Source organism: Oryza sativa, chromosome 2, assembly GCF_034140825.1.
Source record: "Oryza sativa Japonica Group chromosome 2, ASM3414082v1".
NCBI lineage: Eukaryota > Viridiplantae > Streptophyta > Magnoliopsida > Poales > Poaceae > Oryza > Oryza sativa.
In genome coordinates, this window is record NC_089036.1 from 10,689,648 (window position 1) to 10,760,256 (window position 70,609).

The 70,609-nt window shown below is 45.6% G+C and overlaps 7 protein-coding genes across 9 annotated transcripts in view; 2 read left to right on the plus strand and 5 right to left on the minus strand.

Annotated features, from left to right (window-relative positions):
* The window catches only part of LOC136355206 (uncharacterized), a 4,119-nt gene extending 2,539 nt beyond the window's left edge, over positions 1–1,580 (plus strand). Inside the window, exon 3 of the mRNA XM_066307604.1 lies at positions 1,291–1,580. Within this exon, the coding sequence (XP_066163701.1) occupies positions 1,291–1,580 (290 nt within the window). The remainder of the gene's footprint in view (positions 1–1,290) is intronic.
* Positions 1,581–23,936: 22,356 nt separating this feature from the next.
* LOC136355411 (uncharacterized) lies at positions 23,937–27,403 on the minus strand. Its single transcript, XM_066307968.1, has 2 exons — positions 24,330–27,403; positions 23,937–24,257 (listed from the first exon to the last, which is right to left on the minus strand). The coding sequence occupies exon 1, from the start codon at positions 27,355–27,357 to the stop codon at positions 25,408–25,410; it is 1,950 nt and encodes a 649-aa protein (XP_066164065.1). The 5' UTR covers positions 27,358–27,403; the 3' UTR covers positions 23,937–24,257; positions 24,330–25,407.
* Positions 27,404–31,499: 4,096 nt separating this feature from the next.
* Positions 31,500–36,235, plus strand: LOC4329033 (protein FAR1-RELATED SEQUENCE 5). Of its 3 annotated transcripts, none has more exons than XM_015772024.3 (8): positions 31,500–31,810; positions 31,939–32,043; positions 32,178–32,258; positions 32,394–32,444; positions 32,513–32,575; positions 32,678–33,382; positions 33,479–33,574; positions 33,658–36,235. In XM_015772024.3, the coding sequence occupies exons 1-8, from the start codon at positions 31,778–31,780 to the stop codon at positions 35,896–35,898; spliced, it is 3,375 nt and encodes a 1,124-aa protein (XP_015627510.1). In that variant the 5' UTR covers positions 31,500–31,777; the 3' UTR covers positions 35,899–36,235. The 3 variants fall into 3 exon arrangements, with proteins under 3 accessions (XP_015627510.1, XP_066164149.1, XP_015627513.1); XM_066308052.1 differs by having other exon boundaries at positions 31,528–31,810; positions 31,945–32,043; XM_015772027.3 differs by lacking the exon at positions 31,500–31,810 and having other exon boundaries at positions 31,973–32,043; positions 32,337–32,444.
* A 4,009-nt stretch (positions 36,236–40,244) lies between these two features.
* Positions 40,245–40,908, minus strand: LOC4329034 (large ribosomal subunit protein eL27x). Its single transcript, XM_015772129.3, has one exon. The coding sequence runs from the start codon at positions 40,854–40,856 to the stop codon at positions 40,443–40,445; it is 414 nt and encodes a 137-aa protein (XP_015627615.1). The 5' UTR covers positions 40,857–40,908; the 3' UTR covers positions 40,245–40,442.
* A 2,824-nt stretch (positions 40,909–43,732) lies between these two features.
* LOC4329035 (uncharacterized) lies at positions 43,733–44,541 on the minus strand. The gene has a single exon (XM_015768634.3). It carries the CDS (start codon positions 44,386–44,388, stop codon positions 44,002–44,004), a length of 387 nt encoding a protein of 128 aa, XP_015624120.1. The 5' UTR covers positions 44,389–44,541; the 3' UTR covers positions 43,733–44,001.
* A 9,964-nt stretch (positions 44,542–54,505) lies between these two features.
* Positions 54,506–56,226, minus strand: LOC4329036 (salt stress root protein RS1). Its single transcript, XM_015768497.3, has 4 exons — positions 55,965–56,226; positions 55,778–55,867; positions 55,298–55,385; positions 54,506–55,197 (listed from the first exon to the last, which is right to left on the minus strand). Exons 1-4 carry the CDS (start codon positions 56,076–56,078, stop codon positions 54,791–54,793), a joined length of 699 nt encoding a protein of 232 aa, XP_015623983.1. The 5' UTR covers positions 56,079–56,226; the 3' UTR covers positions 54,506–54,790.
* Positions 56,227–65,443: 9,217 nt separating this feature from the next.
* Positions 65,444–69,081, minus strand: LOC107279944 (serine/threonine-protein kinase RHS3). The gene is made up of 2 exons (XM_015768721.3): positions 66,552–69,081; positions 65,444–66,470 (listed from the first exon to the last, which is right to left on the minus strand). Exons 1-2 carry the CDS (start codon positions 67,484–67,486, stop codon positions 65,585–65,587), a joined length of 1,821 nt encoding a protein of 606 aa, XP_015624207.2. The 5' UTR covers positions 67,487–69,081; the 3' UTR covers positions 65,444–65,584.
* Between the last annotated feature and the right edge of the window lie 1,528 nt (positions 69,082–70,609).

Consider the following 70,609-nt stretch of genomic DNA (forward strand, 5'->3'; position numbering starts at 1 on the left):
TCAAGAGGCAAGTAGATGATTTGCTTCAGAAAGGATACATCAGACCAAGCTCGTCTCCATGGGGAGCTCCGGTCATTTTTGTGGAAAAGAAAGATCATACCCAGAGGATGTGTGTGGACTATCGTGCACTAAATGATGTGACTATCAAGAATAAGTACCCTCTGCCTAGAATTGATGACTTGTTTGATCAGCTTAAAGATGCCACCGTTTTCTCCAAGATCGATCTTCGATCAAGGTATCACCAGTTGAGGATCAAAGAGGAAGATATACCTAAGACGGCTTTTACCACTCGGTATGGGTTGTTTGAATGTACTGTTATGTCTGTTGGACTTACCAATGCCCCCGCTTTCTTCATGAACTTGATGAATAAGGTGTTTATGGAATACCTAGACAAGTTCGTGGTAGTCTTTATTGATGACATTCTTATCTACTCCCGAACCAAAGAAGAGCATGAAGAACATCTTCGCCTTGCATTGGAGAAGCTACGAGAGCATCAATTGTATGCCAAGTTTAGCAAATGTGAATTTTGGTTGTCCGAAGTAAAGTTTCTTGGTCACGTCATCTCAGCCGGAGGAGTTGCCATTGATCCTAGTAATGTGGAATCCGTAACCAACTGGAAACAACCAAAGACAGTCTCAGAGATTCGTAGTTTCCTGGGTCTTGCAGGCTATTACCGGAGGTTTATAGAGAATTTCTCCAAGATTCCTAAGCCCATGACACGACTGCTTCAGAAAGACGTAAAGTACAAGTGGTCAGAAGAATGTGAGCAGAGTTTTCAAGAGCTGAAAAGTCGCTTAATATCAGCACCCATTTTGATTTTGCCTGATCCTAAGAAGGGTTTCCAAGTGTACTGCGACGCATCTAAGCTTGGGTTAGGTTGTGTTCTGATGCAAGATGGGAAGGTGGTTTCCTATGCATCTTGTCAGTTACGTCCGCATGAGAACTACCCTACTCATGATCTTGAGTTAGCTGCAGTGGTTCATGCGTTGAAGATTTGGCGTCATTATCTTTTCGGTACTCGTACAGAGGTGTACACGGATCACAAGAGTTTGAAGTATATCTTTACCCAGCCGAATCTGAACATGAGACAACGGAGATGGTTGGAATTGATTAAGGATTATGACATGGGAATTCATAATCACCACGGAAAGGCTAATGTTGTAGCAGATGCTCTCAGCAGGAAAGGCTATTGCAATGCTACGGAAGGACAACAGTTGCCATGGGAATTATGCAAGGAATTTGAAAGACTGAATTTGGGAATTGTCAGTAGAGGTTTTGTTGCAACTTTAGAAGCGAAGCCCACTCTCATTGACCAGGTTAGAGAAGCTCAAATCAATGATCCTGATATTCAAGAGATCAAGAAGAATATGAGAAGAGGAAAGGCTATCGGGTATTTGGAAGATGAGCAAGGAACCGTATGGTTGGGTGAGAGAATCTGTGTCCCAGAGAACAAGGAGTTGAAAGATGCAATTCTGAAGGAAGCTCACGACACTTTATACTCCATTTACCCTGGTAGTACCAAGATGTACCAAGATCTCAAGGAAAAATTTTGGTGGGCAAGTATGAAGTATGAAGTGTGAGATAGCAGAGTATGTAGCTGTGTGTGATGTTTGTCAGCGAGTCAAGGCAGAACATCAGAAACCCGCAGGTTTGTTGCAGCCTTTGAAGATACCAGAATGGAAGTGGGAGGAAATCGGTATGGATTTCATCACTGGTCTACCCAGAACGTCATCGGGCCATGACTCTATTTGGGTGATAGTCGACAGACTTACCAAAGTGGCTCATTTCATCCCGGTGAGGACAACATATTTCGGAAGCCGTTTGGCAGAATTGTATATGGCAAGGATTGTGTGTTTGCATGGCGTTCCTAAGAAAATAGTATCCGATCGAGGTAGCCAGTTTACTTCAAAGTTTTGGAAGAAGCTTCAGGAAGAGATGGGTTCCAAGTTGAACTTCAGTACCGCTTATCATCCGCAGATAGACGGACAAACCGAAAGGGTAAATCAGATTTTGGAAGACATGTTAAGAGCTTGTGCTTTAGACTTCGGTGGAAGTTGGGATAAGAATCTGCCTTACGCGGAATTCTCGTACAACAACAGTTATCAAGCTAGTCTTCAAATGGCTCCTTATGAAGCGTTGTATGGTCGGAAGTGCCGCACTCCGCTTTTGTGGGATCAAACGGGAGAACGTCAAGTTTTCGGGACTGATATTCTGAGGGAAGCAGAAGAGAAGGTAAAGATCATTCAAGAAAGATTGCGTATAGCTCAGTCTCGTCATAAGAGTTATGCCGACAATCGCCGCAGTGATTTAAGTTTTGAGGAAGGAGATCATGTGTACCTTCGTGTCACGCCTCTCCGAGGGGTTCATCGTTTCCACACCAAAGGAAAATTGGCACCACGTTTCGTGGGACCTTATAAGATTGTCAGTCAAAGAGGTGAGGTTGCTTATCAGTTGGAGTTACCTCAATCCTTGGCAGGTGTTCATAATGTGATCCATGTGTCAAAGTTGAAAAAGTGTTAAAGGGTACCTACTGAAGAAGCTAATCTTGAACAGATAGAAGTCCAAGAGGATCTGACATATGTTGAGAAACCAATCTGTATCCTAGAAACAGATGAGAGAAGAACAAGGAATCGAGTTATCCGTTTCTGTAAGGTCCAATGGAGTAATCACTCAGAGGAAGAATCTACTTGGGAACGAGAAGATGAATTAAAGTCAGCTCATCTGCATCTTTTCGCCAGTTCTTCCGAATCTCGAGGACGAGATCCTGTTTAAGGGGGTAGGTTTGTCACACCCTAAAAATCCCAAATATATAAATTGTTGTTTAATTGGAATTATTAGAAATAATTTTAAAAGCCTAGAAGAAAAGATCTAATTTTAAATAATAAATTCCAAAATAAAAGTGGGCTAGATAAAATTTTATTAAATACTTTACTTGATTCTATAGTTCCTAGATTTTTCTGGGATTTATTTGAGTCAAGGAAGTATTTTTAATAAATGGAATTGCATTTCATGAATAATTTAAATTGAAAAAGTTTTAAAAGTCTTCTTTTTGGCTTTGGGCCAAAAGTCGGCCCAAAACCTATCTCTCTCTCTCCCACCTGTCAGGCCCGTCACCTACCTCGCGCCGCCCGGCAGCGCCCTAGCTGCCCGAGCCGCCGCCGCCTCCTTCCAAATTCTGTCGCCCCTTTCCTTCTCTGGCCAAATCGATTGAGGGGAAATGATCCCCGGGATCCCCTCTATCTTTTCTCTTTTGGAATCGTCGTCCAATTTCGTTTGGAAATAGCCGGATTCGATCTCGAATCGGATTCGTCTCTCTCTCCCGAACCCTAACTTTCCATCGCTGTCGCCGGTCGCCATGGGCCTCCGTCGCCGCCCTCTAGCCCCTATTTAAGGACCCCCGGGACCTCCTCTCTCCGCCGCCACCATCGCCTTAGCCCGCCGCCGCCTGTAGCGCTGCCTCCGCTAGAACCCGTGCGCCGCAGTCGCTGCCGCTTGTCCAGCCGTGCGCCGCCGTCGCTCCGGTCGTCACCGTCGCTCGGGAAGGCCGCTGTTGGGATCGCCAAGTCGTCGCCGTCCTCGTCCCGCCCTCCGTTTCTGCCGAGGATTGCCGGAGCACTGCCGTCATCGTTGACCCGATCGTCGCCGCCGCTTCATCCTCGTCGCCGTCGCCGTCCGGTTGCCGTCCACCGTCGTTTGGGTCACCGGTGAGTTCGCCGCGTCGCCCTCTACGCGTAGATACCCTCCGTTTACGCCGCCGCGCCGTCATTCACCGGCGAGCGTGCGAGGCCGAGTCGCCGCCGGTGATGACGTCACCGCTGACGTCGTCGTCGTTGTTTCCCCGTAGACCGCGGTAGATCAAGTTGTCTCGGCCGTCCGTTTTGGATAGGATAGATCTCGGCCGTTCGTTCCGTAGACCGCCGCCGTGCACCCGGTCCACCGTGAGCCGAGCCCGATGACGCAATAATTCATTTTTCCTTTTCAAAAATAATTCTATATTGCGTCATAATTCAATTAAAATCTATATAAATGATTTAATCCGATTTAATCTTTAAAAATTCATAACTAATTCATCTTAGCTCGGATTTAGTTGGTTCAAGTCTCTAAATTTTTCTAAAATTGAGATCTACATGTTAAAAATATCCACATATACTGTTCATGCTTTTTTATGTGTTGTTTTGGTGATTTTGCTCTTTTCTGTTTAGATTCCGACATTCCCGGAGAGTCCGATTTCGCAGGAGAAGAATTTGAAGAGTTCCAAGGCCAGCAAGGCAGGTCACACAGATCCCAAACAACCCTTTGAGCATGTTGATCCCGTTTAAAGCTATTGTTTCTATTCAACTATTGCATTTATTTTCGAATGTCATTGGGTGGAGATAACCTATTGCTTTGTTATAGCCCTTTTGTTATTGATTACCTATTCTTTGTCACTTGGGTAATAATATGATTAGCTAGAACATTATATGGTTTTAGCTAAAGTGAATAGGATGCTTAGCCATGCTTAGAGACACTAGCTCATATAAATGGGATACTTATGATTCATTATTATTTAATCATGGTTTAATGATAGCTCACGATGGTTAATCTGATTGGTTAATTAATTAATTTGCCAACTAAAACCTGATAAAGGTGGGTTGTGAGCACATGGTTTTGATGGTCGTGCTCATGACAATTAAGGACCGGTTCACGATTTTCGGTTGTGAAACATTTACCGTGCCAACCACAAGCCAGCGTGGGCAACGGCTTTATTTTCTGTACAGTATGGTTCATTGTAGAGCAACAGACTGTGAAGTGGCGGAAATAAGCCCACGGGGGTCGCTGGGGAGTCCATGCCTTGTTTACAAGGGGGTGATTATGATCCGGGAACGGTGCACTGCTTTGAATTGTGTTATATAGAGGGTATTGTCACAATCTCTATTCGGGTACTTGTTAAGTATCGCGATGCATGGTTGACATGATGTTGAGGTTGTGTCTTGTGGGTACAGTGGTACACCTCTGGCCAGAGTAAAACTATTCGAATAGTCGTGCCCGCGGTGATGGGCGGGTTTAACAATGTCTTTCGTGATTAGTATTACACCTCTCACTATAATAAATGATGCTGTAATTGGTAATAATTTGTTTAGCTCCTGGTTTGGAATGGTATATTCCTGGTTTGCTGATAGAAGCCAGGATTGGTTGTTCAGAATGGTTGGGCCTATGCAACGGGTATGTTGTATAGCGTTGAATTAATATTGTTTAATTAATACTTTACTGTTTTATTAAATTCTGAAAGATTTATTAAATGCTATTTATGCAAAATGAGACTATATTATGCCATCCTTTGCTATCCTTTGCACTTGCATATTTGCTGCATGGCTTGCTGAGTATGTCATATACTCACCTTGCAATCATTCATCAGAGGAGGAGTTCTACAGTGATGCTGATGGTGTGGAGGATTAGGTGTAGCCTTGGTCAAGCTGCCTGTGGAATGGAGTCGTCTGCGCAGTTTATCTTATTTTCCGCTGCTTAGAACTTTATTGTTTGAGAGGAACTATCTACCTCTGTAATGACATTTTATTCGCTTATTAATTAGAGTAATAATTGTACTATATTATCAATTTGTTATTGTGTGCCTCGGCTGATTCCTAGACGAGGGTTTATACACATGTAAGCGTTTGAAATTTTGGATAGAAATTCCGGGCGTGACACTGCACCTTGGGGGTGCCACCACCGCCCTTCCCCCTCCATCCGGCCGGATCTGGGAGGAGGGAGGGGAGCCACCGCTGCCGCCGCCCTCCCCCCTCCCCCTCCCCCCTTTGGCCGGAAATGGAAGGAAGGGGAGGGAAGCTGCGCCGGGGGTAGGTGCCGATGCCGCCACCACCTGGAGCCACCGCCGCCACCACCCTCCCCTCTCCGGCCCCCCAGCCGGATTTGGGAGGAGGGAGGGGAGCCTGCGCAGACACAACCCTGCTCCCTACCCCCTTCGGCCGGATCTAGGTGGGAGGGGGCAACCACGCTGGGGTGGATGTAGCCACAGCCACCACCTTCCAGTCGCTCCCCTTCATCTAGATCTGGGAGGGAGGGGAGGGGAGCCGCGCCGGGGAAATGGGAGGGGAGGGGAAAGGTGGGAGGGAAGAGAGACTTAGGCTGTGTGAAATTTGCATGGGTAGGTGGTGATTTTTATGAGGTATAAATTTTTGCAGGCGAACCTTTTACAATTACCCTACAAAAATACCCTTATTTTTACAGACGGACCTCTAGATCCACCTGCGAAAGCTAATTTTTGCAGGTGACACTAGATTTATAGTATCTTTAGCTATTTTTTATAAACGGTGATTTTATAGTCTGCCAGAAAAAAAAATCATAACGTTGGGAAAAATAATTTTTCTAGTAGTGGTAACTAGTGGGTGCAATCAGTCAGACAATCAAATATTTTGAGGAAGCTAGTTGTCAGTTAGGTGTGTGGTTACAGTTTTCAGATAATAAAAGCTTTTATTGAACCCTAATAAAAACTTCCATTATATAAAAAAAGTGATTGAAATATTATAAACTGATCTACCAAAATATTAATCCCGGTATGATTAAATATATTTTCTTATTTAAGTACGGGGAGTTCAACCGCTGAGGCTACTTCGAAGTCCTAAGTTGTCAATATTTCACAAATATGTTATCTAGTAAGATTTAAAGATATACTCCTTTGTCCCAAAATAGACCAACTTTTACCTATAAATATGACAAAGTCCCAAATAAACTAACTTTTTTAACCTAAAGCTGATTTATTTTGGAAAGGACGGACTTACTAGCAAGCTCTAATAACTGATTCATATCAATTTTTCTTTACTCTCCCTTCTTCCTCCCTATTTTCTCAAGTTTGAATTTGTTGCATTGTATCTTGCGCCTAGAGCCCATCTTAAGAAAAATGTCTACTCCCTTCTCTCTCCATTGTATGAAAGACGAACAATCAGGTTTATATTAATAATATTGTACATTCTGTATGGTTTTTAACATGGTCCAATGTTGCCTTAGGCAAACGTTTTGGACAATTTGAACATTTATTATTTATAGGCTATATTTTTGTAACCGTGTAAACGAAATGTCTTTTGCTTCAAAGTCGACGGAGGTGCTTGCATGTTGTTGGTACTTTTACTTCCTTCTGTGCCAATGCAACGAGGCGGGTCTTCTGCCTCTGCTCCCAGGAAGAAGAAAAAAGTATTTTGCTTCACTTATCTGGTCTTCGAGTATGAATTCGTTGTGCATGCATGCATGCTACCATGTTGACACATATTGAATATATCAGCTATAACTCTTTAATTTGTTTAAATTAATGGCATTTCTTATTGTTCTTCATTTTGTCGCGGATAAGAGATTGATGTAGTATATATGCCATTTTATGGTGCGTGGTCAATATTAATTGGAGCCAGGAATAAGATCTTAACCAAGGCAGGTGATAGAGAAGTTTTTGAGATGCCATTCGCTAATTACTGTTCTCATTCATCCATTTACCTCTATATTATTTTCCAGATTACACACAAGCAAGTCACGTGTTTCCTTGTTTTTAAGGTCAAAATTGCCATGAACCTGTTGGGATACGCATAGGCTACGATAGCATAAATCAAATTTTTTTATCGCGTAAAGCAGGAACAATGCAAGTATTAGATTATAGATCGTTACCACTCAACGCGCTGCGCAGCGGAAGAAGACGCTGAGAAGTCGAAGGAACTCTCGCGAAGTAGCGCACGTCGATGTAGAGGAAGTAGTCGATCGCACCGGCTCGACCTTCTCCTCCTCGTGCGTTCTCCTCGCCGTACTCCCACGCCGATCAGCACCGCAAACCAGCGGCGCCTCTACCGGTATCCACACGTACAGGAACAGAACGCCACGCGCAGATGTGCTAGCACCCGCGCGCGGCTAGGGTTTTGCTCGGGGAGGGAAGTGACGGCTAGGGTTTCTCACATGACGCAATGCCTCCGCCGGTCACACCCCTCACGAATATATAGGATCCATCACTCGGGCCTCTAAGGCCCGTAGGACTCCTATTCGGATCCCTATCCGAATTAAGCTCATATTGGATCTCCATCCAATCCCCTTATTCCAGCCCATTAAGCGTACGACCCTGTAGGTTCATATATACTCGGCTGTAACTCGAAAACTCCTTTTCGGTCCACGCGTCAACAGTGGCCCCTAGCAGAACGTATTGACCCACCGGGCATACATAAAGATCATATCGGCTGAACCTCTAGTGTATACTTGTATGAACCCCTTTGCCTCACGATATCGATTAAGCTCAAGGCTAGATATGTGCCATCCTCTAATAGCTCAATCATTCACTCGAACCTGTTGATAGATTATATAACTTGTGATTGACTCCTCAATCACCTTTGGCATGGCCATGCACTTCCATAATCTACAACATCGAGGGGCCCAGAGATATCTCTCCATAGGAGGGGCAAATCCCATCTTGATTATTCATATCCCACTATATATTTCATAGCATATCCGAAAACTACTTTTATAACTACCCAATTACGGAGTAGCGTTTAGTAGTCCCTAAGTAAGCTACTACACATGTTGGGAACCATAATAATCTCAGGTTTAAAGATTCAACACCAACACTAAATGAGATCACTGATGACACAACACATATGGCTCTTGCAGTGTCTCATGTTGGATCTATCCAACAACATGTTCACCAACATGTGTCCACATTATTAATTTGGTATATATATACCATGATCCATGAGACATGATCATCAATTAATACATGTGCTAATCATCTAAACATATTTGTTCCACATATGATATTTGATCAGGGATCCTTTAGAAATAGCAACACACAACATAAAGAGTCTCATGAAAGAATCACATATTCATTAACCAATAATGAGTTTATCTATTTCAAGGAACAAAGTCGGATAAATGTGTAAACATAGTGTGTGATACAATCATCTCTATGATTGCCTCTAGGGCATATCACTAACAGAAACCTGCTGAAACTTTCAACTTAGCTGGTTGATATATGTAGGTGAAATGTGGCTAGATATGTACTTCATCAGCCTAATCAAGAAGGGGAGATTGTCAACACCTGGAATTGTTCAGAATTCTGAAGGTGCACATCCAGACTTTCAGAAGATAGCCGGCAACCAAGTCACCGATAGGTCGACTTCTCATGTAAAAATCCATCGCTCAAGAATCACTGAGAAGATTAAATGAAATCCAACTGCTGGACAAAGAGATGATAATTACTGTTGGATCGGATGACTATTCTCCATAAAAGTTCATGTTTGCATGTTTAATAATAGTTCACCTCGTTCTCATTTACTAATGTAAAAACTGAGAGATACTCCGTATCTCTTTACTACAGTGAAGTTTGTCCAGGCTGTAAAATATTTTTAGATCCGCTAGTGCTTATAACCCATTATGATGGTGAATGGATGATACAAACAACAAGTTCTCTGGCTAGCTAAGTAGTAGTTCACTGGTTATTCGGACCTCATATCTGGATGGGTGGAGTGAGAGACTCGAAGGGCAGGGGACACTGCTGCACAAACCCTCTGTAGTCCCGGTTTCTAACCCCCTATAGTCCCGAGTAGCAAACCGAGACTACGAATCCAAAACTAAATCGTTATCTTTGGTCCCGGTTAAAATACCTGGGAGTAAAGATGTATCTTTAGTCTCGGTTGGTGTGTTACCAACCGAGACTAAAGATGGTTGAGCCACGTGATTGACGTAGCCATCTTTAGTCCCGGGGCTATTTTTTTTTCTTTTTTTCCTCCTTCATTTTTTTTTCTTTTTTTCCCTCTTTTCATATTGATTCACATAATAGATATCACAAATTTATCCACAATATCACAAAATCATTCACACAGATCATCACAAATTCATTCACAATACATCATCACAAATTTATTCACATAAACATTTACAAGCACATTCACAAATCAACAACATCCACAAATCATCAAAAAAATCAAGAAAAACTCAAACAAATAATATCTACCCGGCCACCGGCTAGCCTCCAATCCTGTCACCGGCCAGCCACCATTCCACCGCCTCCCCTCCGGCCGGATCTGGCGGAGGGGAGGGCGAGGCCGCCGCCCCGCGCCCAGCCGCTGCCGGCCGGCCTCCCATCCCGCCGCCCCGCGTCGGGCCACCACCGGCTGGCCTCCATCCCGCCGCCCCGCGCCCAGCCGCCGCCGGCCGGCCTCCCATCCCGCCGCCCCGCGTCGGGCCGCCACCGGCCTCCCATCACGCCGCCCGCCAGAGGGGAGGAGAGGAGGGGAGGGGGCCATAGGAGAGGGGAGGAGGAGATGGGGTGAGAGAAGAAGGAAGGGGATGGACAGAGAGCAGGACTTAGCATGCGCACAAGGGGGCTCGAGGCTTTTTTTCCCGGTTGTTTAACAACCGGGACTAAAAATAGATCTTTACTCCGGTTGGTGTTACCAACCGGGACTAAAGATAATAGAGGGGTCTGACACCGCATCCCATTTATTGAACCGGGACTAATACTCCCTCCGGGCTAAAAATACTTGCCGTTTTAGACAAGGCTAAGGTCAAACTTTAGAATCTTTGATTATAAATCATTTTTAAAATATTTCTCTTTCAAATATGATGACTACATGTATAGATTAGTCTTAAAAAGTAGTTTAATAAAATCATATATTTGTTAACACTTTTATACATATTATAATTGAAAATAATGGTCAAGGTTGTTTTTGAAGACCGTGCCCTTGTCAAAAACGATAAAAACGACAAGTATTATCAACCCGGAGGGATAATGATTTTTAGTCCCACCAACCGGGACTAAAGATCAAAAAATACTCATTGGCTTTTGAACCGGGAAAAAAATGATTTTTAGTCACGGTTTTTTGAGCAATGGGACTAATGTGGTTTTTGACCAACCACAAAAAATGGTTTCTCCAATAGTGGAAAAAAGGAATTGATGCGGTAAAAAAATAGTAAAAATTTATTGATCTTGTTTAACATGCCAATAGCATGTTAGGCCTTGTTTAGTTTCTAAAACAAAAAATTTTCACCAATCACATCGAATGTTTGAACACATTCATGAAGTATTAAATGTGGATAAAAAAATAATTACACAGTTTGCGTGTAAATTGCGAGACAAATCTTTAAGCCTAATTGTGTCATGATTTAATAATGTGGTGCTACAGTAAACATTTGCTAATGACGGATTAATTAGGCTTAATAAATTCATCTCACAATTTTCTGGCGGAATATGTAATTTGTTTTATTATTAGACTATGTTTAATACTTCAAACATGTGTCCGTATATCCGATGTGACATCCAAAACAATTTTTTTAACTAAACCGGGCTACTGTATTCCTAGCTACTAATTTACTTTAGATGATGTGGCACACGTATATCGCTAGCGGCCGACGATACTAAACCTGCTCTTAGCCGAAAGTCCTAAGGGGCGATCGATCGGTCACCCTCCCCACATTGATCACCACCTCCTCCACGTGGTTTCCTTTTTTGACATCACCTTATTTTTCTATTTTAGTAAATTTATACACCTAAAATTTGTACACCTCAAGTTTACACATCTAAAGTTTATACACCTAAAGTTTGGAGACCCAAAGTTTAGAAGTCAAAAGTTTATAAATCCGATTCAAATTTGAATGACTTCAAATATTTTTATATATAGTATTTCTATACGTCTAAAGTTTATACACCTATAGATTATAGTTTATAGACCGAAAGTTTATAAGTCAAAAGTTTACATACCCGATTCAAATTTGAATTTAAATTTAAATATTTTTTATATATAGTATTTCTATACATCAAAAGTTTATACACCTAAAGTTTATAGACCTAATATTTATAAGTTAAAAGTTTACATACCCGATTCAAATTTGAATTTGAATTTAAATATTTTTTATATATAGTATTTCTATACATAATTTTTTCCAACTTTGTTTTTTTATTTTTTTAAAAAATTTATGGTGTAGTAGGAAGAGAAGAAGGGGAGGAGGAAGGGGGAGAGAGCGTATATTGGGGATGGGGATCGAATCACCCATTAGCCACACCCGCTCTTAGCTGGTCAGATACGTACGTATTTTTGTATCAGCCCAGTTAACAAACACCGGTGGAGAAGTGATTTTTACTCCCGTGGAGAAGTGATTTTTACTCCCGGTTCGTAACCCTCTTAGTCCCAGTTTTCTATCTTTAGTCTCGGGTGAAATAACCGGGAGTAAAAATTAATTTTTAGTTCCGGTTGGTGTTACCAACTGAGACTAAAGATAGAGCCTTTTTAGTCCCGGTTGGTACTAAAGAATGAGCCAAACTAGATCTGGTTGCTCCTTTATTCTTTTCTTTTCTTCATTTCATTATTTTTAATATATTGATTTCACTCCATCCCGCCCCCAAAATCCCAAATCAATCATCCCCGAATTGTAAAATCTCAAATCGATTATCACCTCTAAATCCTCAAATCCTCAAATCGATCATCTCCAAATACATCACAAAATCTTAAAAAAATTACATCACAACTTCTACAAAATTCATCACAAATACAATACATAAATCAAATACATCTCAATCCAAATCACAAATCCTAAAAAAAAAAGAAAAAACCTAAATCGGCACCTAAGCCCACCGCCGCCCATCGCCGCGCCCCCACGAGGCCGCCCGGCCTACCGCGAGGCGGCCCGGAGCATCGCCCGCCGTCGCGTCGCCGCGAGGCCTCTAGCTGCTGCCACGCCAGCCGCCCGGCTCTCCGCGCCCGGCCGCCGCGCGCCGCCACTGCAGGTGGGGAGGAAGGGGGAGGGAGAGGAGGAGAGGAAGAGAGGAGTTGAAGGAGAGGGAGAGGAGGAGAGAAAGAGATAAGGTGTGAGCCAGAGGAGGAGATAGAACCGAGAGGGAGGAGTGTCGATCCGATCCGCGCGCATGCCTCTCCATGTATGTTGATCTTTTTTCCCGGTTGGTAACGCCAACCGAGACTACAAATATATCTTTAGGTAGTCTCGGTTGGTGTTACCAACCAGGAAAAAAAGAGAATAAAATTTGGAAATATACTGTTCATTCATTTTATTTTTAGAAATATTCAGGATTCAAAAATTTTAAAAAAAAATATACCATCGATTTCGTACAACCTTGCGCGAAAGTGACGTGGCGTGACGTCGCGAGTGAACAACGCGAAACCGCGCGGACCGTTCGGTCTCGCCGAACCAATCTGCGATACCGGATTTCAAAATGATTAATTAGTGACTAATTATCATGATTAGCAATTAATTAATTAATTAATTATTAATCTCTAATTAGTATTAGTTAAATAGTTAATTACGTCATTAGTGACTAACCAAAGGGAGCATTGGTACGGTATCGCACTCTTTTTCAGCGATACCGCTTGGTCTCGCTCGTTCTTCCCGCGAGAGCGCGCGGTCTCGCGCCAGACCGTGCTATGGCGCGAGAGACCGGGCGGTCTCGCATTTTCATTGTGCGAGACTGTCTTTAACGTCACCTCCTCGTCATTTTCGCTTAATGGTGGTGCGAGATCGACGGTATATTTTTGAAAAAAATTACATATGTGCACTATATTTTTAAATTTAATTCGGAAAAAAGATCGATATAACATAAGCTTTACTCCCGGTTAGTGTTACCAACCAGGACTAAAGATAAAAAAGTACTCCTGAGCTTTTAAGCTGGGATTAAAGATATTTTTAGCCCTGGTTTTTAATACAACCGGGACTACTGTGAAATCTGGTCGACCGACCAAAGATGGGTTTCTCCAGTAATGAAAGGTTGACAACATGGAGACTTGGTGTCTTGACACTGCAACCATACTGTACCCAAAATCACACAAGTTAAGATTCAAGAACTATATATTTGTGCAGTTACATAGCATCGGAACAAATTTACAGGTAATATATGTATGGAATTCATAAAATATAAGTATAGCAACAGCACATGAAATCTGATACATCCCTGAGGACTGAGATGCATGGGGTTCGACAGCCTTCAGTCATTAGTGTCAGTGATATGCTCCAGAAGCAATCATAGAGATGATTACATTACATACTATGTTTACATATTTATCCGACTTTGTTCCTTAAAATAGATAACTCATTATTGGTTAATAAATGTGTGATTCTTTCATGAGACTCTTTATGTTGTTTGTTACTATTTCTAAAGGATCCCTGATCAAATATCATATGTGGAACAAATATGTTTAAATGATCAGCACATGTATTAATTGATGATCATGTCTTATGGATCATGATATAGAGATACCAAATTAATAATGTGGACACTTGTTGGGGAATATGTTATTGGAAAGACCCAACATGAGACACTGTAAGAGCCATATGTGTTGTGTCATCAGTGATCTCATTTAGTGTTGGTGTTGAATCCTTAGACCTGAGATTATCATGGTTCCCAACATGTGTAGTAGATTACTTAAGGACTGCTAAACGCTACTCCGTAATTAGGTAGTTATAAAAGTAGTTTTCGGGTATGCTGTGAAACATGTAGTGGGATATGAATAATCAAGATGGGATTTGCCCCTCCTATAGAGAGATATCTATGGGCTCCTCAATGTTGTAGATTATGGAAGTGCATGGCCATGCCAAAGGTGGTTGAGGAGTCAATCACAAGTTATATAATCTATCACAGGTTCGATTGAATGATTGAGCTATTAGAGGATGGCACATATCTAACCTTGAGCTTAATCGATATCATGAGGCAAAGGGGTTCATACAAGTATACACTAGAGATTCAGCCGATGTGATCTTTATGTATGCCCGGTGGGTCAATACGTTCTGCTAGGGACCGTTGTTGACACGTAGACCGAAAAGGAGTTTTTGGGTTACAGCCGAGTGTACATGAACCTACAGGGTCACATGCTTAATGAGCCAGAATAAGGGGATTGGATGGAGATCCAATATGCTCTTAATTCAGATAGGGATCCGAATAGGGTCCTATGGACCTTGGAGGCCCGTTATGTATCCTATATATTCGTGAGGGGTGTGATTGGCGGATTGATTGCATCACGTGAGAAACCCTAGCCGCCACTCCCCTCCCCGAGCAAAACCCTAGCCGCACGCGGGTGCGAGCACATCTGCGCGTAGCGTTCCGTCCTTGTACGTGTGGATAGCAGTAGAGGTGCCGCTGGTTTGCGGTGCTGATCAGCGTGGGAGTACAGCAAGGAGAACGCACGTGGAGGAGAAGGTCGAGCCGGTGCGATCGACTACTTCCTACGCGTAGGGGTGGAAACGAGCCAGGCCCTGGCTCGGCTCGACTTGCAGTGGCTCGTGACAAGCTAGGCTTGGCTTGGCTCGACTCAGTTAGGAAAACAAGCTAAAACTTGAGCTCGGCTCGGCTCGTTTCCTGGCTCGTGTAGTTATTAAAAAAAGCATGAACAAATCATCAACATGCAAAATTTAAATAAGTTTATATATTAAATTCTTCAAACTCTTAATGATAAATTTCAAGTTGAGAAATAATAACACCATGAAAAGTAAAATAATCTTTATAAATGCATAATGGCCTAGGCTCGTGAGCCAAAACAAGCAGCTCGCGAGCTAGCTCGGCTCGGCTCATTTCAGTAACGAGCTGAAAAGGTGGCTTGGGCTTGGCTCGTTAGGCTTACAAGCCGAGCCAAGCCAACCAAACTCGAGCCAAGCCCGAGCTGAGCTCACGAGCCCGAGATTTTTTTTCCACCCCTATCGACGCGTGCTACTTCGCGGGAGTTCCTTCGATTTCTTAGCGCCTTCTTCCGATGCGCAGCGCGTCAAGTGGTAACGATCTATGATCTAATTTTTGTATGGTTAATGGCTTACGCGATAGAAAATTTTCATTTACGCTATCGTAGCCTACGCGTATCCCATCAATTTGGTGACAGTTTATCCCAAAGATTACCAGAATGTACATGGAAGCGTCAGAAGAACGTTCACCTCAAAGATTTGCCAGAGCGTACAGGTATCTTGTTTGAGCCTCCATCGCGTCCTTGCAACCTTGCCTGACGAAGACGAATGGCTTGAAGTACTATATTGATTTCTGATGCTAGGGGACTAGAAGCTCCAATTGTTTGCACATTCGAGGTGTTGGTGTTTTGCCAACCTGATACCTACCATTCCCCATCAGTTCTTGTCCTATACCAATCTTCTCTTGAACACATGTCTTCCATTTTCTCATCTAATTAACAGGTACACACTTAGAGGACAAAGAAAAAGAGAAGAATGCGACAACTATTTTCTAGTTATCTTTGCATATGTTCTATTTATAGCTAGATAGCTAGTGTTGAATTTATAAGCACATAATGATTTAATTTATTCTATATAAATCATAACATTGCAGATATAATTTAGCATGAAGAACGCATCATTAAATCTACATATGTAAACTAAGCAGTAAAACATGAATAGATCTAATATGCGCAACATGTTGATAACGTACCGAGGGTACCGGAAGACCGGTTGCTCAGCAGGAATTACTCGCGGTTGCGGACGTCGACAACGGCGCGCAGTACGCGAGCGAACAGGAAGACGAGCCATTGTGGTCGAACAGGGAGCAGTCGTGCGAAGCGCTTCCCAAAAACCTTATTGCTGCCTTCTCCCGGTGCGGGACGTCGAAGGCAGAGGTTCCAAAGACCTGCTCTCCCGATCACCATGCACGCCGACGAGCGGAATGGAGTAGACTACGAGTGACAGTGCAGTACATAGGAGGAGACAAACCCTTAATTTTAAGGAATTGAAAATTAGTTTTTTTAAGAGTAGAGTGGGTGAATTGAAAATTAGTTTTTTTAAAGAGTAGAGTGGGTGAATCTGGCCAATTCTAGCTTCAATGAAAATCCTTAAAATTGACCATTAGAACCAAATCCAATGAAAAATAGTTTTCAGTCAGGTGTTTGTGAGAAAAGAGGGGTGAGGAATTGAAGGAAAAAGTATGAATTACCCTCGAACTATTGCGGTCGTCCGAATTACCTCCCTAAACCCAAAAACCAATCATCGTTCACCCCGAACTTTTAATACCGGACGAATTACCCCTCTCGACCCAATGCAAAGCGGTTTTGTCCTACGTGATGTACGCATGGCAATCCAGTCAGTATTTTATTATAAAAAAGTGCTGGGGTCCACCTGTCATACATCCTCTTTCCTCTCCCTCTTCTCCTCTCTCTCTCTCATCCACAAGCAGAGACGACGGGTATGGGCGGCGGCTGGAGGAGGCACGGCACGCGGAGGAGGCGGTGCTGGCGATGGCCGAGATGGAGAAGACCAAGTGTCGCGCGGCCATGGAGGCGGCCGAGGCGGCGCACCGGCTGGCCGACCTGGAGGCGTAGCGGCGGCGCAACGCCGAGAGGCCGACGAGAAGGTCCGCGCCCTGGAGCGTGTAGTCCGATTGCCTGCGCTTGAACACAAGGCAGACGGCGGAGGCGAAGGCTGCGAGCGCGAGGAGGAACCAGGAGCAGACGCAGACGCAGGAGCAGCGGGCGTGGCGGGTGTAGACGTGTAGTGCTGGAAGAGGCGCGCGTTCTCCGGCGGCGGGATGCGGAACACCTTGTCCTTGGGCATCTGCACCACGTACGTGTCTAGCTACGCCGGCGGCAGCTGCTGGTACTGCCGCGCGTCGGCGGGCGGCTGCAAAATCACTGATGATGCAAGCCATCGACTGCAAATTAAGGCCATGCATATATACAAGTGTGCAAGTTAGCTCTCGACAAAATCCTTTACCCAACATTCCAAAACACGAGCTTTGATCAAGAGAAACCAATCTGCTACATATGCAGCACATAACCACATTCCCAAAGTCCAAAACGCGGCGCCAAATCAGATCAGAAAATTCAGAAGAGGGCAGAGACAAAAAAAAAAAAGAACAAAAATTCCGGCACGCCGTCGCCCATCGATCCCGTGGAGCCAGCGGTTCAGGATCTCGGCGGAGATCACCACGGCGCTGCTGTTCCTCCACCAGACCAAGCCGGAGCCGCTCGTGCACTGCGACCTGGACCTCAAGCCGGCCAACATCCTTCTCGACCGCAACATCCTGCTGCAGGTGCTGACGAGTCCGCCGCCGACGGACTCGTCAGCCACACTCGTCTACTCCGGTGACGAGTCTGCCGCCCATCCCCATCATCCCCGCCTCTCCGCCGCCACCCACCTGTCCGCGCCGACCGGCCCCACCCACCGTCGGCCGCACCGCCATGCGCGCCGTCCGCTGCCTTCCCCGCACTGCCGTGCGCCATGCCATGCTGCGCCGCCTCGGCCGCCTCCATGGCCATGCGGCACTTGGTCTTCTCCATCTCGGCCATCGCCAGCACTGCCTCCTCCGCGTGCCGCGCCTCCTCCAGCCGCCGCCCATCCTCGTCGTCCCCGCTATAGATGGCCAAAAGGCCCGCCCGACACGGCCCGGCCCAGGCACGGCCCACCAGCCATCGGGCCAGCACAGCCCGATCGGCACTTCGTGCCGGGCCGTGCCGGCTCATGGGCTGTGCCTCCCGCCCAGGCATGGCCCACCAGCCGTCGGGCCGTGCCGGGCCGGCCGAAGGCACGGGTGGCCCATCGTGCCTTTTTTAAATAAGTCTATTTTCTATCCCTCCTCTTTGGGATGTGACATATATATATATATATATATATATATATATATATATAGCGAAAACAAGTCTAATTTCGGTCCCTCCACTTTGGGCTGTGACATATATTAGTGAAAATAAGTCTATTTTCCATCCCTCCTCTTTGGGCTGACATATATGTAGGTAAAATAAGTCTATTTAACGTCCCTATTCTTTCGACCGTGGCATATAATATGTCTATTTTTACTCCCTATTGTTTATGTGTCGGGCCTGGCCTGCGGCCCATCGTGCCATGCCGGGCCGGCCCAATGTGTCGGCGGAGAGGCCCAGGCACGGCTCGGTGGTCGGGCCGGGCCGGCACGGGCCCGACCCTTAACGGGCCGTGCCGTTCTTGGGCCGGGCCAAAACGCCGTGCCGTGGGCCAGGCCATCAGACCTCGGCCCTTTTGGCCATCTATAGTCCCCGCTTGTGGACGAGAGAGAGAAGAGAAGAGGAAGAGGGAAGATGACATGTGGACCCCACCATTTTTTTAATAAGAAAATGCTGACTGGATTGTCACGCGTACGCCACGTAGGACAAAACCACTCTGGATTGGATCGAGGGGGATAATTTGTCCGGTATTGAAAGTTGAGGGTGAACGACGTCTGGTTTTCGGGTTTAGGGGGTAATTCGAACGACCGCGATAGTTCGAGAAGGTAATTTGTAATTTTTCCGGAATTGAAAAGGCTAGTGGTTACCACTTGGCAAATTCTCCATCTTTCTTCTGAGTTCCTCTTCTTGATATTCATCCTGCAGAGTAAATGGAAGGGTATTCTGTATATGTGTTTATCATTGCTTCAACTGAAAAACAAGCCCGGGTTGCCTCCTTGTTCATGCTTTATCTTTTTTTTCCTGTTTTCAAGTTTGTTTGGATTGGACTCTAATTTTTAGGAAAATATCCACTAAACTTATAAATTGCAAATATAATTTCTGTATAAAGTTTATATATATAAAGTCTAGAAAGATTTTAAAAAGTTTATATATACTTTTTATATTAAAAAGTCTAGGGTACACAAAAGTCTATATGTAGAAAATTTGGATGGAAATAGTTCATATAAAAAAGTTTTCGTTAAAAAAGAGTAATAAAAAAAGGAAACAAAAAATTTGAGTGGAAGAAAAAGAAAAAACGATTCTTATGACCATGATGAATTACTCCCTCCGGTTTGATAATACTTGTCGTTTTACATAAGGGTACGGTCTTTTAAAAAACAACTTTTACCATTATTTTTTATTATATTATGTATAAAAGTGTTAACAAATATATGATTTTATTAAAGTACTTTTTAAGACTAATCTATTCATATAGTCACCATTTTAAAAGACAAATATTTTAGAAATGATTTATAATCAAAGATTTTAAAGTTTGACCTCACATTTATGTAAAACGACAAGTTATAAGTCCGGAGAGAGTACGAGAGAATAAGGTACGTAAAAGAGGAAAAAGAAATGAAGACATACATAAGAATGGAGAAAGAAAATTGAAAACAGCCCATGCGGTCTCCAACCTTGACCAGTTCGCGATAGGCTAGCAAGGCACAGTTGCTGCGAATTTTTTTTATTTTTAATTTTTTTTATTAAAAGTTTTACAAAAATAATTTTTCATTTTGAAAATTGACAGAAGTGGTCGCCTACCGCCCTCTGGGAGGGCGATTTTTAAAAATCGCCATCCCAGAGGGCGGCGAAAGTGACGTGGCAGACGGCCGTTCGCTCTCGGGCGACGGCCGTCAACGAAATTTGCAGGCGGCCCCCTTTGCCGCCCTCCGCTAGGGCGATTTTGTACTGTGCGGGGGGCCGCCTGCAAATGGGCGGCGGGGGGCCTGGAATTTTGCAGGCGGCCCCCTTGCCGCCCTGGGGGAGGGCGATTTTATACTGTGCTTTATATTTTTTATAAATATCAATAGTTATCAAATTTTTTTATATTGAAAACTATACAAGATTAAAATCTCCAAGACTGGTAAAATACAATTTTATTATTTTTTAGGGCCTATTTGGAATGTTACCGTACAAATATTTTGTTAGTGCCAAAATATAAGCAAGTTTTGGCACTACCAAATATTTGGTAAGGTAAAATTGCATTTGATCATATTTGGTTTGCTGCCAAAATGTAAAATTGTAGTGAAGAATGTTCTACATAATCTCAAATCTAGATTACGTATTACCAATGAATAGGCTTCAATCAAAATCAAACACAAGTACTATTCAAATTACCAAAATATTGGTAGGGCATGTTTTTGGTAGAAATCCAAATAGGCCCTTAGTCTTACGCATACAAAAAATCACCATCATAATTAAACATTGTAATGATAAGATAGATAAGAAGTGCCATCGATACACGGTACAAATTTGTCGATCCCGACGAATCAAGCATGCGGTAACCTATCGGCCCCTTCTAGGTCGGTCAGAATGCATTGCATTCTCGTGGTCCTTCAATCGTTGATACTCTACTTGTGTTTCTGACTCTGTTATCTTCTGGCCATGATATGATGGAGTGACATTGTCGATCCATCGAGTAAATCCACCCATCCTTGGATTGCCCTGTAAAAATAGTAATGTTATTCAGTTTGGGTAGTAATTTTGTGCAAATCATAGCGGATTTTGTAAATGGTTAGACATACAACGAAATCGTTGTCTACATTGGGGCAGACAAAATATCTCCTTCGAAATGTTTGTTCAGCAAAGGATGTAGCCACCTGCCAGCGATCTCTGCACCCACACTTTGGACGCTCGGACCATTTATGTAACCCTAATGGATTGTTCCTCCAGTCTAAGCTTGCAATTTCCACCCGACGTTCGTACTCCATCCAAGCATGAATGAACTGTATGGTCGGTTCAGGTTGCGTTATCGGCCCGCCACTTGAAGTAACTCTGACTGTGTCAATCCATTGTACGAAAGTGTGTTGTCGTGAGCATAAGTTGTTCTAGCACCATATGAATGAAAAGAACTATGTAGACGAGACAAACACAAGTAGTACTGCAGTAGTAATAGCAAAAGTAGTACTGCTTTACAAGTTTGTAAGCCAAAAGAAACGGTCACATAAGGACTGAAGAGGTAGAACACTACTGACGAGGCCTCTTACCCCTGTCCCTCCTACCCTGCGCCCTAATGTGCCCCTGGGAGTACGTGAGTCGGTCCGGGGGTACGGCACGGCCAACCCGTCCTGCCTGTACAGGTGTGACCTCTGGCTGCTCCTGAGTGTGCGCCTCTGGAGCTCCTCCAAGCTGAGAGGAGCCTAGTACGTCGTGGTGGTGTGCACCGTGCAAGTCGTTGTCGTAGAACTGGCTAGTAGGACCAGTCCTACCGGCGTGAGACGAAGAGGCCCCAGTACCGAAGATCCCGGCTGCAAATCCTGCTGGACAAGGACCATCAGTTTCATACATGTATTTAATAGTATTAATAAAAAGTAAAGTACCGTGTGGGCGAGGGATCGACGCTCCGTGAGAGGAAGAGGTGGCGAACGCGCCCGAAGAGGTGGCGAACGCCCCTGCGGAGCTCGCGGAAGCGCCGGTCGTGCCTGCGAACACGCTCGAAGGCAGACGAGGTCCTGCGATGAGGAAACGTGCAGTTAAAACATGGTGACATATTCGTGCAAAAGCTGAAACAAAAATGAACTAATCTCTGGGCTGAACTGTACCGTGTGAAACCGGTGCTGTAGGTCGCACTGCTCCGAAGCTAGGGGCGCTCGAAGGCAAACGAGGTCCTGCGAGGATGGAACATCAAGTTACGACGGGGTGATGTTTTCGTACAAAAACATAAACAAAACTTAAGAAACCTCTGGGCTGAGCAGTACCGTGCGAAACAGGTGCCGTAGGTCGAGGTCCTGCTCCGACGGTAGGCGCGCGAGGCCGTGGTTGTACCGGACCAGCTGGAGGTACGACGTCCACGGCGCTGCGACAGGAGAAGACGCGCATGACCGCACGCATCTTCTCCTGCATCCGGTCGAAGGTCACCCTCTGCTCAACGTCAGTCAAGTGCAAACCTCTGTTCAACCTCACTTGGACTGCGGTGATATCGGCACTGATATCCCGTGCGGCATCAGCCTATGCAAGATGGAAATAAAAAATTCAGTAGTTGTCCTATATTATGCAAGATAAATGAAATAATTGTAAGAACTAATACAAATTCGACGTACCCCCACGAAGTAGTCTCGGTCACGGTGCGTGGGATACGCATCCGTGACAGCGGCAACGTGCGGCTCTGGGGCGTCTGGAGTGAAGGTCACACGCGCACGAGTGCGAGGAAGGTACCAGCGAAGGTAGTCACGGTAGTTCTCCTCCGTGTGTGGGAAGAGCTCGTTGATCACCTCCTCTGTAGCTAACACCCAGTCGTCAACGTACTGCTGTACACGTGGAGCCCAAAGTGCACCTGCTAGCTGTCCCCGTCGAGTCAACCTGTGAAGAGAGGTAAATTATATGGCTCGATGAAGTAAGTATCATAAAAATTTAGAAATGAACAATCCGAACTCACGAGTGGTCGGCAGGGAGGACGGTCGGCTGCACGATGCCCGGAAACACCTACCTAAGTCCGAACTGTCTCATCACACGCTGCGGGCAGTGAGGCTCAACGAAAATGTCGAACACCATCGGCAGGATGGTGAGCCAGTAAGCCTGGTCGCGTGTGCACAAGGACGAAAGTCCTAGCGGTGCTCTCGCAGCGACGGCCTCTTCTGTGTACGGCTCCCAGATAACGTCGCTCGGCTGGAGACGGTCAAACTCGAACACGAAGTCCGGGTAACCTCGTCTCACCTGTACGTGAGCGTAACGACGCTGCAATAAACATGATCGGAATTAGACATGTTATGTGAAGAAAAAAAAGAAGACGACTGATAAACTTATAACGCAGCGAAGTTGCACTAACCCCACGTCGACACCAGTAAGTCCCCATCGTGGGACCGTCCTCTGGCCACTGCGCGCTGCGTCCAACCCCGTAGGGTGCGCTCTCCACCACTGGTCGACCTATGGCAAACCTCTCGGCTGCCCAAAGCTGAAGCAACATAGGGCAGCCAGCGATGATCGCTCCCGCGTCAGTCTTCGTGCACGCCTCACCGAGGGCACGGTACGTGGCTGCTAGCACGGCAGAACCCCAGCTCCACTGCGGCACGTCCTGTGGCTGAGCATCCGCGATGGACCGTGCGTAGTGGACCAGCCGGAAGTCCACAGCGTGCCCGTGGGTGCTAGTGAACATCACCCACCCGAACAACCACAACAGGTACGCCTCAAGGGAGCGTCGGACCGAGTAATCATCAGCATCAGGGTGCAGAAGGTCCGCCTACAATTAAGAATGAAATGTTAGTACAAAACACTCTGTTGATCGCAAATAAGCATGTATGATAATAACAACTTATTTACTTACAGTGAACTGGAGCAACCAAGCCTTGCTAGGCCCGACTGTAGAGTACAGGAGGAAGGGTGTTGGCCGGTCCTAGGTGTGGAAGGTGCATCACCTGCTCGAAGCGCGCAGTGATATCCTCCTTCCACCCAACAACACCGTCCACGGGACCAACTGGTGCTCCCGCCAGCGGTAGCCCGAGCAGGTACGACACGTCCTGCAGTGTCGGAGCCATCTCCCCACAGGGAAGGTGGAACGTGTGCGTCTCAGGTCTCCAGCGGTCTACCAGAGCGGCAAGGAGTGACCGGTCTGCATCCCACCGCTTCGCTGGGTCACGGTCGTCCGCCGCCGCCTCAACAAGCCTACAAAGTGGTAGAAGGCCTGCCGCACGCAACCTGTGTAGAGCAAACTTCAAACATAAGTACAACACAAAGCAAAGTTGAGTTGAAATGTGAACATACGCGTACCAAGGAACGTGACGGGGGTCGACACGCAACCACTCGCGCGACGTGCGTGGACGGAAGGTGCCGAGCTGTGCACCCTCGACTGCTGACAGGAATGAGCTGTGGTTCCTGTCAATCCCACGGTTCAACAGCGCCGGTGTGTCGTACGCCATACATGCATCAAATAGATTGGTCAGAAACATATAAATAATTAGTCAACATAAATAATAAATGTTCATAAGCGAATTACTAACACATATTAAACAAGAGTACAAACAAACAAAAGTGTCACCATACGGAATATTTCTGATTACAACAATAGCTGCAGTTACACGATATGAGTACTTAGTCCGAACACTCATCACGATAACATTATGATACAACACCGAATAGTTCGCAATACTACTAGTACAACAATAGTCGGAGGTACTCATTACAACAACATTCAATTGAAATTACACGATAGAAGTATTTAGTCCGAACACACATCACATCACAACAGCGTTTTATTTCCTAAATCGATAGCATTGTTACACCATGGAATCGCCTGCTGCGCGACGACCTTGGCCTTGCGCGCCTGCTTGTTGTTCCTTCACCATGTGGTCGCCTACCATCACATGCCTGTCCAGATGGACTAGCATCTGCGCCGCTTGGAACTTCTGCATTCTTCGGGCATTTCTTGTAAGTATGGCCGCGCAGATCACACTTGCTGCAGCGTAAAGTCCTCCCACCTGCTTCTGACTCATCCATATCATTTCTGATGCGTCTAGTTTGGCGTCGACCCTTTTTCACCCTTAACTTAGATGGATCTGGAATATAAAAAACTTGGGCACTCAGCGTTGTGTAAGATCCTGAGATCCCGAACCCATATATCTCCTCACTCCATGTATGAAAGATTGCTTCTTTCCTGAAATAATTTGAGACGTACACATTGGGAGATATGCCACAATCACCGGCAGCAGCAAAAACGTGTGAGCAAGGAAGGTGATGAAGCTTCAGCTTCATACAACTGCAGGTACATCCACCATCCGTCTTTAAGACACATTCCTGCACGGCTTGCTTGCGATAGATACCACGCCTGCTCCTATCAACACACATTATTTCATACCGATGCACTTGTGCCTTGAGCAACAACTCTATGTCTCCGTGCCTTTTTGATTTTATCTTCCATGTACTTTGTCACTACGTTGCCAAACACTATGTTGTTATCGGCCATGGACGGACCAATTTTCTTGTATCGATCCCTAAAGTACGCTTGCGTGCCGTGAAGGATGAATTCAACAATAGCAACCAATGGAAGTACCTGAACTCCTCGCATTACCCAGTTGTACACCTCTGCCAAATTGGTTGTCATTATGCCATACCGAGATCCATCGGTGTCGAACAATAGAGACCACTTCTCCTTAGGATCATTCTCAATCCACTGAGTGAAATTTCTGATGGACGACCCTGACCTCCTTCTCATTGTTGGTGGGTCATCATGTAATGCACCAAGAGGTATGGGAGGCTCGTCACCTTCAACTTGTGGTCTGCGAGATTGCTCATCTGTTTGCTTCGTTGTCAACTCATCCAACTTGTCCCACAACTCATTAAATTTCTTCTCTTGGTTCTGTGCACAGAGCCTCTTAAAGAGCTCCATAAGATGCTTGTTCTTGAATTGCTTGTAGAAATTTGCACCCATGTGACGCATGCACCACCGACTCCGAACATCAAGCCACTTAGCTGGAAGTCCCTTCTCATCCCAACCGTTCTGCAAGTAGTCAATAGCCCGCAACATACCCGCATGACGATCATGTATAAGGCAAACGTTGGGCCTCATACGCATCACTGCAATGTGCACTCTCTCTAGGAACCAGTACCAGCTTTCAGTGTTCTCACTCTCTACAAATGCAAAAGCCATAGGTAGAACCTGGTTGTTCCCATCACACCCAATTGCTGTCAATATCTGACCTCGGTATTTACCTGTCATAAAAGTTCTATCTATGCATAGAACAGGTCGACAATGCACAAAAGCATTGATGCAAGCACCCAATGAGAAAAAGGCTCTTTGCAGCACACTCTTTGTTCGATCATCAACCGATGTAAATGTATGTAGGTCATAGTAAGTATTATTATTCCTCTGGGCAATGGTGGCTAACAAACGAGGCAAATTATCATAAGAAGCTTCAAATGTGCCATACCTCATCTCAATAATCTTTTGTTTGGCTCTCCAGGCCTTTGCATAGCTTATGGTGTACTTGAATTTGTTCTCGATGTGCCTAATAATTGATTTTGGTTCAAAGCCAATGTTACCAACAACACTGCTGTACATCTCACTTGCCACAAAAGCTGAAGTGATGTTTCGGTGATACTTCTCCACCCCTTGTAAGTAGCACTTATGCTCGGTCACAATGCTAACTTTCCAATAATCATTCCATTTACCCTTATATGCATGGACACGCCACGGACAATCTTCCTTCATGCACCTCACTTCATACACATAATTTGTTGACTTGACCACCCTAAACTCTCTCTGCAAGGAAACTGCCCAATGCTTCACCGCCTCCTTCATCTCATCCTTATGAGCATACCTTGCACCCTCAATTACCTCATTCTCCTTATACTCCCAGGGTACATGATCACCCTCTGATATAACAAGTCCAGAGAAGTCCTCATTTGCCCAATCAGTGGCCATTACATCACCTTCCTCATCGGATGATGCGTCGTCGTCCGCTTCCTCATTATCCGAATCTTCCCTCTCCATTTCATCAACAATTATACCGACTCTCTCCCCCTCATCCGCCATGCCCATGGCCTGCTCCTCCCTTGGTTGATTTTCCTCATTTTGCATCGATGGTCCAACAACATCCCTTGCATTGATAGGACCCTCTACATCTTCGGTTTGCATTGAAACATTTATATCTTTCTCTTGTACCGACACAAATATAACGAGGGGCCATGACCGTTCAAAAGCCATTTCCACATACCGTCTCCAAGCAGCAGTGCTGTCCATCGGCATTAGTTCCCAAAAATAACCTTCTGTTGCACGACTCACTACAACTGATACTGACATTGTGTAGACTTCTTGGTCTATTCTAAATCCTCTCAACAACCAACTATAAATTGACTGAAATGTTTTCTCCGCAGGCCTATCGATGCCCTTAGATGTCATTACAAAATCTGACAGATCAACACCATCTGGACCAAATCTAATATTTCCTTCACCGTGAACTATCTGAAATGTGACCTTATTTGACATTGTGCCTGATGAAAACAATAACTGCGTTAACCTCGCATTTCTGTACTACGCCCTAAGTTACATTCTCTACAATATTGTTCTCCAAAATTCTAAAAGTAGGTTACATTCTCCAGATCAAACTAAACTACATCTTACAATTAACACTACTGTCTATGTCTCAATTCATACAATTATATTCTATGCTCTGGATCTACACATATGTGCTGTGTGCTACAGATATGCTAAAATATATGGAACTAAAACTAAAACGCAACATATATACTCAAACATAACATATTAGTACAAATGCAAAAGATGTATGGGAGCAAACCTGTGATGAAGTGAGCGAACCAGCAGGGCTTCGCCGCTCCCCTTCTGCTGCCCTCTCCTCTCTCTCTCTTTCGTTTTTTTTGGATTTTTAGTGAATATAATGAAATTTCAGAGAGGGGAGACTGGGCTTTATAGGGGGAGGCAAAAATCGCCCTCCCCCAGGGCGGCAAGGGGGCCGCCTGCAAAATTCCATGCCCCCTCGCCGCCCATTTGCAGGCGGCCCCCCGCACAGTACAAAATCGCCCTAGCGGAGGGCGGCAAGGGGGCCGCCTGCAAAATTCCATGCCCCCTCGCCGCCCATTTGCAGGCGGCCCCCCGCACAGTACAAAATCGCCCTAGCGGAGGGCGGCAAGGGGGCCGCCTGCAAATTTCGTTGACGGCCGTCGCCCGAAAGCGAACGGCCGTCTGCCACGTCATTTTCGCCGCCCTCTGGGATGGCGATTTTTAAAAATCGCCCTCCCAGAGAGCGGTAGGCGACTACTTCCGTCAATTTTCAAAATGGAAAATTATTTTTGTAAAACTTTTAATAAAAAAAATTAAAAATAAAAAAAATTCCAGTTGCTGCTAGGTTTGATGCGGAGTGGAAAAATGGAACGACAGGATTGGAATCTTCTTTCATTCGCCAGCTACTCACAATGCTCTTTGCAGGCAGAATTGGTGGCGCTCCAGTTAGCTATGGAGGCGGCCAAATTTTTGAATTTTGCAATTTGCAGGGATTATCTTCCTCACTGACAACGGGACGAATCACTACTTAAAAAACTATTTTTCCATACGGTCAAATTGATTTTTCCATACGGAGGTTTCCCCCGTCTAGAGCCATGCATCTGGAAAAATAAATATTTTCGCGTGCGGACGACCCAACCGCACGGGATAATTATTTTTCTGTGCGGTCGGGTTAAGTGGACCGCACGGGATAATCGATTATCACGTGCAGTCAAATAATGCCGCCCGCACGGAACCAAAAATACCAAAAATAAAAAAAAAATCGAAAATCGCCGCCCACCCGCATCCGGCCGTCGCCACCGCAAGCTCATCGGCGACGGATCCGCTTCTACTACGCCCACCGTCAACGGATCCGTCTCCCCCGAGCCCGTCAACGTTGTCGCGAGCTCGCCGAGGTCAGCCATACGTCGAGGTCGTCGTCATCGAGGCGGGCCTCCCGAGGCAGCGGCGAGGGCGAGCAGCCGCTGAGCCAAGCTACCGCCGCGCCTCTCGAGGTAGCAGCGACGAACGGCGGGGATGGCTTGCGGTGGTGGTGGGCGGTATCGTCGAGGCCATTGACTCTATGGATCCGCTTCTTTGTCGCCTCGCCCGGCCGTCGCCTCACCCGGCCACCGCCTCGCCCGCTCGCCGCCGCGCCCAGCTGTCGCCGCGACCAGCCGCCGCCTCGCCCGCTCGCCGCACCGGTCTGCCGCCTAGCTCCGTTTGTCGCCTCGCCGGCCTGACAGAGGGGAAGGGGAGGAGGAGAGGGGGAGGAGGAGTGGAAGGTGTGGAGGGAGTTGACTGGGGAAGAGATAAGGTAGAGAAAGGAAGAGATAAAGTAGAGAGAGAGGGGGTAGTTTAGAGATAATAGGGGATAAAGTAAGAGAGAGAGGATGTGAAAATTTTGAAGTGGATGGGTGGGAAGGAGGGAGGTATTTTCCTGTGCGGTCCACTTAAAAAGCTTGTACGGAAAAATCGATTTTGTCGTGCGGTCCACTTAAATCGACCGCATGAGATAATGATGATTATCCCGTGCGGTCAGATTAGGAGGCCCGCCTGAGAAAATCGATTTTCCTGTGCGGGTGACAGCCCCGCGCCGGTCCCCTTATTTTTCCGTGCTGTTCCACTTACGAACCGCTTGGAAACAAAAGGGGTGGCGTACAGGAAAATCTATCATGTAGTAGTGAATGCAGACACAGCCAAGAAGAGAAACTTTGGTCCTGTTTCGTTCCCAAAACTTTTTTCCAAAAACATCACATCGAATCTTTGAACACATGCATGGAGTATTAAATATAGATAAATTTGAAAACTAATTACACAGTTAGTGGGGAAATCACGAGACGAATCTTTTGAGTCTAATTAATTCATGATTAGCCGTAAGTGCTATAGTAACCCACATGTACTAATGACAGATTAATTAGGCTCAAAAGATTCGTCTCGCGGTTTCCAGGCGAGTTATGAAATTAGTTTTTTCATTCATGTCCGAAAATCCCTTCCGACATCTGGTCAAACGTCTGATGTGACACCTAAAAATTCTCTTTTAGCGAACTAAACAGGCCCATTTGATGAGGATCCAGGCCATTGGAGTCAAACAAATATTCTAGAAGGTTCCATGGAGGTCATGTGGATTCCAAGGGAGATCAATAGGGTGGCAGACAAGCTAGTTAAGTAAAATCTTATCAGCCGCCCATACCTCTTCATGATCGACACAACATATCTCACATCACTTATCCTAATAGAAGTTGTCATGCAAGAAATCTTAGATATTATTTCTCTACTGCAATCTATATCATCCATCATGTACTCTGTTTCTGAATAACCAAAGTTGTTCCTGAATATTTTTTTTAATAAAAAAGAGCTGGATTTTTAATACGAGCAACAACCTGCACGGATCTTGAAGCGATCACGGCCGTCCAACCTGGCCCAAGGGTTGGCCATCATCATTCCTAACAGGCCGAAATAGACCCGCCGTCAGCGAAAACCGGAGAAAATATGGTTTAAACTATTAAGCATGGTGAACACTTAAGGAGTTGACATGTCTGGTAACGGGGATTAAGAACGCCATGCATACGGGGGGTGCTGATACGCGATCAGCCGCGCGCGCGGTCAGTCACCCCCCCCCCCCCCAGCTACTGTATACATCTTATGTATATACGTCTTATGTATATACGTATGTATATACTATATATATATATATAATATATATATATATATATATATATATACGAATATATTTTAATGCATAAAGAATATATACACACATACACAAAGTTTGTATACGTACTAAAAAATAAAAAAAATAGAAAATACATAACGTATAGAAAGTTTGTATACGCGTATATAAACTTTGTATACACGTATAAAAAGTTTGTATACATGTATAGAAAGTTTGTATACGCCTATAGAAAGTTTGTATACACCTATAGAAAGTTTATATGCGTGTATAAAAAGTTTATATGCGCATATAGAAAGTTTGTATATGCGTATAGAAAGTTTGTATGCGCGTATAGAAAGTTCTATACGTACGAATACAAACTTGGTATATATACGAATACAAACTTTATATTTATACATCTTAAAAAAAGAAAAAACCAAAAGAAGATAAACTGGGAAAAAACAAACCGACCAGAAAAAACCAGAGAAAAAAATCCAAACAGAAAAATAAAAACCGGAGAAAAAAACAAAACAAACAGAAACGAAAAAAAAGGAAAAAACGAAAAACTCGCTCGCGGCGCGTCGCCGCCCCCTCTCATCTCCAGTCGCGCGGGGAGGGAGGCGCGCGACTGATCGCCCAATAGCATTCTCGCATGCGGACTCGACGTAAAGTTGAGGAAAGGCCGGTGGACTTATTTCGGCCGCAGATGGCAACGGCCCACGAAGCACAAGCGGCCCGGCCCATCCACCGACCAAGCCAGATGTATGGGCTTGTTTCTCACGAAAAAAACAAAAGAAGAGAAAGGAAAAAAGAAAAAAGAAAAAACTCTCCTGTCCCCCCGGCAGCCGCGGCCGCTGTTCCCTTCTCGATGCCCTAGCATCCTCGCCGCCGGGAACCGCGAACCCTAGCCCTCTCCTCCGCCCTTCTCCGGGAAGGGAATCGATTCATCTCCGCCCTCCCTACCCGCTGCTGCCTCCTCACGCGGCGGCGCAATCTCCGTCACCGGCGGCGGCGGCGGCGGCGGGAGGTGGGGTGTCCACGAACGAACGCCGTGCGGGCTATGGAGTGATGATGCCTTCTTCTCCTCCCGACATGTATGAGGTACGGTCGAAGACGCGCGCAACTCGCGATTTCCACTCTGTTCTCCGCAACTTCCCGTGCGAGGTAGTAGATGCTGTGCTGTGAGGGGGGTTTTTGATTGATTTCGTCTCCTCCCAAATCCAATCCAGAAACAGGCACTTGTTCATGGTGGAGATGATGAGCTGCTGGCACGGGCCGGCCCTCCTCCCATGGAGGACGTGCTGATGCACATCCTTCCAGTTGATTCCGAACAGGTGAGATCGCTATCACATATATATAGCCAATGTATGTACCCTCGCCATTGCATCTTTTGCAGAGAATTGCAGAGAATTGGAATCGGTTAAGTGCTTTCGGTGAAATTGACCTTTTTAAGAGATCTGTTCTCCAGGTTTTTGCTCGTGTAAACAATCTGGGGAATGAAATTTCTCCTGTACAAGCCTGGTGCCAACCAGAGCTGCGCGGCGAAAAGGTTTAACTTGAACATTATCTGTTTACCTACCGCGTTCATCCATCAGACAATGACATACATAAATTTGGCAAAATGCAGCTATAGGTAGTAACAAAGACTTGGCTAATTGCTTTGTCTCACATACATGTATTACAGACCAGTAACAATGATGGGCAAACGGTGATAACTCCAGTCGAGTTGATCAAGGTATTTAGAATCACTTTGACTTTTTAGAATCACTTTGTGCCTGGCATTAACTGCGAAACGAAATGCAGAAACCTGTTGAGAAGCAAGTGATAACAGAAGGAAGACTGCAGCTCGCTGGTGATGGCTATCAGGTATGAAAACCAGACAATGCTTATGGAGAGGTTTAATATGGACATTTGAATATGGCAGTGAATAGCTACCTTAACAAGAAATATTCAATTGCATGCGTGCAGCTGCTATCTTCAAATGGCATAGACAAAACTGCAGAACAACTATACGTGGATCAATTAGGGAGACAAACCAACTCAATGGACCAATCACTGCAGCATACTGATGGACAAAACCAATCACATGATAATATGGAAAGCAATGAAGTGTCAAGCGATGATAGAAACAGTGATGGCGATTCTGACAGAAGCCTAGGAAATGAATCAGATAAAGGGCTTGGAGCACACTATAGTCCTAGTTTAATGGAATTGGATAATGCAAGACCACCAGAACTTGGAATGAAATTTGCAACACTTGAAGATGCACAGAGATTCTATGAGACACATGCTCTTAAAACTGGCTTTGTTGCAAAGCGGGGGACGAACTACAGGAGAAAAAAGTTTACCATAGAGTGCCACAAGACTGGCACATCAAAGCTAACTCCGAACCCACAGAGGAAGAGGAAGAAAAATATTATAGAGAGGACTCAATGCCAGGCAAAGGTGGTAGTGAAGCTCAATAAGGGACAATGGGAGTATGCAGCAGTCCGGAATGAACACAACCATCCATTGTGTCCTAGCTATTCGCTTAGATTCTCAAAGCGCAAACGCAGGCGAAATCCTCCAAGCCAGAAACAGCTGGATGTTCAGAGAAATAGTGACCAACTGACACAGGCAGATAATCTTGAGGAACGGTTGTCGCAACCTCTTATTTCAGCTGATTCAAATGAAGTAAGCTTGCTAACAAAGGTTCCCCAGATATTTTTGTTTTGTATACATGTGATGGAAGTGATTTTTTAATGATCTGTTATCCTGGTTGTACCTCAGGTAAACAACAAAAGGATGCCTAGACATGCAGAGATTAGTATATCTACTGTAGAGAAGGAACCTGTTGACAAACTACAGCGAGCTGGTGATTATCAGGTATGAAAAGGTGAAATCTAACAAGAGTACCAATAATAAGGTATCAAATAGTAGCTTAACGTAAGTTATTCTCTTGCATGCAGGAGCAATCTTCAAATGGCATAGACAAAAATACAGAACGACCAATTGTAGATAAATTGGGAGACCAAACAAGCTCGATAGACCATTCACTTCAGCATACTGAAGAGCATAACAGATCACATGATAATGTGGAAAGCAGTGAAGCGCCAAGCGAGGATACAAGCAGTGAAAGCAATTCAGACAGCAGCTCAGGTGATGAGTCGGATAAGGAGCTTGGGAAGTACTTCTATCCTAGTTTCGACGAACTGAAGAATTCAAGACCACCAGAACCCGGAATGAAATTTCCATCCCTTCAAGCCGCACAAAGATTCTATTACGCACATGCTCTCCTTACTGGTTTTGTAGGAAAGAGGGGAACCAACTACAAGAGAAAGAAGTTTCACTTAGAATGCAACAAGAGTGGCAAAATGAAGTTAACGAAGTCATCTGAAAACCCAATGAAGAAGAGGAGAAGCAATCTTGTAGAGAAGACACAATGCAAGGCAAGGGTGATAGTGAAACTCGATAAGGGAGAATGGGAGTTCACAGCAGTTCGCCATGAGCACAATCATCCGTTATGCCCAAGCCCTTTGCTTGCAAGATTCATAGTAGACCACAAACAAATGTCAACTGGAGAGAAGTCATTTTTAAGAGTTCTGCAACAAAATAGGGTACCTCCTAAGAAAATTATGAAGATTTTCAGGAAACTAAGAGTTTGTTTCGGAGACATACCATTTGAAAATAAAGATGAGCACAACATAGCACAGACAGAACATAGAAAAGCAAACTCAGATGTTGAAAGCGCATTGAAGCACTTCACAGAATTGCAGATTCAAAACCCAGAATTTCTGTACGTAATGCAAAAAGATGAGGACAACACAGTTACAAGCATCTTCTGGACTGATGCAAGATTGAGGATCGAGTATGATATTTTCGGAGATCTCATTATGTTTGATGCTGCCTATAGCACTGATATGTATAACATGCCTTTTGTGCCTATTATTGGAATAAATAGCCACGCGACACCCTTCCTGTTAGGATGTGCTTTGTTAAAAGATGAGAAAGTAGAAACCTTCGAATGGATGTTGCGTACATTTTTGCAAGTGATGGGAGGAAAAATGCCAAGAGCGGTCATAACAAACCAGGACACATCAATGGAGAAGGCATTTGCAGAACTCATGCCGCATGTAAGGCTTAGGTTTTGCAAGCGGCATGTTATGAGCAAAGCTCAGGAAAAGCTTGGAGACTTCATGACAGCAAGAGGTAACATAAATACAGATCTACATAACTTAGTAGGCAACTCGCTGGTAGAAACAGAATTTGAAGAAGGATGGGTTGAGCTTATTGAGAGATACAATGCAAGTGAAAACCAACACCTGCAACTCATGTGGCAAACAAGAAAAAGTTGGGCACCTGTCTATTTTAGAGAAGATCTCTACCCATTTATTGACTCAGTTGGTTCCAACGAGGGAATAAACTCATTATTTAAAGGTAATATGCTTCCAAAGGACACAATAGATAAGTTCATTGGGCAATTTAAGGAGATACAAGAGAATATAGCAAAAGTTCATGAAGAAGATAGATTTCAGTCAGGAGCTGACCTTAAATACATCTCAATGCAACCAATAGAACAACATGCAGCACATATTTACACAAGGGAAATATTTCTGAAAGTACAGGAAGAACTACTACATTCTACTGCATTCAACGTGCAGGAGATACAAATAGGGACAGTGTACAGACTTGAAAAGGTCTTCAACTATGAGAACCCAGAGTTTGATAGAAATTATTTTGAAGTGCTTGCTGAACCTGGCATCAATGCATTCAAGTGCCAATGTGCAAAATTTACAAGGGATGGAATACCTTGCTGCCACATATTCAGACTTTTCACTCAGTTTGGAATCAATGAAATACCAGAGCAGTACATAATGCCCAGATGGACTAAAAAATTCAGAGAGGAGCAGCTAAAACAGAACAAGGAAAAATTATTTGACAAGCATGGTATAAAGGATTCAGAAAATACATTGAGATATGCAATGCTAATGAGTAAAGCGGCTGAAATTTGCCCGAAAATTTGCCATGATGAAGCAAAATGCAGCATATTCATGCAGGAACTAGACAAGATTCAAGAGAAGTTGATAACGGAGAGCAGAGAAAATGCACAGAATGATAACCCATGTCGTGAACAAGGGGCCTTGCAACAGGAGCATCGTGGGAGCAGTAGCAATACAGAGCAAGAGCAACAGCATACAGGTGGCTTGTAAGGCACAGTGATGCTTGGTCCAAAATGTGCAGTGGGTCAGTAGAGCATTACGGGAGTGAGCCAATTGATCTCTTTGTGCGGGTTCTGGTCTTCTGGAGGAGACTATTTTGTCCAGGAAGTAGAATGGTTAGTATAGTTAGTTTAGCTGAAGTTAGTTGTGGTAAACTTGTCTGTTAGGAAAGTGTTGGTCGAGAGCAGGAAGACGTGTAAAGATGCATTGTATCTATTAGCTCTCCTGTCTAAACATGCATCTTGGTTCGCGGCAGTATGGGAAGCTGATAGTTAATTGACATCTGTGTTCGCCAATTTTGCAGGTATGCCTTCTTTTTTTGTCTGCCTTTGTTGGTTTCAAAATGATTTAGTGTGTATTTGTTGCAATGCCATTTCGTTGAATCGCCTGTAATATGTTTCATAGGTTTTGATGTAGTATGTTCCGTGCGCTTTGGTCTTGATTGTATGATCTTTGTTTCTTATACTGTTTATGGGTAAATAGGGAGATGTATATTGTTCTGTTTGTGTTAGCATGTAAAATTTCATATCATTAAATTGTTCTCGTCTTTTCTCAAAAAAAAGTCATCTTCTGTTTTGAAAAGATAATGCGATTCAAGTTTTTTTTGCCATTTTGTGCCATGCCCCCCGCGGGCGTCATGTAGACTAGCTTAAACTTGCTGTAAACGATTCATCTTTCTGCATATTGAAGAATTATAGGTCTTACTTTTTCAGTAACAAGCTATCCGTTGATTTGCTTCTTAATTATAAGTTGATGCAAACTTGGTTTGTTAGCTTTCAAATCCTCTGCTTACTACCGTATTTTTGTTGATGCAATTTCTAATGATAAATAAGCTTTCGAGTCCCTTCCTTTAATAGTTTGAAAGTAATCTCAAATTTTAGCTTCCAAAAATTCTCTTTCCGAATCATTTTCACAGTTTTATTAACCCGGGCTGTTCTTTGTTGTTGCACCAAATTTGCAAGTCTAGTTTGAGGAATTATTATTTTTATAGGTAAATTGGAACCATGCCATTATAATTTTGCAAAGTTTGAGATATGTCATCAGTATCTCAATGACATGGAGGACCCACGTGAGTCAATGACATGTAGGTCAGGATGGCATATCTCAAATTTTATAAAATTATAATGGCATGTAGGTCAGGATGGCATATCTCAAATTTTACAAAATTATAATGGCATGGTTCCAATTTTCCCTATTTTGATATAAGGGCAAATCTTTTCCTGCAACATCAAAGCAATCCACATTCCACGCTGAATACGTATGGAACAAGTGACTGTCATTGTAAATAGGCGTGTGTCGAATTGCCAGGTTGACAAGAAAATTACTTGTAAATCTTTGTACCTTTTTATTTGACGATATTTATTATGAATGAGGAAGAATATTAACGGTGAATTTCAGGGATGATATGCTTGTTCACATTGCATATTTTTTCCACGCAAAGTATGCATTTTTTTTCCCTCACAAGTCATAATACTGATGGATCCTCTTGGCGTTAAATGTTCCCTTTGTCTTGTTTAAGATTAAAATTGGATGAAGAGGCGTAGACCTTGGATTCAAGACTCAACGGCCTGTTTTGGTTAGAAGTTTTTAGGAGGGATTGAGAGTTTAGAAGGATGAGGCTATTAAGTGTTTTATTTGGTTGAGAGACATGGGAGTTTTGGTAGGATGGGAATGGGGAATTGTGGAAGGAACTCCCTCCTTTTCAATACCTGGGTAGGGGCAGATAATTGGGAGGGAATTTCTCCTTTACTTTGTCTAAGCAAATCTCATCCATCCGTTTTTATTAATGATCTAATCTCCAACTAAACTCCGTATCAATTTTCATCGCCTCTACCAAACAAGATATTGGGATTAAAAATCAAATTCTCATCTTAATCTCATCATCAATTCCCTCGTGTAAACTCTCAATCCCCTTCTCTGAAGTGGAGTTCAGAAAGGACCAAGAAGCTAGATCTATGAAAGGACCACAACAAGTGGCGAAAAGAGTTCCTCTTTTGAACTCAATATCACTAAAATCAACTCATTCAACTACGTGATAGCAGTATGCAATATAGGATGGCTTCCTGCCTCTACTGATACCAGCGCTGTCGGATCCCAAAACTAACGATTCAGAAACCGACATATTTAACTGTATCAAGCCCTGGATCAGTAGGTTGATACAGGTTCAATAATCTGGATCTTCATTGCATACATTTGGTCAAGGCTCCAAAGGAGATATCTTTATATATAAAATAATAGGACATTTACAAGTTTGTGGCTAACTATTACAGCAGAAGCTATACGATGACCCAACTCTATCGTTTTACTATAGAACTAAACCGTCTAACTATACTAGACTTGAAGACTAGGTTTAAAGGGAACTAACTTATGTGATTGAACTCCCAGCTTTGGCAAAAACTCCAAATAGACTCTGAAAAAAGGGGTTGAAGCAAGGGTGAGTACATGCCAATCACCCCGGCCGCCTGCAGGCTCAGTTTGGGGAGAATCGGTAATCAACTTCAGAGAATCTAGAGAAGCTACTAACCCAGCTTTTAGCTATAGTTCATTTTCTAGATTCTACAACTACAAAATCTCATAATCAACTACAAAATCTCATAATAGAGTGACAATCTTACAGTTTAAATGGATAGAAACTCCCTAAACAAGCCTTAGCTTGGTCCACAACAAGGTGAGAATGATGAGGCATACCGACATTTAGGCTAACCTCACCTTCCACGCACTAAAACGGAGTAATGCTTCTTTTGCAAAAGACGCACCGTTTATCAATTTAAAAAACGTGCACAACACGAGCGAAGTGAGTTGAAAAAGGTAGGGGGAGAAACCCATTAGATTAAGGCCATTGAACGGTCGGATGCAAGGGAGTGAGTACCACCGCTGCCTTGCAACACGCAAGTTGGTTATTTAGATGATTCGTCTTCAAGAATCCTTGAGATAGGAAGGATACGCTCCGAAGTTTGGAGCTCAGATGAACAAAGCGCATTGCACAAATGATGTACGAAGGATGCTTCACAGGGCTGGTGTCCATCATGCAAAGCATTCATCGAGCTGATAGAGTGATAGTTGAGAATCGGCGTTCTGGGAAACAATTCTAAAAGACAGCTCTACACATACCGAAACACAACTAGTACAACACAAAGCAAAACAAAATAACACAACAGCATCAGGCAATACATAAACAGGAAAAGAAGGATCGAAATCCGGGCAAACAGTTACTCTCATCTCATCAAGATAACAATACCCTATTGGCATCAGTTCTATCAGACCCCGAAGATTTTATGCGATGCAAGAAAAGAAGAAACGCAATACCACGACATGACTGAGTGCCAATATCATAGCGTGATGTGGTACCGTGAGGAGAAGAAATGATCCCATCAGAACTCATGGAATCAATTAAATTTTCTAGGTATATGACATTCTGAACAAATCGAGGCATCTTTGTTCAAAATAGAACATTTTCAAAAAGGCAAGCTGAACGTTAGGTGATATAAATAACTTTCCCAAAGCATCTTCTCTAGCTTACACAACAGAAAGCAATGAGCATCTATGTAAAAATTATAATCACTCATAACCGCATACAAGCAAAATACTGAAACTGTCCATTGGAACATCACCTAACATTTACCAATGTATTGTCACCAAAATCAAAATAGAATCATCAACCATGCCATTATCCCCATGATATAACTCAATCAGATTGTACAAATTTAGGCGCAGACTTGTCACAAAGCATTGTTAGCCAGAACAACTGTAGTCTAAAAAAACATAAACAGCCAAACCACAATCCCACAATACTTGATGCAAAACATCCAGACCTACCACTAAACTGTCTAAGCTCAACACTGAAGTAGGATAGGACAATTACACTTTTTTTAATCTATCTAAGATTTCTACAAGGATCATAGTGCAGCCACTGATTGCAACAACTAAAAGAATGAAATAAGTTACTTATAGACGTCCTATTTCATTACTTTGCATTCGGATTCAAATCCAACAATGCAAACAAATAAGCAGCTAGCCAATTGAACCTTAATACTTGAAGCATAACATAAACAGCTAACATACATAACAGTGCATAGCCAACCATGTAATCCATCCAACCAAAGAAACCAAGTGCTACCAATCACCTTGCACACCATGAAACAAACAAATCGATACCTAAACACTAATCAGGCAACCTATCGCAAGTTGCACTACCATTACCAAAGAATTGCCTAAGATTACAGTTGCTAAATTTTGATAGCCATGCGAGTTAGTAGACCTAATTAAGTTGCAAATCATGTCCGCAAAACACTGTTGGGCACATCGCAATGAATCACCGCTGGAAATGGAGGAACATGGAAAACAAATCGCATCTGAAGCAGTGTAATTCCCAAACAAAACTTCAACCAGATCTATCCTTGGCATGACTTCATAACACATGAGCATCATCATGTCTTAATTTTAAACTCAATACTAACAACCAAGTCTTCATGGACACAGATACCAAAAAAAGCAGATATAGATTAACGGATGATAGCAAGAACAAGAAGGCGCGCCTAGAAGCGGAGCTTGGTGAAGAACCACCTGTTCTTGCCGGTCTTGAACCTCTCCTCGAGGCGAGCCTTGGCGGCCTTGCAGGCGGCCACCTTCTTGTCGCGGGTGGCGAGGGCGTCGGGTCCCCCGGAGGCCACGTCCTTGAAGTCGACGTCGAGGGTGTAGCGGGTGGGCATGATGTGGGTGAAGTTGACGAGCTTGAGGAAGCACTTGACCCTCGACTTCTTCGCCGTCTTCTTCGCCGAGTCCTTGCGGATCACCTTCTTCGGGTACTTGGCGAGGCCGGCGACGAGGCAGTGGCCGTAGGGGCGGTCACGGGTGCCCTCCTCGAACACGCGCACGATCACCGCCTTCCGCCCCGCGTACCGCCCCTGCAGCAGGATCACCGCCTTCCCCGGCTTCAGGAACTTCACCATCGCGGCGGCTTGGTACGGATCTCCTTCTCCTTCGCCGGTGTGGTTGGTCGCCGCCGCCGCCGCCGCCGCCGAGCTCACCTCTGCTGCTGCTGCGCCGCCGCCGGATGGTGTTAGGGTTCGCGGAGAGGGGAGGGTTTTATAGTCGGGATGCGGCGAGGCTAGGGTTTGAGGTGGGGAACGAATGGCGGATTTGCCCCTGGGTTGCGGATCGTTGGATGTGAATCGGACGGGTGTTTCCTGGGTAAGTTGGTGGTGGGGCCGAGGTGGCAGTGGGAGATTGAAGGGCGAGTGGAGGGGGTAAAATGGGGAAGGTTGAGCGGGTGCGCTGAGATGGGCTTTGGGCGGAGAAATAGGCCCAATAAGACCCATATAGGCCGACCTATCGGTCTGGCCCACTTGTCGGACGGACGGCCTTTCGGCGCCTGTTAGCAAAGCAGCAGTGGTTATGTACAGATTATTTGAAAGAGTACTGCTATATATACGACTCAGGTGGTGATTGAATCTTCTAAAGATGAAGTTGAAGATTAAGTGTTTTACGCAAAATGAGGTGGTAATAATGTGTGTTTAATTGAGTTTTAATTACTACAAACTTGAAAAATGGATTAATCTGATATTTTATAACAACTTTCATATAGAAAGTTTTCGCACGAAACGCACCGTTTAGCAGTTTGAAATGCGTACCGCGAAAATCCAAAACTTCATCTAGTCTTTGTAGAGGAAACGAATGTGGCCTCAATTGTACAACTCATATATATAACTAGATATATGCAACGATAGATTAATCGAAGGAGAGCATGTTCATATGCACTGCAACCTTTTACAGCCGTCGATCAAATTCAGTCGGATAGTTGGGTCATATGCATAGCAATTTCCTATTTGAAATTAGCATGGCATGTTTAGATAAGTACTAGGAGTATTTGTTTTCTGAATGGCAGATGAATTTAAATTGCTGGAGTCCCAAGATGATGAGATTGCGAGAAGGGTAGGGGATGAAGGCATGAAGCTGCTCGATGGTTTTTTTTTTCTTTGGGTGGTTGTGTGCTAAGCTGAAGTTCTGCTTTTCGATCTGATCTGGGTGGTGATCTGCTTTGGATCACTCTGGGATTGATGTCTATGTTTGTTTTTCTCTTTGCAGTAGTTGATTAGTTGGTTGTAAGATAGTTTTCGTATATGCCTGAAGTCTCCCCCAACTATGGTTGGATGGCACCTGGTCAGGTCGTTTTCGATGTTGTTTTAAATCCTCTGAATTTTTTGTAGCTTCCGTTTCTGGTAATAGAAATGGGGAGAGCTTGGCTCTCCTAGTTAAAAAAAAAAAAAAAAAAAACTTCTGAATGATGTCCAGTGGTGTTGGGTTGAACTAGTCAGTGCCACCGATTTTTGGTTTGAATTTTAGTTTGATGTCAGAATCATGTTTATGTACTAGTTCTCCAAAAAATTTGGTAAGGTAAAAGTATTTATCGAGCGTTCAGTTTACTATTAACAAACTACGCGAAGCAAACTAGGCTGTTATTTTGCTTGCCTGTCCCTTTGGATGTGCTCAAATTTGTGCCTATATTTGCAGTGTTTCTGATAGGACTTCCCTTCTTTTGTTGAAATAAAACACAAGTTCACAGGAGCTGGAAAAGATCACAAGTTTGTTATGTACTCACATACATGTAAATACCACTGTAAAAGGAGTGACACTGTAAAAAAAATATTCGTTTCAGTACACATGCACAAACATATGGTTGGTTCGTCAGCTAATTCAGTGCCAGCTCCAAGCTTTGGAATCTCTGAACTGTTGGTAGCATTTTGAGTTCTTGTTCTTCCACCTCCTTGACTTTGTTGCTCCACTTCGCTTTGCTGTTTTCAACTTGTTGGGTTGTCAAACATCCGTTCTACCGGTTTTCCTCTGCTTTGGCACTTCCTTGATGTTTTCGCTTGTTGGAGAAGAGGCGACTCATCTTCTCTTGTTTTTTTTTTTTTTTTTTTTTTTGCTGTCTATACATCTTGTGACAGAAAATCCCACCTCATATCATTCGAATTTTAAACCATTGGATATGCTTCAAGATTTATGCAGATCCTTTTAACCCTAGCTCCTCTCCTCCTCCTCCCGATTCAGATCGCACACCACCACCACTCCTCCGTCCTCGCGCGATCCTCCGCCGCCACCGCCCCACCGCGCCGCCGCCCGCCTCGCCGGAAGGGGTCAACGGCGCCGGCGAGCCCCCTCCCCCTTCCCCCCTCTCCCCGTTCCCTCCTCTCCTCGAGGTGCCCCCGTCCCACCGTCTTCCCTGTCTCCGGCGGCTCCCCGCCACCGGATCCACCACCTCCTAATCTCATGCTTTGTTTGCCCCTGCCGCCGACGCCGGCCCACTGCCTTCCTCCATCCCCGCGGCTTCGGCGGCGCCGCCGCCGCCTCGCCGCCTGCCGGAGTCCACCACCCACCGCCAGTCCTCCGCCCACGGCCATCCCTCTAAGCCCCAAGGAAACCCCCCGCTTCCCCCTCCCTCAACCCCCCTCCTACCCTCACCCCAACCCCAAACCCTAACCCGCCGGAGTTGGGGTGTCGCCAGCGCCGGAGAAGAAGGGAGCCCACCGGAGTTGGAGGAGAGAAGCCGATGCATGAATCTTGGCATGAATCCAATGGTCCAAGATCTGTAAGATTTCTTCCCCAAATTTCATTCGAATGCCATATAGCAATCCCTTTTTTTTTCATCTGCCTTAGTGGCACAAACAAGAACATGGAGGATCTTTAATGGCATGAGACTATGAGAGTGAACTGTGAATTTTACAGAAGTTTTGATTTGTTACTCGCCTTTCAAGTTTGGCAGAGTAGATCACACAGGTTTAAAAAACCAAGGCTAATAAACCACGACACATTCAAGCAAAATCTCTGTCAGAAACCGTGCAAAACTGAACCTTTTATGTATTACGAAGTTGACATGCTCGGATAGCTTCGGTCTCCTTCAGACAAAGGAACAAAAAAAAATTACAGCAATTCTCTGCTTCAAAACATGATAAACCCAATCACCTCCCATGTTATTACTACTAATTATTGTTTAATTTTCCTTTCGCTCTATCTCGAATTCATTCTTCGATTCTAAAGAAAGAAATCGGTGAGAAACCAAACAAACAATACATGAGCCGAGCCGAGGTGAGCGATTCAGTGCCTCCCACGCTTCTTCGCGGGCTTGCAGTCGTCGTCGTCATCTTCGAAGCCGGACACCTCGTCGTCGTCGTCGGAGTCTTCGTCGAGGTCGTCGTCGAACTCCCCGTCGCTTCCCATGGCCTCAAACTCATCGTCCTCGTCCTCGTCCTCGCTCTCGCTCACCGCCTTCGCCTTCCGCCCCGCGGCGGCGTACCCTCTCCGCGCGTGCAGCGCCGCGGGGGTCGCGCCCGCGGGGTGGAGCAGGAAGCGCGCCACGGCGGCGGATGGCGGCGCCGCCGCTGCCAGGCGGGGAGCGGCGGGCCCAACGGCGAGATGCGCCGGTGGTGGGCGTGGGGCGGCCGCGGCGAGGCGGCGGAGGGCGAGGGAGGCGGCGCGCTGCATGGTTGGGGGTTGGCGGCGGCGGTGGCGGCGGTGGGGGTGAGTGGGAGGGTGGCGGCTAGGGTTTTGGAGCGGGATTTGCGCGAGGGCTGGGGATTTTTAATGGCGGGGAAGTGGGAGGGAGCGCGGGCGTGGCTGGAAGATTCCAGAGACCGCAAGCGGCTCCCGCGCTCTACTCTGATGATCTGATCTGGTCGCCGCCGCCACCGGCGTGCGTGTGCCTGCTTTTTCATTTTTCTTTTCCTATTCGGGCTTTGTTGGGCCGGTGAATGCTTGTTGGGCCATTGAAGATCAGGAACAGGTTAGATTGGGGGAATAAGTCCACATTGACTCCCTTCAAAGTGACCCGAATCTAATCCATGACCCTAAACGGCAAAACCGAATATCTCGACCCCCGAACTATTGGAACTGGTGCAATTTGACTCCCTTGGCGGTTTTGGAGGGCTGTTTCGCTGACGCGGTGCTGGCGTGGCGGTGTTGACCTAGTCTGTGAGGTTGACGTGGCGCTTAGATGGCACGGAAGTTGACAGCCACGCAGCGAGCTCGAGCGATGACTCGATGACGTCGTCGTTGCAATGCTGAATGGCGTAGCTTGATGGCGGCCCTCGCCCCTAACCATCTTGACAGGCTCGACATCAGCCATGTCATGAGCCTGCCGCATATGTCGAATCTTGTTGTTGCGATCGGCGAAAAGGCCAGAGTGCCGGATCTTATTGTCGCGGACAGCGGGAGGCAGCGGAGGGAGCAGGGAGCTCGTTCCCCCGGTGAGGACGTTGTGTCGGTGGAGGTGAGGACTAGGGGTGGAGGAGGTCGCCGGCGTGGATCCATAAAGGAGATCGGCTCCGGTCTCCCCCCAGCACCCTTAGGCCACGCCGGCTCCCAGATCTTGGCCCGCTGAAGCCGTCTACCGCCGTCCCCCCGCTCGATCTCGTCGGCGCTGTCGTCCTCTCCCGCCTCCTTGCCGGCCATCGAGCTGCCCGCTGCCGCTCCAGAACCCGCCGTTAGCTCCAACCCACCGGCGCTGCCGCTTCAACTCCCGGCGGCCGCCACCGCTCTAGCCCCCGCCCGCCGCCGCTCTAGCCCGTGCTCCCCGCGACCGGCCGAAGGGGAGAGAGAGACAAAGAAAGAGAGAAGGGAGGAAGAGGGGAGGAAGAAGAAAGAGATAGGATGACATGTGGGGCCCACATGTCATTGGGCCCCATAATTTTTTGTGTGTGAATGACAAACGGGTCCCACATATATGTTTTTAATTCAAATGCCACCTAAGCACCACGTCAACCCCACAGACTAGGTCAACACCGCCACGTCAGCGAAATCGCCCTCCAAAACCACCAAGGGAGTCAAATTGCAGCGGTTTCTATATTTCGGGGGTCGAGATATCCGGTTTTACGGTTTAGGGTCATCGATCAGATTCGGGTCACTTTTAAGGGAGTCAAAGTGGACTTATTCCTAGATTGGATCGTGAGGCAGCACGACAACAAACGGGTGATTTTAGCATGGAAAAAGTACACCAAAGGTCCCTCAACTTTTTATCGAGTTACAAAATCGTCCCCCAACCGCAAAACCAGATTTAGGACATCCCTCAACTTACAAATCCGTTAACTTTAGGTCCTCCGGTGGTTTTGACCATAATTTTGTCTGACGTGGCAGCTGAGTCAGCGTGAGACCAACGTGATCCCCACATGTCAGGGTGTCCACATCGTCACCCTATTTCTTTCCCCTCTTCTCTCTTACTCTTCTCGTCTAGGACTCTGGGTAGGGCGACTGACGGATGGGGAGGAGACCGGCGGGGTGGGGCGGGGCGAGGCGGGAGAGGTGGTCCGGCCACAATTGCTATCTCGCGCCAGTTGCTTATGTCGCGCGCACGTGGCAAGCCAACTGCACATGCATGCATGCACCACGGTCTCCAGTCGTGCAGATGCATTACACACATGCATGCATGCATCTATACGATCTTTCTTTTTTTTTATGCTTTCATCTTAATTAATTTAGGATGTAGTGAAAGTTATCAAAATTTCTATTATAAGATAATTTTAATAAAAATATTTTTTATAATGCAAATTTAAAAACTCGACATGAAAGTTTTTAAATCGGAGTTGAAAGTTTTCAAATCTCGAGTTGAAAGTTTTCAAATCCAACTTGAAAGTTTTCAAATCTCGAGTTGAAAGTTTTCAAATCTGAGTCGAAAGTTGTCAAATCTCGAGTTGAAAGTTTTTAAATCTGAATTGAAAGTTTTCAAAATTTATCTTGCAAATTTAAATTTCGACTTGAAATTTTTCAAAGTTTAAGTTGAAAGATTTCAAAATTTGACTTTAAAGTTTAAATCTTAAGTTGAAATTTTCAAATCTAACCTGAAAGTTCTCAATCTATTAGAAAAAAGAAAAAGTTTTTAGGTACTAATTATGATTAGCACTAATCACTAATCACGTCATCATTAGTGCTAATCACATCTTTGTGACGGGGGCAGCGTACGCACGAGTTCCGTTCGCGGCGCGTATGCGCGCGTTAGGACTCCCTTGGTCCGGCAGCCGGCGACGACGGTGCTTGTGTTGGCAACTTTTTTTGACAAGCGGTGATCCTAGAGTCGCCAACCACCTCGATCTAGCAAAGAGCTAAACCTAGATGGGTTTTGATAACTAAACTAGCTAGCGGAGCCGATTTCTAGATAACTACCCGTCTCGTGGGCAAAACGGAAGGTTTTCAGGACAAACCTACAAAGAGATGTCGCACTCTCGCAGCGGCGGCGGACGGTTTACGGCGCAAACCGACAAAGATGGAAAAACTAAGAGAAAACTAAAAGCAATATGAAAAACGATTCGATTGATTGATTGTAGATTGGTTTTTTACAATGAACCGGCCATGTCCCTTATATAGGGGTTGGTCTTGCCCTCTACAGGCCCTCCTCCACGTCCAACTCGGAGTAGAAACCAAAGGAAACCCGAAACATGCTTTCCCGAGCAAGAAAACCTCGAGACCCGATGAAACACAGTTAGACTCGGACCTGCCGGTCAGACCGGCCACACACCGCCGGTCTGACTGGCCCTCAACCGGTGGTCTGACCGCCCAACACACGGCGGTCAGACCGGCCCACTCGAAGGAAACCGGTAGACTTCCAAATTTTGGCAATCTTTCCTATTTTAATCCTAGGTGCCAAATTTGGGTGTAAACATCTTGGTCCCAGCAAGACGCCGTCGTCGTGCCTATCCATGCGTCCTGCCGCTCCAGCTCCCGGCGGCGGCGGCGCTTGCACGGCTCCGGCAGCGGCTACTCTGACAATGCGTAGTCTTCGGCCGGCCATGCCGCCGCCACGTTCGAGCCCGTCCCCACTGCAGCTTGGTGTGTTGGTGGTGGTTTGCCACCGGCGGGGACACCAGAAGCGCACGGTGGTGAAGAGGGCTGAGGCCAGGGGAGACTGGAGGCCACCGCTACTGCCGTGGCCCGTGCTGTCGCCGCCGCCGCCGTTGTCCTTCCTCCCGTGCCCTGCCTCCCGCAACTCCAGCTCCAGCTCCCGACGACGACGGCGCTTGGTCCTGGCGAGCCGCCGCCGTCGCGCTGTCCCTGCGTCTTGTCGCTCCAGCTCCCAGCGGTGGCGGCGCTTGCAAGTCTCCGGCAGCAGCTGCTCCGACCACGCCCGGTCCTCGGCCAGCCACGCAACCGCCACATTCGAGCCCGCCCTCACTGCAGCTTGATGTGCTGGTGGTAGTTTGCCACCGGTGGGGAGACCGGAGGCACACGGTGGCGAAGACGGGCTGAGGCTGGGGGAGACTGGAGGCCGCCATCACCGTCGTGTCCCGTTGTCACGCCCTGAAGTTTCCCCCTTTTTTCTTGCTTTAAAAATTGGTTAAATAAATCGTCCGAAAAAATTGTTTTAATTAACCTAGAGCTAAATCCCTAATTAATAAATGCATTCAATAATTGGAAAGGGCATTATGGGATTTTTTTTTCTTGGGTTCCACATGTCACAATTGATTAACAGGATTTTTAGTGGAATTTTCATAGCCCTATAAATAATTTTAACCAATTAAAATTCATTAACCGCGATATTTTAAATCCCAGGAATTCATTTCCCTTTTTCCTCTTTCTCCTTTTCCTTCTTTTTCTTTCTTGGGCCGTCGGCCCGGTCCATCTTGCCCGGCCACGCTCACCCTCCTTCTTTTTGGGCCGGCCCGTGCCCCTCCCTTCCTCCCTAGGGTTGCCGACAGGTGGGGCCCACCTGTCGGTCGTCCTAACCTCCAGCCGCCCGCGCCTAGGCCAGCAACCGCCGCCGCCTGCTCCAGCCGCCCACGTCGCCCGCTTCCTCCACCCCACTCCGCGCCTCCCCACGTCGCCGCCCACCTCCTACACCTCTCCCGTACGCGTGCAAGCTCGCATAGAGGCGCGATTCATTTTTGAATCCCCTCTCTCTCTCTTCCTCCCCACTCCCCCACATCGCCGGCGAAATAGGGAGGTTTCCCGGCCACGTCCGCCCCCTCCCGCACCTATAAATCGCTCCCCCGAGCCCCCTCAACCTTTTTCCGCTCTCGCCACGCTCGCCCGTGCACTCCGCCGCTCTCCCCACGCCACACCCGAGCTTCGCCGCCACCGCCCATCTCCGGCCGCGCGCCACCGCCGCTAGAGCCGCCGTCGCGCTCACCGAGTCCGCCCGCACCTTGGCCACCACTTGCTTGCCGCCGAACGACGCCGGAGCTCTGATTCCCTCGCCTCGCCGGTGAGCCCACCATTTTTGCCCCTTTTCGGCCGGCGATGTAAGCTACCGTGGTTGTCCTCTCTGCCCTAACTTCTCTCCTCCCCTCCTCTAGGTGTCGTCGCCGCCTGTCCGCCCCCTCTGCTCGTCGGGTCGTCGTCACCGCCTTCGCCTCCCGCTCCGGCCGCTGTGTCGCCGGTGAGGACTCCCCCCTCCTTTTCTTCCCCTTCCCGCGTGCACCGCCGCCTTTGGCTGCGCCGCCGCATCGGCCGTGCGCCGCCGCTCCCCATGGCCGGCCGGCCGGCTTTGTGCCGAGCCGAGCCGTGCCTAGCCGCCACCCACGCTTGTGTGCTTTGTTTGTCGCGTAGATTTCGGCCGTTTTGTCAATCCGCGGTTCCTCAAAGACGTTGTTGTGGTCTCATCAGTGCGAGAGCAAGGCAAGTCATGCATTACAATTGATCATATTGTACTCAATTTACAAATATCCCGCATTTCTATTAAATGTTGCATTCTTTTACAATGTCATGTGGAATGAGTCCTATTACTCAGCCATATATTGTTTACCTTATGCCATTGATAATTTGGGTGTCAAAATGACTAGATGTTGGTTTAGGAAATGCTTAGTCATGCTTAGCTCAAGTAGTACACAAATGGGAATCACATTATTACATAGACTTTGACTATTAGCATAGCTTTGTATTGGTGCCACCGCAATGGTGTTAGTTAATTAAAATACACTGAATGGTGGGCTGTGGGTGCATGGTTTTGCTAGTCGCACCCATGGCAATTAAGGACCGGTTTGCTGGAAACCCTGGGAGACTTACCGTGCTTACCACAAGCGGGAGTGGGTAACTGCTTGATCTGAAGTATAGCTCGACCCTTTCCTAGGCACCGGTGGTGAGGGTGGGCGTGATGGAGTTGGGTTGGACGGGGTATCCGGTTGTCCAGCTGCCGGATTCACCGCGGCGCACGAGGGGACTGCCCAACTCCGGATTCACCACTGCCTTTTGAGGGGTGGGGGTGAAACCTTAGCGTAGTGTGGATGGTTAGGGAGGGTTATGCGAAGGGTCTTTTCACGATTTCCCCCTTTGTAGTATCATGGTGATACTTCGGGGCATGGCGACGTGTCTTGTGGGTACAGTTGTACACCTCTGGCCAGAGTAAAACTATTCGAATAGCCGTGCCCGCGGTTATGGGCGATCAATCAGATTCACCGTGATTAGTCTCACCCCTAGTTTAGCTTAATGAACTGGTGTAGTTCAGATTGTTGGTTGGGCCTGTTGCAACGTGGTATAGTGTTGGACAGTGATTGGTTAATACTGATTAATTACTACAATTGTTTTTACTGCTTTCAACTACTGATTTTAAATGCCTGCTTTATGCAAATGAACCCTTAGCCTCCTTTGGTTATATCCTGCATCATACCTCCTCTTCCGGTATGACTTGCTGAGTACAGTGGGTAGTACTCAGTCTTGCTCTCTTTTCTCCCACACCAGAGCTGAAGATCTTCCTAGTTGGAGCTGTCTTGTTAGGGTTGGTTTCGTCGCTGCCGTCAAGGGTTGCCTGTGGAGTGGAGTCGCCCGTTGCAGAAGTCAAGCTTCCAAGTTTAGCTCGTTTTATCTTTTCCGCTGCATTTGTAATCTTTTATATTTTTGTAAGACGTGGATCTGTATGTCAACAATTATCGTTTGTATACCCTGGCTGGTCCTGGACAGGGATTTAATGCACATTCAGCTTAGAAATTCTTGTTTGTGAATTTCTGGGCATGACACCTGTGCTCCCCCCTTCTCCCACGTAGCCGGCGCCCTCCCCTTCTCCCGCCTCGCCCCGGCGACCTCCTCCCCGCCCGCCGGCCGGCTGCCAAGAGAGGAGAAAAGTGAAAAGTGAGAGAGGGAGAGAGAAAGAAAGAGGGGAAAGAGAGGGGCGCTGATGTGGACACCCTAACATGTGGGGCCCTTGTGGGTCCCACGCTGACTCAGCTGCCACGTCAGACAAAACCGGGGTCAAAACCACCGAAGGACCTAAAGTGAATGGTTTTGTAAGTTGAGGGATGTTCTATATCTGGTTTTGCGGTTGGGGGACGATTTTGTAACTCGATGACAAGTTGAGGTACCTTCGATGTACCTTTTCCTTTTAGCATGGAGAGGCACTTTTGTCCTGCCCAATTGTATTAGGAGGGAATAAGTCCACTTTGACTACCTCAAAATATAGGTCTAATTTGGTTCGTACCCCTGATCTGCAATGCTGGATATTTTGACCTCCCAATTATTAAAACAGGTGTAGTTTGACTCCCTTAATGGTTTTGAGAGTGGGTTTTCGCTGATGTGGCACGTTCATCAGGAAGGAGGAGGTGTGAACGAGGATGATAGTGGCAATGAGATGGGAGGCTGACGAAACCGTCGATGCACCATTGCCGACTGCTGTCACACTCCTCGTCACCATCGTGCCGCCGACGACTGCCATCACTGGCTCTCCCTGATAGCTCAGCGGTGTGGGGAAAGTGGAGGAGAGGAGAAAGAAAGGAGGCATGTGGGCCCCATTGATAACTTAGTAGGTTGGACCAAGTCAACGTGCTACATGAGCGAAACCGCCCTCAAGAGCAGCCGAGAGAAGCAAATTACACCAATTTTAATAGTTTGGTGGTAAAGATAACCGATATATGAATTAGAATGTTGGACCTCTATTCAAGGGAGTCAAAGTGGACTTATTCCTATTGGGAGTTAATGAAATATAAAAGTTACTAGGGCTGGTTTACCCCTAAAAAGGGTAGAGGTATTCTTTAGACAGGGTTGACCAAATATTTATGTAGTGAACGTCCATTGATATTTATCAAAATAGTAAATGCCTCAATGGAAGGTTTTGGTTTAGGGCATGCTTAGTAGGGCTCCAACTCCTAAATTTAACTCTAAGAGTCGGATCTGAAGTGAAGCTGTGGAGCAGCCTAAAACAAATTCCACCTATTTAGTTTATTTTGTGAGAGCACTTTAACCCGCTCCGCTCCCTTTTTTGGTGGAACTGAAACCGTTTGATTGGGCTCCAGAACTGGAGTTGGAACTCTGCCAAACAAGCCCTTAACAAGTAGCATGTACCAGAAATGCCAACGGATTGTTATTGACGGTCGTTATAGACCAATTCCAACCGTCAATATATCCAAAAATAAAGGAGAACTAGCAATGCTTCATGCATATTTGTTTAAGAATAATCTATTTCCATTTATACTTGGCAAAATATTGTTTGCAGGAGAACTTCACATAATCGGAGGAAGAATAAAAGAAAATAACATCAAAGACACACCTCCGACCAATCAGTCGCAAGTACAAGTATTGAAGGGCCCATAGGTCAGGTGAAACCGCCATAAAATGGGTCATAACCGCCATAAGGACCCACCAGTCAGCCTCCTGGACAAAGGATAGGCCAGGAGGTGGGGCCCAGGGTTCGGTTGAACCAAGCCGAACCGCCATCAGGCCCTTTCTGACAATTCCATGATAGCTTCTCAAAGACGGTTGCGGGGCATTTCTGACAATTCCACAACTGTCATATGAACCCTATAAAAGGAGCTCACCTTCTCCACTCCAACACACACCAAGAAGAAGCAATCAAGAGCTCTCTCTAGTTTATTTACTTTGTTCTAGTGCTAGTGGAGTAGAATTAGAACAGTCTCTTAGTTTTTGAAGTCTTCCGGAGATTTCGGATAAGGCTTTAGTAGCTCTTCTCTCTCTTGTAAGACTTAATTCATTAATAAATTATTCTTCTTGTCATAGTTTCGGTCCTTTACTTCATTTATATAATTATTCGAGTACCGGCTTTAGCTTATACTTGTCTCGTAATAATTATGTAGCTAGCTTACTGGAGATATGCAATGGTATTGGTTTAATGTTCATTTATATATTGCTCTATGTGATCTGCAAAGATGTAGAGTAGTATTTAATAATGTAAGCGCAATGCTTAGATTATCAGATATCATTAAATAGGGTTATATGCCACGGGTCTATATACAGGTAGGCCGCTGATGGTGACAGCTCAGTACGAGTATTCCTCCACATGCGTATATAATATAAGAGAATTTCCTGGTGTGGGTACTCCTCCGTATTCATTACCGGTTGGATGGCCACGACGGGTTATCGTAAGGAACTCGACAATTAGGGGTGGTTTCTCGATATACCAGGAGGGCATAGTTAGGGATATTGGCTGCATAATTGTAAAATAGCAAGTGTAGACTAAAATGACTATACTAGAGTTCAGAAATTATTTTTTTCTTATTTTTTCTCCACTTAGTTTAGATTATTATTTTAATAAAAGTATTCTGGTTAGTTTCTTTTGTGTGTCAACCTACCATATTCTTGAATCAATTAACCCATGAATTAGACTTTGATCTATATAAGTGATATAAATTATCAGCATAGTACTCTCTTATCATATCATCCCTTGTGATTAAATAAATACGATATATACCTTGGAATATTTCCGGTGAAATGTTACAGCGGTATATCCGTATGCCTGCAGATTATATCTGTAACCGTAAAGAATACCGAGTAATGTTTCAAGAGTCATTGCTGGGAATTACTATATTCCTAGTAATGACTTTAAGAAATATCAACACACGCCGGAGTGCTGCCATCGCCGCCACCGCCGCCGCCGCTGCTACTTCTCCACGGCGATGTGCGTCATCTACTGGTGACGGTGAGGATGACGACATGAGAGAGGAGGACAAAAATAGTGATGGGAGTGACATAGTTTCAATTTTAAAATTTTTCAGTGACATCCAACCAATAACGCGAACTATAATGATATTTTTTTCATATACCATATACCATATTCAGAGTACCGTGGATCAAATTAGAGTACTGTATACGATTGTAGCTGTCTGAACGGCTATGCATGCACTGAAGTGTGGCTTTCCAACGGTTGAATATCCCACCTGTCATCCCCCCCAACTTATACATATTCTTACACTGAAAATAGGCCATTTCCAAAGTTTGGTCGAGTCAGCAAGATCCATGGCATAGCTGGAGTAGGTATCCAAGGCTGCACGGTGGCACATGCACCATGCCCCGACAAAGTGGGCCCTCACTAAACTGGCACGCATACATGGCCCAGTCCAGCAGTAGACCACAGAAGATCCAACACGAAGCAGTCAGGCCCGGAAAACAACAACTCACGGAGCACATGACCACTGGGCCCCATCCATCCCCTTACATTGTTGCATGCCCAACGCTAAAGAAACAGATCAACACAGCACCGATTCATTGTGTCAATGCCTCAATGGTACATGTTAACAACTGCACACATACATGGACATATGTGCAAGAAAAGATTGTGCAAACCTTTTGAAATTTTCAGAATATTTATAGAGATATATCATGAAAGAAAGAACAATAACCAATCAATGAATTAATAATGCATATGCTTCCAAGATGAACAAAACTGGCGATAATATACAGATGCCATACATACATGTCCTCACACTGCATATAATTAATTTAAGTACAGACAAAAATTATAGGCTTACACGTCTAACCATAAAGAGGGGAAGAAATGGTAGAGAAAAATAATGAACAACAATAATGGAATATCTGCATCATCATGCATATGTGTAAGAGCAAAGAATGGTGGTGGTGACTGGTGACATGGCACAACGACGACATCGATCATCCCTCTCTAGCTAGGGCTTGAGGCGTCCATCAATAATGGCGGCGATGAACCCTAGCTAGCTATAGCTAGTTAGGCCTTTGGTGCCTCCTCCTCCTCGGCCTTCGCCGGCGCCGCCTCAGCGGCCGCCGGCGTCGCTGCGGCCTCGACTGGGGGCTCGGCCTCGGCGGCGGCAGGTGCGCTCTCACCGGCGGCTGCAGCTGGCTCGTCGGCGGGGGCGGCGGCCTCTTCTTCTTTCTTCTCCTCGGCTTCTTCCTTCTTCTCCTCGCCGGCGGCGTCGGTGGCGGCGGCGGCGGCGGCGGCTTCCTCCTTCTTCTCCTCTTCGGCGGCGGCGGCCGTAGCCTCCTTGGGCTTGATCTCCTCCTCGTCGGCGGGGAGCAACGTGGAGACCTTCTCGAAGGTGGCGAACACCGGGCCGGAGAGCAGCGCCGGGCCGACCTTGGCGATCCCCTCGCTCAGTTGCTTCGCTCCGGGGAACTCTGATCAATCCACCATGAAAATTTCACGTAGCTAATTAATGATCAGCGAAATTATATTAAAAAAGAATTTGATGAGATGTGTTTGTTGATTATATATTACCGATTTTGGCGAGATCGTCGACGAACTTGGTGACGGCGGCGGAGTTCTTCTTGATCCCGGACACCTTGGCCCTGTCCTTGATCAGAACCTGCCAACCATGGACACATCAAATGTTTCAGTGACCTATACTTAATTAGCTGTAAACTTGGCAGATAGTATGAGCTAAGCTAAGCTAGCTGGCTGGCAGTCTTTTACTGATCACTACTCATATGTGTAGGGTACATGCATATGCATGACGCATCACTGCTCATCACTGAGCCAGCGAGGGCGACTAGACGTACAGAACGCATGCAGCATGATGCAGCCAAGCATCGATACATCAGGATCATCACTTCATTAGTTGCATGATTAGATGGGCCTAAGTCTCAATTACCGCAAACTAATACGTGCAGTTGGCAGCACTGATCGAGTTAATTAACTACTGAATTAGTAGGACGGATGATACGGTTGGCGTGTGATTAGTTTCTGAATTATATTTACCTTGAGCGGCGCAGGAGCAGCCTCGTAGATCTCGACGACCTTGGGCTGGAGGTCAGCCTTCTTCTCCTCGAACTCGCCGTTGATCCCCTCCTGCACCACCACCACCACAATCATCAGCATCTCATCGCAATCAACCAGATCGATCGACCAGACGAATCAAACGACGGCGGCGGCGGCGGCGGCGTACCTTAGATTCATCAAACGACTTGATGAGTTCGGCGGCGGCAGCCTTCTTGGCGTTGCCGCCCTTGGCGAAGACGACCTTAATCTTCGGCAGAACCTTGGTCTTCCAGTAATCCATGGCCGGCTAGATCGATCGATCTACCACTGATCGGCGGCGGCGGCGGCGGTGGCGAGGCTAAGCAACGATGTGGTTGGAGGTAGAGGAGATGATGGAACGTGAAGTGGACGCTGCTGTGGCTGTGCGGCCTGTGGTTTTTGCAGAATTTGATGGGCGCCGCTGGGGTGGCTGCAGTTATAGAAATGGAGGGGGGGAGGGGCAGCAGAAGAGGTCAGGAATTGCGGGAATGCCACTGGCCGCTAATAATTGGGCGGAATTCCAGCCAGGGCCAGGGCCGGAGGCCAGCAGAGCTTCTGCAGGATGGTGAACCGCCCGATGATGATTAGAATGTGTGTTGGCCTACATGACCAATTTGCCCTCCGGTCTACGTACTGATTATGTGCAATGTTTATTAGACTCCCTTCTATCGTAAACGTGTCCAGATTCATATGATGCTAAGTTTAGTCTGGAATGGGTTTATAAGCTGGTATGACTACAAGATTTAAGATTGCAGAAACCGCAGGAGATGATCAAAATGTGAACAAAACCGATAATGGTACAAAGCACTAGTACTACGTACTTATGGTAGGTAATATATTTGGTTTTAACTGTTATCATTACAACTCTACATAATCAAACAATTAAGTCTATAACATTATTATAGTGCTTTTACTAATCTTTAGCACGGAGATCCAATCTCCGTTATGTGCTAATTGTAGATTTAATGATGAAAATATGGTACTAGCATAGTACTGATGTCACAAAAGTTATAGTACATGATGAATTTGCTTTCAATTGTTACCATTACGGGCTGTTCAGATTGTAGCTAAAATAAACATCACTAAATTTTAGTATTGGCAAGATGATAGGATTTCTTATGTATTATTAAATTTGGCAACAAACTAAATGTACAATTTTTTTTACACCTTTACTTAAAAAAATGATATAGTTAAAAATAGCATCAATCTGAACTGCCCCTACATCTCTAAATAATAATCAAATAACTATCACAATGCTTTTACTAATCTTCAGCACGGAGATCCCATCTCTGTTCTGCTAATCAGGCAAGTCACCAGTGGCAAATGGCGTAAATATCCCAGACCTACGGGGGCAGAGCGCGTGGCACAGTTGGCAGGCACAGCTGGCAATGCGCTGCCAGTTCAGTTGCCGGTCGGGTCTGGCCTCGCGCCCGCCTCGGTGTCCCAAGATTGATGCGTGATACGTGCTGCCCATCCCCACGCGCTGACAGGTGGGCCCCACAAACGAGCGCGGTCCCCACCTCACGGCCACCGATGCCGTGCGGCGCTGGAGCGTGGCGAGGGGGAGGAGGCAACGGTCGTGTTGGTGGACTGGCGGGGGAGGGGTGGGTGGGGCCCGGCGCTGGGACGGAGGAGACCGCCGACCACGTGGCCTCGCTGGCTACGCTGCCGCTTGCCACCGTGGCTGCCGTTGCTCCTCTCCCCCGAAATCTCGTTTCAATCCGCGGCTCCGTTTCCGGCGCCGCCTTGGTCAGATTCAGAGTGACCGGGTGACGCGTGCGTTCGATCGTTTTTTTAAGCATATATACTCCCTCCATATTTTTTTAAAAAAAAAATCGTTTAAAATAATATTTGAGTCAAATCTTAAGAATATAAATTATAAATAACTCTTAAGTTGTTGAGTTTGAAAATATAAAAATTATATGAATAGATTTGTCTTGAAAAATACTTTCATAAAAGTATACTTCCTTCGTCCTAAAATATAAACATTTTTAGCTAAAAATTGTTATATTTTGGGACGGAGGTAGTACATATATCACTTTTCAATAAATATTTTTATAGAAATAAAAAGTCAAAGTTGTGTTTTGTAGATCGAGTCGCTGTCCAAAACGACTTCAATTCCTTTATAAGTACGGAGGAAGTACATTTTTTCTCTTTAAAAAAACATGGTAATACTATCTTACTTTTATTAGCGCATCTGAAACAATGAATCAGTATATTTTAATATTAACGAAATCATCATGAACATCTCACTATTGGCATATGCTACTTTTTAAACTGATAAACGATATGCCTTATGAAAACCATATGCATAGAAGTTTTCTAAAAATTAAATAAATCTAATTTATGAGAGATCACTGAGCCAAATTCAGGGAACCGTAGTTCGATTTCAATCGAGCAGTCGCGTGTCTCAGCGCAGAGCTGTGCGTCCTCGATCGATCGGCTGCTGGCTGCCACCGTTCATGGTCATGTGAGTAACCTGACTCAACTTTCTGACAGTTTTTTCTTTTCTTAAGACTCTCTGACGGTAGGAATGGCCGATGGAATGATTGTTCTAGGTCTAATGTTAGTACCTGCCTTTTCCCTTGGGTCATGTAGAAGTAAAATCAGTTCTGTTAGCAGTAAAAAAAAATTGTTCATTTGCCTTGTGTTGTTCTTACTGCAAAGTCCTTGTTAGTCTGTCCACATTTGATAAAACAATTGATTTTTTTAAGTCAATATTGTTCGACATCGAACAACAAAATAAAAATATTTAAATTGATGGTGCACTGTATTAACCTTTTGGTCTTTAAAGAACCTAACAGTGCGCTAGCTTTCCTTCTTTTCTTTTCGATCGGATCAGTGTACAAAATTAGCTAGGCATACAAACGGGCTAACTCATAAACCTATTTATATGTTAAATAAATGGTAATCCGCAGGTTTCCACATTGTGACCTGGCGTATCGCATCAAGTGGATCGACCCTTAAAACCATTAATAGATCAAATTAGTAGGTAACCGTGAGTTAATCCGCAGGTTGCCTACTAATTTTATCTATAAGAGCAGATACAATAGCAGGCTATTAGCCAGCTGTAAACATATTTTAATGAGATAAAAGATGAGAGAGAAGAGCAGCGGGCTACAGATCTGTAGCCAGCTGCAGCACGGACTCCAAGACGCAATGTGTGTATAACAGGTGGGACCATATATTAGTAGTATAGTAAGCAACTATTGTATGAATTGGCTATTAGATTGGCTATAAATGAATTGGAGCTAGTAGTGGGGTTTACTATTAAATTTGCTCTAAGTAGGTTTACGAGTTGACCACTTATATCCCTTACTTAGCAATAGGAAAAGAGCATATATATAAACACAACAAACATGATCGAGTTCGGTGGCATGCAATGCAAGGATGCAGCCTGGGTGCATATGCATATGGCTGGCGGTTACTAATAATTAGCAATGATGAGTTTGGTTACATTAATAATCCAGGATTAGGGCGTCATTAGCATCATCAATTGGCCCTTCCAGCCCCTGTTCTGCTACTATTAGGGCACCCACAATGGTTATCTATAGACTCTCTATAAGAGATCCATGTCAACATATTTTTCTACTTGGAAGAGATTAAATGAAGAGAGAGAGCAAAACTATCTACTAACTTGAAGATAGTCTATAGAGAAAAATGAGGCAATGGATTAGAGAGCTATAGATACCCATGTAGACATACCATTGAAGTGGTTTACTATTAATCTAGTCTATTGCTGAGATATACATGTTTTATAGATAGCGCCTTACTTTACCATTGCGGGTTGCTCTTAGCAGTAGTATTAACATGGGTGTTTCGCATGGGTTGATCAGTTCGGTTGGGCGGCTGTGGCTGGTTGGTGGCCAATGATTTTGGTCTCGTACAGACAACGGTTGGCATCTCCAACCTTTCGATTCCGTGTATATGTGCGTTGGATTATTGGATTCCGCGCCAGCTGTTCTTGACCGTGGATGCGTGATGAAATGGAAGTCGAGTACGTAGTGGAGTATACGTTGCATTTGGGGCTTTGGAAACCCTAGTTGGCTTGGCTCCATCGATCGATGGTTAGCTCGGCGGTTACTTGCCTGGGTGGGGGGATATTCTGTACTCCTACCATGCATGTTTCCATCTACAAAATTCGAAATGAACCTTCTTGCGCCTGTCTGACACGCTCACACGCAAAGGTTTTTGCCTGTTTCAAACGGAGAAGAAAATGGAAAGTGAGGCCCTATTTAGTTCGCGTGACAAAAAATTTTAGCGTGTTATATTGGATACGGATACATATTTAAAGTATTAAACGTAGTCTAATAATAAATAAATTACAGATTCCGCCTGTAAACTACGAGACGAATTTATTAAACCTAATTAATCTGTCATTAGCAGATGTTTATTGTAGCACCACAGTGTCAACATGACGTAATTAGGCTTAAAAGATTTGTCACGCAATTTACACGTAATCTGTGTAATTATTTTTTTGTCTATTACATAAATGTGTCCAAACATTTGATGTGACAGGGTGAAAAATTTTTGTTTGGGAACTAAACAGGGCCTGAGTTGCATACTAGATCCGGTTTAGTTTATGCTGTCATTTTTAATCACACTAAAATGTCAAATTTTGGTAATTTTGGTGGTTTTATTTTGTTCGAACCCTTATTAAAGTTTTGCAGAGTTTCTAAGGGCGAAACCCTCTTAAATTACTAAATTTTGGTACGATAGTATTGGGTTTTTCATATTTTGTTTGTTGCAATACCATTGGCTGTAAAAATGTTTTGCAGGTTGAAAATGATAGTAAATTGAAAACACCCTTACAGTACTTAAAAAATCATTTTCCATAGCATCGCCCTTTTAGTTTTACTAGCAGGTTTAATGAGCACACGGTTTTAAAAAATACTTGATGGGGATTTCGGTAACCAACCGCCAACCCAAAAATACTTGATGGGGATTTCGGTAACCAACCGCCAACCCAAATTAATTTTCGTTGGTTGTCAATTAAGAGATCTACTTGCAAAAATAGAGTTCTTTTTGCAAGCGGAGCTCTTAAGTGACAAGCAAGGACATAGATCCGGATTTGGCATACCCGCCTCCCCTCCCTCTCCCGCATCTAGCCAGCGACAGTGACAGTGGAGGGGATGGATCCGTCGGCAACGGCGGCGGTGGTGCTCGGAACTGCTAGATCCGTCGCCCCGGTGGTGAAGGAGAAGGGCAGGTGACGGTGGAGGAGGTGGATCCGGCGGCGGCTACCATGACGACAGCTAGGCCTTGAGAAGGTTCCGGCAGCACCTCCAATCCCCTCCCCTCTCCCAGATCAAGCAGAGGGACAGGTGGTGGCTCAGGGCCTGGGTGGTGGATCTGGAGGCTCAAGGTGGTGGGGTTGCCACAGGCGGTGGAGCTCGGTCGCTGGAGGCAGGCAGCAAATTCGGCGATGGCTTGGGGCATGGGTAGCGCATCCGATGGCGGAGCTTGAGCATGGGCAGCAGATTTGGGAAATTCATTTTGTACTCGAAAATCTTTTTTCCTTGATGGTCAGTGTCAATGGGGGATACCCGTAGACCGGATATAGAGGGTATTGGGGTACGCTGGTACAAGGATCTACGTAATACGACATCAAGCAGGCAAAAAACAAAGATTATACTGGTTCAGGCCCCTTGATAGGTAATAGCCCTAATCCAGTTGATATGGGATTATATGATGGAAACCACAGATTACAAAGGGAATAGTGGAACTCGACGATACCGACGAGATCGTAGTCGAGTTGATTCGACTAGATCACCCGGCGACTTGGCTCCTGTAAGCTCCGGCTTCGTAGGCTGTGGTGGATATGTTGGCGGTAAGATTCGATGCCTTAGGTCCTCCGGGGGGTCCCTTTTATACCGCAGGTCAACTGGTCTTCAAGTAAGACTCGGAGACATCGGACCCAATATGATACAATGACGACCCAGTTCTATCCGAGTAGGACTCCTTACATCTGTGAACTCCATAATGAATTTCCTTAACTTATGCCGAAAACGTCCGTATACGTGCAAGTATACCATATCGATATGTGACATATATCGAAGGGTAGAGGGTATACCTTACCCGTAACCCTGACAGTCAGCTTAACCTAACCGTTTGTGAAGATGGTTGATTTTCATTGGTCTTTAGTCATTGGTGGCAACGTCGGCCACTATAGAAAACGCAAATTGGCCGCCAGGAAAAAAAATCCATTCTGTACTAGTGTTCACCTTTTTACCAATATATCTTCCAAACCAATCACAATCCTCCACCATTTAATTTTTCTGTCTAGCTCTATTTCTCAACCGATCACAACATCCCTCCATACTTAATTTTACCTATTCTCTTAATAATCATATCTATCTCTAAAACTTATTATATTCTGGAACAGAGGTACATTATTTCCGGGGGCATACAGTACAACGACGCTGCTTACTCACGCGTTAGATTACTGTAGCAGACGTATTTTCCCTATTGCTACAGTGATCATTTTATGCTGTAATGCAGAGGATCTAGGACGTTGTTCAGTCGTTCTCATCACACTTGTTTTATAGGTCTATAAAAATGGTATAGATTAATTATATGTGTGTTTTTGAATGATTAACTATATATATGTAAATTATTATAGTATTAATGTTTCAGTTAGGATAATGAGGAAAACGTTTAAAAAGAGTTAACTGTCCCCAGGACAGAAAAAATGGAGCAAATGTAATCAAATTATGTTGTATTTTTTCTATTGCGTTTGGACGAAACCAAAAGCCCAGCTCATCATTAAAAAGATGAAAAGCCCCAGTTGTATCAGCTGGGCTGAAGCTTCCTGATTGCTGCTGTTTAGGCATGACTATATTTCCCCATCTTGGGCCAGATCAACTGGACTTAAGACCATTCAGGGCACTAACTTTTCAAACGCATTTTTTTTATAATTTTTTTTAGAGAAGGGTATTTTCTACCCGGCCTCCATATCCAACCGGATATATACGGCCATTGAGATAGGGAACTTAGCCCCGCAAACAACCCAATTTGAAATTCGCTCCATAGGAGATTTGAACTCAGGACCTTTGGGTACTACTCAGATCACTGTAACTTTTCAAACGCATAAGGAAGAATCTCTAAGAATTTTGTTTTTGTCAATTGCCATTGAACAGTAAGTTCTATGTTTTGCCATCATCTAACTAAGGTTTTATGAAAAATGCCAGTGTATAAGCCTTTTCTTTTCTTCTTTTGTCATCTACGTCAGTCTCTCGTTAATTAATCTTATGCAAATAGAGGGGTGAAACAGTCGGAATTGGTAGCATTTCTTTGGAAACAACGCTCGATCAATCGGTAATTGACCATGATTATCATTTAAACTACTCAGATGTAGAAAGAAGTTAGAAAGAATAAAATTTATATATAACGAAAAGGGTAATAACAGTGCCTTTTATACGGAAACGGTGCTTGGACTATCCGGAATTTCCATGACCATTTAATAGTCCATGTTACACCTAGAAAACATAAAGCACTTCTTGGACTGAGATACACTTGTTGGGGGTAAAATGGCCATTTTGCAACTGTGTTAATAGAGCGCTATTGACAGAAGACTAACTACAATGGCAAAATGAGGTAAGAAAATACTTTATGCTATGGTATTTTATAGAACCACATTTGCCGATAGCCAACCAATTGCTTATTAGTTGCAAAACATAGAATTATCAAAGAATTAAGATGTTGGCTTTTGCATGTCTTGGTGATCTGAATCTTAAACTGATGTATAGAATATCAACATGAAGGTGAAAAAAACAAAAAATTGACTTCAATCCTAACAGAGCTATGCTTTGTTAAAATTAGCCATGCTAAATTTTCTAAAATTTAGCATTGACAAGAAAATTAGTAAAGTCAATTTAGGCCACTAACCAAACTAACCCAGAAGTTTTTTCAACTCGATAGTAATCTTGGTCACTTGGTTCATTTGAAAAGAGTGAAGCGAAAGGATTTTCGGGCAATATCTTCCTCGCCTAGTACTGTTGTGGATAAGATCATGGAAGAGTTGTGGAGTTGACACGAAGCTATGTTGATCAGGATGGCGGTGTAAATTTTTTTTTTTAGTGTTCACTTCTAGCGTTGGGAGGGGGTTTACTGTGTTTTCTCGATTTTTTTCTTCAATAGCCTTGCTTGTTACTTTGTTACCTTTTATTCCTTGCATCTCAATAAAGTTTTGGCTGGCTTTTGCCGGTCCAGTGGAAAAAAAAATCAACCACAATGCTAACATTTTGGGACACTAAATAGCCTTCTTTGAAGGGTCTATTATGCGGTTGACCGCTCTGCCCACTCCCCCCCTCTCCCTTGTGGCCCACGTGTAAACTAGGAAAAATACCCACACATTTATTTGTATTTACATTGGCCCAAAAATATTATACATCAAAGCTCTATATAAAAAGTTTATACATACAAAATAGAAACATTAGGTATATAAACTTTATACTTAAAAAAATTGACAAAAAAACTTTATAATAAAATATTTGGTATATAAACTTTATTCGTTGATACTTTGAACATGTAAACTTTATGCATACAATTTTATACATATAAAATTTTATTTTAAATATGATATTATTATATGTTTGTTGGTCATCATAAAAGTAAATAAATAAATTATAATATCTACTATTATAAAAATTGAAGATGTTTTTACCGATACTTTGGTACGTCATCCATGTATAAGTCGGTTGTTAGTTCGTTCGCTTTTGGAAATACATATCCGTATTTGAGTCAGTTTTTAAGTTCGTTTGCTGTTAGAAATACATATACGTATTTGAATCGGTTTTTAAGTTCGTTCGCTTTTGGAAATACAGAAGGAGTCGTATAAGAAAACTCGCATGGTAACTTTAGACGAACGGACTCCTAATTGCAGCTCATTATTTTCTAAAAATATATATCCAAGTGAATTTCCATAAATTTCATCTTAACTAAACCATATAACAATAATAAGATTAAAATGGATTTTACCCGTTGCAATACACGGGCTTTTTTCTGGTAATTCAAAAGTAAAAAACAAATCAAATAGGGTCGGCCTTACTAGTTTCAAAGGTCCAACCTATAAAAATCACACAAAATAGGACAGCGTGGGGAAAGTTTGAAGAAAAAAATGGAGACCTTGCGGAAACTCGAAAAAGAAATTAGGATAAGGTGGTGTTTGGATCCAGGGACTTAACTTTAGTCTCTGTATTTAGACACTAATTTAGAGTATTAAATATAGACTCCTTCCAAAACTAATTACATAAATGAAAGCTAATTTGTGAGACAAATTTTTTAAGCCTAATTAATCCATAATTAGAGAATGTTTACTGTAGCATCATATATGTAAATCATGGATTAATTAGGCTCAATAGATTCGTCTCGCGAATTAGTCCAAGATTATGGATGGGTTTTATTAACACTCTAAGTTTAATATTTATAATTCGTGTCCAAACAATTTTAATTCCATCTAAACAGGGTCTTAAGCAGTGGTTGTCAAAAACTGAAATTCCGATCTGATCACAATCCGATCCCACACATGATCTCTCGCTAAATATCCTTTTCGTCCTTTGGAGTGCATGATTTCATTGGAATTTTACAGTGTTATAATTTCTGCAGGAATCGGCAAAAAAATCTCAGTTTAAGAAAGAGGACAATCTACATAATTAAGCACAGCATGCCTTAACTTTGGCATATTTCACATGAAAGATCCGAGCAAATATATGAAATACAAAAATCCAACGAAAAAACAATTAACGCGATAATAATCGATCTTTTCTCCTAGAAGTACTCGAATTCAACGTAGGACGGATCATCCCGTGGCGAGCTGGCCTTCCCACCGGCGGCGCTCTTCTTCGGCGTTCCGCCGCCCTGCGTCGCGCGCGCGAGCGGCGAGCGGCAGTCCACGGCGGCGGCGGCGACGTCCGCCTCCGGGATGTAGGGTGGCATGGCGCTCCTGACCAGCGCCCAGTTGACGCCGTCGAAGAACGGGTGCTGCTTGACCTCGGTGGCGCCGCGGCGGTAGGCGAGCCTGGACTGGGGCTCCTTGACGAGCAGGCCGCGGATGAGGTCCCTGGCGGCGGCGCTGGCCGCCGGCGCGTCCGGGAACCGGAGCGGCTGGCCGACGACGTTGAACAGCGTGGCGCGGTTGCCGGAGCCCTTGAACGGCGTCGTCCCGTGCAGCAGCTCGTACAGGAACACGCCGAACGTCCACCAGTCGACGGCGCTGCCGTGCCCCTCGCCGCGGATGATCTCCGGCGCCAGGTACTCGTGCGTGCCCACGAACGACATCGACCTCGCCCCCGTCGGCTCCGCGGTGAACTCCAGCGACGTCGCCGGCGGCGGCCTGTTCTTGCCGTTGCCGTCGCCGGTCGCTGACGTCACCTCCTGGTCATTCCCCTTCTGCTTCTTCTTCTTCTTGCCGCTCCTTCTCGGGAGAATCCGCGGGAGCACGCAGCCGTGCACCAGTCCGGCGCCGGCACCGACACGGCCCGACGGCGAGCGGACCAGCGCCGGGCTGACGGAGCAGCGGAGCGAGAGGTCGAAGTCGGAGAGCATGATGTGGCCTTCCTCCCTGACGAGCACGTTCTCCGGCTTGAGGTCGCGGTACACCACCCCCAGCATGTGCAGGTACTCCAGCGCCAGCAACACCTCCGACGCGTAGAACCTAAGAAGATCGCCATGATTTCAGAATTTCACCTCCTCTTCTTCTCCAACTCCGGCGATCGATCGAACAAGAAATTTTTACCTGGCGGCGTGCTCGGAGAAGCACTTGTTGGGCTGCTTCTGGCGGAGGGAATGGAGGTTGCCGCCGGAGCAGAACTCCATGAGGAGGCAGTAGAACTTGTCGGTCTCGAAGTGGGAGTAGAGGGTGGGGAGGAAGGGGTGGTCGAGGAGGCCGAGGATCTCGCGCTCCGTCTGCGCGCGGGCGAGCTTGTTGCGGCTCACCAGCGAGCTCTTGTCCATCACCTTCATGGCGAACAGCGCGCCGCTCCCTCCGCCGCGGAGCTCGACGAGGTACACGCTGCCGATGTCGCCGTACCCGAGCCGCCGCAGAAGGCGGAAGTGTCCCAGGCTGAGCGGCGACTCGCGCGCGCTCGCCGCCCGGATCGCCTCCCACCTCCCGTCCCCGGCGCCGCCCGTGTGCCGCCGCACCAGCGCCGGAGCAGCGCCGCCATCGTCGTCGTCTTCGACGGCGGCCGCCGCCGCCGTCCTGGACGGACGGGCGGCGGCGGCGGCCATGTCGACGACGACGGCGTCGGCGTAGATCGGGTTGATGCTCTTCCTGAAGCCCGACGGCTTGTCCGGCGACTGATCCTTCGCCGGTACGACCATCCTCGGGCTTGGCAGCGTCATCGGGTACACGCCGGCGGCGTCGAAGCTCCCCGCCTCCTCCATATATATACCGCCGGCCGCCGCTGCTCGATCTCTCCGATCAGTTTCGCTCCATGCCGTCGACGGGGTGTTCGTCGTACGTGTTGCTGGAGTTTTAAGGCCGGAGACAATGCAGCCGGCCGGCAGCAAGTTCGATCGGGAGGGGATATTGTATGGATCGCCATGGCTGGGCGCGTCGTCGTGGCCGCCACTACAAGAATGGGTCGACGTGGAGGGGGCGAACTGGCGGAGTTGAGGCGGCGCGACACGATTGATCGGTTGGTTGGTGGTGGATGTCATGTCCGTCATCAAACGCGCGCGGCCGGGTGGCCGGCAGGTCGTTGGTGACGACGACCAGATTGACAAGTATGAGGGGCTCACCAATTGGCCTGCTTGGAAGCCCACCAATTGGCCCAGAAAAACCGGGAATTTTTTTATTTTTAATTTTTTTTATTAAAAGATTTACAAAAATAATTTTGTATTTCAAAAATTGACAGAAGTAGTCGTCCGCTGCCCTCTGGGAGGCAAATCGCCCTCCCAGAGGGCGGCAAATGTGACGTGGCAGACGTCCGTTCACTCTCGGGCGACGACCGTCAATGAAATTTGCAGGCGGCCCCCTTGCCGCCCTCCGCTAGGGCGATTTTACACTGTGCGGGGGGCCGCCTGCAAATGGGCGGCGAGGGGGGCATGGAAATTTGCAGGCGGCCCCCTTTCCGCCCTGGGGGAGGGCGATTTTACATTGTGCGGGGGGCCGCCTGCAAATGGGCGGCGAGGGGGCCTGGAATTTTGCAGGCGGCCCCCTTTCCGCCCTGGGGGAGGGCGATTTTACACTGTGCAACCCTTTATTTGAGAAATAGATATTTTTATAATTATCAATAGTTATCCAATCTTTTATATTGAAAACTCAATACAAGATTAAAATCTCAAAGATTGGTAAAATCCAATTTTATTATTTTTTAGTCTTACGCATACAAAAATACACCATCATAATTAAACATTGTAATGATAAGATAGGTAAGAAGTGCCATCGATACACGATACAAATTTGTCGGTCCCGACGAATCTAGCCTGTGGTAACCTATCAGCCCCTTCTAGGTTGGTCAATATGCATTGCATTCTCGTGGTCCTTCAATCGTTGATACTCTACTTGTGTTTCTGACTCTGCTATCTTTTGGCCATGATATGATGGAGTGACATTGTCGATCCACCGAGTAAATCCACACATCCTTGGATTGCCATGAAAAAATAGTAATGTTATTCAGTTTGGGTAGAAATTTTGTGCAAATCATAGCAGATTTTGGAAACGGTTAGACATACAACGAAATTGTTGTCTACATTGGGGCAGACAAAATATCTCCTTCCAAATGTCTGTTCTGCAAATGTGGTAGCCACTTGGCAGCGATCTCTGCACCCACACTTTGGACGCTCGGACCAGCTAGGTAACCCTAATGGATTGTTCCTCCAGTCTAAGCTTGCAATTTTCACCCGACGTTCGTACTCCATCCAAGCATGAATGAACTGTGTGGTCGGTTCAGGTTACGTTATCGGCCCGCCACTGGAAGTAACTCTGACTGTGTCAATCCATTGTACGAATTGACATTTCCTTACATCCTCCTATGTACATCCATTGTGGGGATAGTTAAGTTAATGATAGTACAGAGGAGTGATGAAAAGAATAGTTGTAATTACCACGAAATCATCGTCGACAATGTTTGGACACACGAAACACCTTTGTCCTCGAGTTCGGTGCCTTACGGACCTTATGACCTGACAACGGTCACCACAACGACACTCCGGACACTCACGCTACGTGGGGAGTCCTAGGGGATTTACCTGCCATTCTAAAGCCTCAGCAGCAATTCGGCGTTCATGCTCATCCTTCCGCCTTAGGTAGTCCGATCTTGTTTCACTACATGGGTATGCACGTGTTCCGTCGTTTTGTGGGTTCTCCATGTCTACCCACTCGATGAAGTTGCACATTGGACGATATGTCTGCGTAAGATGTTACGATTGTGTACGAAGAAGTTAGTTTTTATCCATTTGAACTTCGAATAGATGAATCATACCTGATCAAAGTTCGTGCATTGGAAGAATCTCTTGCCCCGAGTTTGTATCATGAGGGAAGACTTGAGTATGCATCCATCTCCACAATCGCACAAAGGACGGTCACACCATGGTAGAAACCAACCAGCGAAAGGATCGCTTCGCCAGTTGAGACGCTCAAGTAATGGCGCTTCCATTCTCGTTAGGTGTGTGCTAGTTGGAAAGAAGATATGAAGAGGTTGCCTTCAGCTTGTTTTCAGTGCAATATTTGTGCACTTAATGATATACATTATTCATTAGATGTGACAAGACGAGCACGCGCGGGCGTGATTCACTTTATGTCAGCAGGCAGCACCGAAAGTTGATAGTGACTACTCGAGCTGGCGCTTTTCATGTGTGCTGTGGTGGACTGTGCAGCTAGTGGATCTGACACTACCGTGAAGCGCCGAAAGTGTGTTTTCGTGAGCATAAGTTGTTCTAGCACCATATGAATGAAAACAACTATATAGGCGAGAGAAACACAAGTAGTACTGCAGTAGTAAAAGCAAAAGTAGTACTGCTTTACATATTTGTAAGCCAAAAGAAAGGGTCACATAAGCACTGAAGGTGTAGAACACTACTGACGAGGCCTCTTACCCCTGTCCCTCCTACCCTGTGCCCTAACGTGCCCCTAGGAGTACGTGAGTCGGTCCGGTGGTATGGCACGGCCAACCCGTCCTGCCTGTATAGGTGTGACCTTTGGCTGCTCCTGAGTGTGCGCCTCTGGAGCTCCTCCAAGCTGAGAGGAGCCTAGTATGTCGTGGTCGTGCGCATCGTGCAAGTCATCGTCGTAGAACTGGCTAGTAGGACCAGACCACCGGCGTGAGAGGAAGAGGCACCTGTACCGAAGATCCCAGCTGGAAATCCTGCTGGACAAGGACCATCAGTTTCATACAGGTATTTAATAGTAGTAACAAAAATTAAAGTACCGTGTGGGCGAGGGATCGACGCTCCGTGAGAGGAAGAGGTGGCGAACGCGCCGGAAGTGCTGGCGAACGCCCCTGAAGAGCTCGCGAAAGTGTCGGTCGTGCTTGCAAACGCGCTCGAAGGCAGACGAGGTCCTGCGATGATGGAACGTGCAGTTAAAACGTGGTGACGTTTTCGTGCAAAAACTGAAACAAAAATGAACTAACCTCTAAGCTGAGCAGTACCATGCGAAACCGGTGCTGTAGGTCGCACTGCTCCGATGCTAGGGGCGCTCGAAGGCAAACGAGGTCCTGCGAGGATGGAACGTCAAGTTACGACGGGGTGAGGTTTTCGTACAAAAACAGAAACAAAACTTAAGAAACCTCTGGTCTGAGCAGTACCGTGCGAAACCGGTGCCGTAGGTCGAGGTCCTACTCCGACGGT

Bases quoted from the DNA above. Each gene is read 5' to 3' on its own strand.
- LOC4329034 (XM_015772129.3), bottom strand. From the start codon at position 40,856: ATGGTGAAGTTCCTGAAGCCGGGGAAGGCGGTGATCCTGCTGCAGGGG.
- LOC107279944 (XM_015768721.3), bottom strand. From the start codon at position 67,486: ATGACGGACATGACATCCACCACCAACCAACCGATCAATCGTGTCGCG. The intron at 66,471-66,551 runs GTAAAAATTTCT...CGATCTTCTTAG, and splicing joins TTCTCCGAGCACGCCGCCAG to GTTCTACGCGTCGGAGGTGT.
- LOC4329035 (XM_015768634.3), bottom strand. From the start codon at position 44,388: ATGCAGCGCGCCGCCTCCCTCGCCCTCCGCCGCCTCGCCGCGGCCGCC.
- LOC4329036 (XM_015768497.3), bottom strand. From the start codon at position 56,078: ATGGATTACTGGAAGACCAAGGTTCTGCCGAAGATTAAGGTCGTCTTC. The intron at 55,386-55,777 runs GTAAATATAATT...CATGGTTGGCAG, and splicing joins CTGCTCCTGCGCCGCTCAAG to GTTCTGATCAAGGACAGGGC. The intron at 55,198-55,297 runs GTAATATATAAT...TGGATTGATCAG, and splicing joins CGACGATCTCGCCAAAATCG to AGTTCCCCGGAGCGAAGCAA.
- LOC136355411 (XM_066307968.1), bottom strand. From the start codon at position 27,357: ATGTCAGTATCAGTTGTAGTGAGTCGTGCAACAGAAGGTTATTTTTGG.
- LOC4329033 (XM_015772024.3), top strand. From the start codon at position 31,778: ATGATGCCTTCTTCTCCTCCCGACATGTATGAG. The intron at 32,259-32,393 runs GTTTAACTTGAA...CATGTATTACAG, and splicing joins CAGAGCTGCGCGGCGAAAAG to ACCAGTAACAATGATGGGCA. The intron at 33,575-33,657 runs GTATGAAAAGGT...TCTTGCATGCAG, and splicing joins AGCGAGCTGGTGATTATCAG to GAGCAATCTTCAAATGGCAT.